General features: G+C 36.4%; 1 protein-coding gene, 6 non-coding genes and 2 pseudogenes across 7 annotated transcripts; 6 read left to right on the top strand and 3 right to left on the bottom strand.

Moving 5' to 3' along the window:
* The first annotated feature begins 7992 nt into the window (after window positions 1–7992).
* Window positions 7993–12934, top strand: LOC147792523 (uncharacterized; annotated as a pseudogene).
* A 10806-nt stretch (window positions 12935–23740) lies between these two features.
* Window positions 23741–23821, top strand: TRNAL-UAG (transfer RNA leucine (anticodon UAG)). Its single transcript has one exon. It is a non-coding gene; the product is annotated as a tRNA-Leu (tRNA).
* Window positions 23822–27880: 4059 nt separating this feature from the next.
* On the top strand, window positions 27881–27961 carry TRNAL-CAG (transfer RNA leucine (anticodon CAG)). Its single transcript has one exon. It is a non-coding gene; the product is annotated as a tRNA-Leu (tRNA).
* A 410-nt stretch (window positions 27962–28371) lies between these two features.
* Window positions 28372–28443, bottom strand: TRNAM-CAU (transfer RNA methionine (anticodon CAU)). Its single transcript has one exon. It is a non-coding gene; the product is annotated as a tRNA-Met (tRNA).
* Window positions 28444–46616: 18173 nt separating this feature from the next.
* LOC147792519 (uncharacterized) lies at window positions 46617–51551 on the top strand (annotated as a pseudogene).
* A 7485-nt stretch (window positions 51552–59036) lies between these two features.
* TRNAM-CAU (transfer RNA methionine (anticodon CAU)) lies at window positions 59037–59108 on the bottom strand. The gene has a single exon. It is a non-coding gene; the product is annotated as a tRNA-Met (tRNA).
* Window positions 59109–60186: 1078 nt separating this feature from the next.
* Window positions 60187–60258, bottom strand: TRNAM-CAU (transfer RNA methionine (anticodon CAU)). Its single transcript has one exon. It is a non-coding gene; the product is annotated as a tRNA-Met (tRNA).
* Window positions 60259–63341: 3083 nt separating this feature from the next.
* TRNAL-CAG (transfer RNA leucine (anticodon CAG)) lies at window positions 63342–63422 on the top strand. Its single transcript has one exon. It is a non-coding gene; the product is annotated as a tRNA-Leu (tRNA).
* Window positions 63423–66897: 3475 nt separating this feature from the next.
* On the top strand, window positions 66898–68809 carry LOC111785806 (uncharacterized). Its single transcript, XM_023666186.2, has 2 exons — window positions 66898–67533; window positions 68066–68809. Exons 1-2 carry the CDS (start codon window positions 66898–66900, stop codon window positions 68807–68809), a joined length of 1380 nt encoding a protein of 459 aa, XP_023521954.2.
* The last annotated feature ends 3280 nt before the right edge of the window (window positions 68810–72089 follow it).

Genomic DNA, 72089 nt, shown 5'->3' with positions numbered 1-72089 from the left:
GACCACCCAGGGATCCTGAGTAGTAATTAGAGACCTAGGTGTACCTCGAGATTTGGCTTAGCCACGAGAAAGTAACCCCGAGCGACCTAAAAATGTTTGTTGTGACCTAATCCACCTAAATGCCCTATATCCTAATATATCTCCACGACAATAAGGTGAACTATGAGAACACATAAGATTGAAAGTAATGCGAGCGAAACTATTTGGGAAGTCACTATGTGTAGGATATAACATGCTCTGATAAGGAATGAAGGACTACATAAATAGCGACCCAAAGACCCACTATCAGATGTAGAGCATAACCTACCTTGATAGGGGAAGAGGCACTACGTGAGTAGATGATATAAGGAGCTACCACTGTATGTATGATAACCCACCTAAGAGAGGACAAGGGACTACATAAATGGGTGACATGAGAAATTGCTACTATATATACGATAACCCATATGGAGAGGGACGAGGGACTACATAAGTACATAACATGAGAAATCACTATTGATTGTATGATAACCCACCTTGAGAGAGGACAAGGGACTACACAGGTAGTTGATAGAGGATATACTATTGTGTTTAGAACAACCCGCTTGAGAGTAAACGAGATACTACATAGTAGTATATTGAGGAGCTACTACTCTGTGTGGAGGAAACTTACTCTAAGAGGAGACGAGGGACTACACAAATAGATTTGCTCATTGTAGACACCACTGTGGTGTGATGTAACATTCAGGGAATACCTGAACTAGTGGCAAACTTATTAGAACCCTACGAGAAGCCCGTGGATACATATTAGGTTAAGGATCCGATGAGAGCTTACAGGTAGATTCCTTACTAAGTGTTTTATACTCATCCATTTTCCCCTTTCTCTTTTAAGTTCCAATCAAGGTGGAGAGGTGCTAGAGAGTTGCACTATCATAGAGGGGTGTCGACCCGGGGCGTCAATGTTATTTTGTATTTCTTTTGGGTTGTCGTTTGTATTAGTTTTCTTGCTCCCGCTCCCCATTTGTAAATAACTAGAACAATATCTATTGTTTCATATTAAATGGCGCACAATTTTACAGTTAATTGTTTGTTTTTATTTTATTCATTTTCATATTCTTCTTTTCATCGCGAACCGATTTCTCGAAGCCTCGAAAATTGGGTCGTGCAAGCCTCAAAGATCCAAAAAAATTTCTTACTTTTCGCAACCCCCATTCGAGTTATTTTACACCACAAACATTTAAATAAGATAACATACATAAAATATGTTTTCCTTATAGTGAATACACACACCACCACAAATAATCCATGTCCAAAATATAAGATAAAACAAACAACGTAACCTATTTTTTGTATAGCCATTGATCTTTATTTAAGTTGTGATTGAAGTGATCGGATCTCTCTAAATGCCACAAAGCCAAAGATACAACCTTTTTAGTGCCCACACTAGAAGCTTCACCACCAAAAGAATGACGTGAATAACAATACAACAAAGAGAAACCACTCCCACCATTGCTAACAAAATGTACCATGCTATTGTAAACGTTAATTCTAAAGCATACGAATTCCTAAATGAGGCATTTACAAGCCAAACTTTGAGTATGTAACTATGTGATAAGGAGGCAATAGCAACACACATACCGATGCAAAGGGTGATTTAGCAATGATATGTGATCTGTGCTCTAAGGTGATTTAGCAGCGAGTTTTATCTATCAATATTAAAGTCTTGTCTTCTCCTGTCTTCTCCATTAGATCTAGGTTTCAGTCCTAGGACCTGGGTTATGGGCCCACCATGACACCACTCTAATTTGTTAGAAAAAAGGATGAGCTATTGTAATCTATGCTCCAGGGTGATTTATAGATATTATTTTCCCGTTGAGCGGCGGATAAATAGGTCTTCTCTATTAAAGCCAGGTTTTATCTTTCTTCTCTATGGGTTATGGGCCCACCAGGCTTCCGCTACGACACTCTGATTTGTTAGAAAAGAGGATGAGCTATTGTAATCTATGCTCTAGGGTGATTTATGATATTATCATCCCATTGAACTTGTTTGCTTGTATTGTGCATGATAAAGTATGTATTAGCTCCAGGTGTTTGATAGTGTGTTCAACCTATCTAGCGTGTTTATCTACACGGAGCTAGGATGTAAGAGTTAGGTTTGTTATATAATGACTTAGGTCAAGATGTGTACACTAGACTAAGCACCTTAGGATCGTGGCGACGTTAAGAGGAAATAGACCCTATTACTCGAGGACTAAAAAAAGAGTCGAGGAGTTAAAATAGAGTAACTTGGAACCAAAAGCTCATGTTAAGCAACCTAGCTGGCCTAGGAATCTAATAAACCTCCTCAACTCCTAGACATTCCAGGAATAAAGATAGAGTCAAGGAGTCAGAATAGAGTAACCTAGACCCAAAAGCTTTTTAAAAGGGCATGGGTTTGAATCCCATTTTTAATAAGCAAAGTATCGATGGTGGGCGGCAATCTATAAAGCTTAGGAGTCATATCACACGCTCTTCCTTTCAAATTTTAAATGTCATTGTAAAACCTATCACAGCCGAATTTCAATCCTGGGACCTATGGGTTATGGGCCCATCACGCTTCCACTCACCACTCAAATTTGTTAGAAAGAAGGATGAGCTATTGTGATTTGGGCTCCAGGGTGATTTATGGATATCATCTTACTGTTGAGCTTGTTTGCTTGTATTGTGCACGATACAGTATGTATTAGCTCCAAGTGTTTCACAGTGTATTCTCCCTATCAAGCGTGTTTATCTACACAAAGTTGGGGGTGTAAGAGTTAGGTTGGTTATACGATGACTTAGGTCAAGATGCATACACTAGACTAAGCACCTTAGGATCGTGACAACGTTAAGAGGAAATAGACTCTATTACTCCAGGACTAAAGAAAGAGTCAAGGTGTCAAAATAGAGTAACCTGGAACCAAAAGCTCGTGCTAAGCAACCTAGCTAGCCTAGGAATCCTATAAACCTCTTCAACTCCAAGACATGACCAAGACGCATTTTAAAACCGTGAAGGTGACGACGATGCATAACGGGCCAAAGTGGATTATATATGCTAGAAGTAATTTGTATATTTTACAAAAAAAAAAAAAAAAAAAATTGTCAAGATAGGTCCGAAATGTGTGCTCCAGGTTGATTCCATTTTGAGCCAATCCAATCCAATAAACCTCTTCAACTCCTAGACATGACCAAGATACATTTTTAAATTATGAGGCTGACGACGACAATGCTTAAAGGGGGGCCAAAGTGGATGATATATGCTAGCATTGATTTGTATGCTCTTCAATTAATTTTAAAATTTTCCACCTCTATCAAAGCCAAGTTTCAATCCTAAGGCCTGCGGGTTATGGGCCTACCATGCTTCCGCTGCACCACTCTGATTTGTTAGAATAAAAGATTAGATATTGTGATCTGTTCTCGAGGTTTATTTATAGATATTATCTTCCTATTGAGCTTGTTTGCTTGTATTGTGCATGATACCGTATGTGTTAGCTGCAGGTGTTTGCCAGTGTGTTCTCCCTATCTAGCGTGTTTATCTACACAAAGCTAGGGTATAAGAGTTAAGTTGGTTATACGATGACTTAGGTCAAGATGGTTACACTAGACTAAGCACCTTAGGATCGTTGCGACATTAAGAGGGTCTTGACCTTATGACTCCAAAACTAAAGAAAGAATCGAGGAGTCAGAATAGAGTAACTTGGAGCCAACAACTCGTGTTAAGCAACTTAGATGGCCTAGGAATCCAATAAACCTCTTCAAACTCCTAAACATGACTAAGACACATTTTAAAACGGTGAGACTGACGACGATGCATAACGGGCCAAAGTGTATAATATATGTTAGCAGTGATTTGTAGATAATACAAAAAAAAAAAAAAAAAAAAAAAAAGAAAAAAAAGTCAAGATGGCGGAGTTGGCCTCCGAAGGGGCATGAGTTTGAATCCCAATCTTAACATTATATTCTTTATTGTGAGATTATGCAATGATTGGAGAAGTATAATGGTCAACGTTTTAGAATATGAGGCTTGAATATGTAACGAGCAATGTAGCGGTGGGAAATCTGTAAAGTTGAGGAGTCACGGGATTAACAATTGAATCTTGTATCAACTAATTTTGTTTGTACATTTACAAGTTATTCAATTTTTAAAAATTTTCTTCTCTATTAGAGCAAAGTTTCGATCCTCAAACCTATGAGTTATGGCCCACCACACTTCCACTACGCCACTCTAATCTGTGAGAAAAAAAGATGACCTATTGTGATTTGTTAGCTAGGGCCAAAGTGGATAATATATGCTAGGATTGGTTTGTTGTTGTGGCAAAAAGAATAGTCAAGATGATAGAGCTGATCTATTTATTAGCTTACAAATTAGGTATTAAAAAGTTTTATCATGATATAAACAAATTGAATGCACAATCAAACTGCAGATTGTACAATATTTGTTGTCTATCCAAGGAACAAACACTAAAAAAAAATTTAACTTGTGCTACATCAAATGAGAAGGGATCACCAAACAAAATTGAAGAACCATGTTATGATGGGTTATCGACATCACCACTGCCCAAAAACTTAATGAAAAGTTCGTTGAAGACGAAACTTGAATACAAAGGTGATTGGTTTCAAGAAGTGCAAGGTACAATGATGTTGGTGGTAACGGTTATTGCAACAGTGGCTTTTCAAGGTGCAATCAACCTCTCGGTGGTGTTTGGCAAGAAGATATTCCTTACAACTCCAATAGCACTATTCATCGTTCGTTTCACAGTCCCAATACTTTGAAAACTTTCATGGCAGGAACTGCAGTAATGGCCTACCTAGCTTCATGCCAAGAAAACTATTACACTGCATACTTGATTACGAATTCTGTCTCATTCTTTACATCAATATGTGTGATTGTGTTCTATAGGTCGATTGCCTTTGAAAAATACGATTTGTATATGGTTATTAACAGTAACCATGTGCATTACCATTGCAAACTTATCACATAGTTATTTTTTGGGAGATGCATCCTTATCACATAGTTATTTATTGGGAGTTTGGCTGCTAAATGCCTCATTTAGGAATTCTTATGCTTCAAGAGTAACATTTCTAACCGCATGGCATACCTTGTTAGCGATGTTGGGAGTGGTTTGTCTTTGTTGTATTGTAATTCCTTTCCTTACTTTTGTGGCGAAGCTTCTCGTTTGGTCCGTAAAAAAGTCAAATCTTTGACTTTGAGACAGATGCAATGGCTTCAACCATAACTAAGATAAAGATTGAGGGCTACAAAAACAGTTATGTTGCATGTTTGAAATTGTATTTTGGATATGGATTATTTGTGGTGGTTTGTGTATTCACAATAAGGAAAACAGATTTTGTGTATGTTATTTTATTTAAATGTTTGTGGAGTAAAATAACGAGGAGTGTTGAGAACAAGCAAAAGTAGAAAGAAAATACCCAAAGTGACGAAATATTCAACGGTTTTGTGTAACCTTTGTTGTTCATTTTCTAAAGCTCTTAAAAAAAGTGGCTCTTGCTCACATGTTGGTAGGGTTTAAATAAAGAAATTAAAAAAAAAAAAAAAAAAAAAAAAAAAAAAAAAAAAAAAAAGCTTGGACCTTATAATATGTTAGAAAACTTGGAAAAAAGGTAAACCATAGAAATTACGCATGATATTAGAAGTCACCACCTAATTTTTTAGACGTCGAATAATATATCTTGACAAAAAAGACAGACCTCAAGCATTTGATATTCAAACTGGTCTGATTTTCAACTTCAGCTTACAACATCTTGAAGGTGATGTAGAACTTTGATTCACCAAGTGATGAAACTGAAGATGGTCCCCAAATGTCTGTATAGACCCTTTCCAATCGTACTTTCTTTGGTTCTCTAACAGTCTTTGTGAAGCTAACTCGTTTTTGTTTGCCCATAACGAAGCTCTCATAAAGATTCATATGAACAAATTTTAGGTCTTCTAAAACTCCTTTCACAGTCAGCATCTTCATTCCTTTGACGTTCATATGTCCAAATCTATTGTTACATAGACTTGAATTGGAAGCACTTTCAACAACAGTAGCCATGTTTATACATCCAGCAGTGGTGTATAGGGTTCCAGATTTTGTGTAACGTGCTACCACCATGACACCCTTCACCTTCCATGAGCTGTTTCCAAACTTGGCTGCATAACCTGTGCTATCCAACAGACCAATAGAGATCATATTCTTTTTTAGACCAGGAATATTTCTGATATCCTTTAATGCCCACTAATTTTCTACTCGAGCTTGTATGCTTTCATCCCATTTTCCTTCAATCACCAAATCTTTGTTGTTGACAAGATACACCTTCTCAAAATTTCAAGACTTGAAATTTCGAAACAACTCTTTATTTGGAGATGAATTAAAAGATGCTCCTGAATCCAAAATTTAGGATTCAATCAGACTGTTCACGCTGAGGATTATAATATCCCGAATATCTTCTGCTATATTATAGAATTATTATCATCCTTCGATTTGTGATTCTACTTCCTCTTTAGTCTTGTACAATCTGTCCGAAAGTGATATTTTTCTCCAAAACTCCAACACGTCACGTTTGGTCTGTTTGGAAAATTTTCAAGGTTCTTTGATTTTGATCCACCTTTGTTTGGGCCCTTTGATCTACTTCTTTTCCTTTGGTCAATGCTGAGTGCACTATGAGAAGAATCCTCAATTTCTTGTCTGCGAATACTTTCGTCGTGAACTACATCTCAGATTTCATCGAACTTCAGTTTCTCAGATCCTCGGGAACTGCTGGTCGCGATAACAACAGTATCCCACGACTCGGGTAAAGTTGACATTAAAATCAGTGCTTCAATTTCATCGTCAATTTTAATTTCCACATAACTCAATTGACTTACAATCATGTTGTACTCATTTATATGATCAACAACAGATCCACCTTCAGACATTTGTAGATTGAACAATCTCCGCATCAAATACACCATGTTCATAGCCAACAGTTGTTCATACATATTCGACATCGTCTTCAACAGATCTGACATTGTCTTCTCCTTAATGATGTTGAACGCCACGTTTCTGGACAACGTCAACCAGATCAACCTTAGGGCCTAATAATCCTAGAGCTTCCATTGGTCCGTGGCCATGGTATCTGGCTTCACCACCAACAAGGGTTCGTTAAAATCTTTTTGGTACAGATAATCTTCAATTTGCCTCATCTAGAAACCGAAATTGGAACCATCAAACTTCTCAATTGCAATCTCCAAACTTTCCATCTCTCAAACCGTGGTGAATCTCACCTAGCTCTAATACCAGTTGTTAGGATTGCACAACAACGGATACACTCGATCAAGATGAACCCAAAGAAATAGGAGAGAGAGAATGCAAGGAAGAATATTGGCTAAAGAATTTGATGACTTTAGATATGCACTACCCAAGAGTTATAATATGATTTTAGTTTACTATATAACTTTAACTCATATAACACCTATTATATATAAATATTTACTATATAACATCACCTTCCTTTTTAATTACATCGAAAAGATTGCCTCAAAACTATTTTAAAATAAATATAAGGGTAAAAATGAACCTGTTCTATCTCTAAATTCAAAAAGTGTGGTATAATTTAACTTAATCAAATCACGAGAAGCATTATCCTTATCAATGAGAAACCATAGCATCCCAATAAAATTAACTGAAATAAATAATGATATATACTTCTATCCATGATTCAACAAATAAGCTTCCTTGGGTTTGCTTCCCATCCACTTAAACTAGGATGGTGACACTTTGGTGTCACTCTCCAATGAAAGTATAAATAATGATTTTTTTCTTCTTGGAATTGAGGGCAATAATTAGACTATTTTTTAAATTCAAAAGGTCAACTTTAGTTGAGAGTCTCTAACGTCTATTAAAAATAAATAAATAAAAAATCAACAAAATCATATAAATAAAATATAGTATTTTTAATGTTGGCTTATAAATTCTATGTGAAAACTCTAATTGGAAGTAAGTTAGAGAAACAATAATGGAGGCAAATGGAGAAAACAACGAACTTAGATTGGCCATTTCCTCTTTTGAAGAAAGTAAAAGAAAGCTCTATGAAGCATCAAAGATTGGGTCCATTCCAAGCTTGAAGACACTAATTCGAGGCGACCCAAATATCATTCAAAGAGTTTTAATCTCTTCATCCAACGTTGAGAGTCCATTGCATGTCTCAGTTTTGCATCACCACCTTGAATTCAGTCGATTGCGGGGGAAGTTGATGACATGCAAAGGACACCTCTCCACTTAGCTTCTGAAAATGGAACGGTCGAGATTGTTCAAGCTTTGCTGGAGAAGAACACAAGCACTTGCATGGTTCGTGATTTGAATGGGTTGATTCCTCTCCACCATGCAGTGATTAATGGAAGAATTGATATCATGCAACGGTTGATCATTGCAAGGCCAAGATCTCCTTGGGTTAAGCTTCACAATGGTCAAAGTGTTCTTCACTTATGCATAAAACACAATCGTTTGGAAGCTCTTAAGTTGTTGATCACAATGATTGAAGATCCACAAAATTATGGGTTCCTCAACGAAGGCGATGAGAATGAAAATACTATTTTGGATTTGTCTATGATGTTAAGAGGAACTGAGGTATGTTATTATAATTGAATTATAGCTGGTTAAAGAAAATTTAATTTCTTATTTGATTATTTAAAAAAACTGAAAAATTATTATTTCAGAGCTTAAATAGGTATCAAATAGGTCTCCCTCCCACAATCCTCCTCTCGAACGATGTACAATATAGAGCTTCACTTAAGGCCTATAGAACCCTCGAACAAAGTACACTATTTGTTCGAAACTTGAGTCACTTTTGACTACACCTTTGAGGCTCCCAACTTCTTTCGTTTGACATTTGAGGATTCTATTGACATGACTATGTTAGGAATCATGGATCTCCGTAGTGATATGATATTGTCCACTTTGAGCATAAGCTATGGTGGCTTTTCTTTGGGCTTCCCTAAAAGGCCTCATACGAATGGAGATGTAGGCCTCATATGAATGAACATGTATTCCTTAATCATACACCTTAGATTATTCCCTAAATTAGCCAATGTTGGGCTCCCTCCCAACAATCCTTCACACTATCTTGATATAAAAAAAATTGAATTCAAATTGTGCAGATAGTACAATATTTCTTGTCTATCCAAGGAATAAAAACTGGAACAAACATTGTAAACAACTCCGATGCCACAAATGAGAAGGAATCGCCAAGTAGAATTGAAGAACAATGCAATAAAGGGTCATCAACATCAACAACACTCAAAAAGCTCTTGAGAAGTTTGTGGACGAAGAACCTTGAATACAAAGGTGATTGGCTTCAAGAAGTGCAAGGCACAATGATGTTGGTGACAACAGTGATTGCAACCGTGGCTTTTCAAGGTGCAATCAACCCTCCTGGAGGTGTTTGGCAACAAGACATTCCTTACAACTCCAATAGCAATATTCATCGTTCGTTGCATTGTAACAATACTTTAAAAACTTTCATAGCAGGAACTGCAATAATGGCTTACCCAGCTTCAGGCCAAGAAGTTTATTACGTTCCTTACTTGATTACAAATTCTATCTCATTCTTTGCATCAATATGTGTGATTATGTTCATTATAGGTCGATTGCCTTTGAAAAATAGGATTTGTTCATGGTTATTAACCGTAACCATGTGCATTGCCATTGCATCCTTATCATATAGTTACTTACTGGCTGTTGGGCTGCTAAATGTCTCATTTAGCCACTCTCTTACTTTAAGAGTAACATTTGTAATAGCATGGTACATTTGGTTAGTAATGGGGGGAGTGGTTTTTATTTGTTGCATTATAATTCCTTTCCTTATTTTGGTGGTGAAGCTTTTCGTTTGGGCTACAAAAAGGTCAAATCGTTGACTTTGAGAAAGATGCAATGACTTCAACCACAACTCAATAAAGATCGAGGGCTACGCAAAAACTAGGTTATGTTGTGTGTTTCATCTTGTATTTTGGATATGGATTATTTGTGGTGTTGTGTGTATTTACAATAAGGAAAACATAACTTTGTTCATATCTTTGTTTGAAGAGCACATGAGTGATGAATAAAAGGTAACGAAAAATCTTCATTTATATCTTTTAGTTAATATGTTGGATATCAAGACTAAGATAAGAAAATGACAAAAACATATGAGATATTTAAGTCAATAAAACCTAAATTTAGATAGTTATCTAAATGATCCAAAACTAAGTGTTACCAAATATAAGAAAAATTAGGACCCAAGCTATGATAGAAAATAATTACTAATTTGTTAGGTCAGCTCGAATTTTTTTAAATGACACTATGAAACAAAAGATAAAAGAAAGTAAATTTGATTTACTCGATTTTTGGTAGAGAATAAATGACACTACCTGGACAGTTAACGTAAGATTTATTCTTCATCACCTTTTATATGTAATTCTTGGAAATATTTGATGACATAGAACAGATTCTATATATTGGCATTAGGAAATCAATGACAGTTGATATAGTAGGAGACGTTAAGATCTCATAAAATAAAAATGATTATTTAATGTTGAATATGGTGTTTTTAGTAACCATAAGAGAAATTCAATTTCTGAAGCTTAATTTCTAAGTAGTTCATATACTATGAATTACTTTGTAATATTAAAGTTTATATTTTCAAAATTATTTGAAAATACGTTTAGGACATCGTTAACATTTACTAGATTATAAAATTATTGAGATATGTATGATCATGGAATTAAGAATAAAAACATAAATTATTTTCTTTTAGTAAAAAGGAAAATCTCTAAACAAGTTTATAGATGTTGTTTTTTCATGCAAGATAGTCATTAGAATTTTATTATATAAGGCTACAAGACCAAAGAGCACTTTAGGGTTATACATTCTCAAGTGATCTAATGAATATAAAAGACATAGAATATTGTGAATATGTTATCAATCTGATTGATTATTATTCAATATATAAGTATTTTTATCGAAGGCAACTTAGTCTAATTTAAAAAAAAGAAGTAAAAAAAAAAAAAAAAATGACTAAAGTTGAATTCCATTGAGGTGAATCTATCAAGACATTATGGACAAATCATAATGTTATATGTCTACTACTGGCAAATCATAAAGTTTAAGAACCTTGTATACTAAAATTAGTGGATAGGAAGTGGAATTGAAATCCAGTTCTAAGCATGAGGACCATTTTGTAAAATTGTGATGTAAAAGGAGAAAGCAAGAATATATTCCAAAAAATATATATAGATACAGATATATGTTATATGTCATTACCAGACTTTTGTTAAGATATGTAATAGAGATTGCACGAGGTATATGACTCACTTCAAAATTGTTTATGTGACAATTTTAGGATTATGGAACATAAACTTAGTTTACAACATTTCAACAATTGGAATTGTCAAACATATATGCGGAAACAAATTCAAAGAGGATAAATATACTTAGTGGAAAAGTTACGAGATGACTCAATCCTATTGAAATCCTAATTGTGACCAAGTTCAAGGCTTATTACCTCAAAATAGTTATTAGGGATGATGACAATGGCATAATAAGTTGAAGTAATAAAATCCAAGAATATGTAGATGTTCTTGATGAAATTAAACTCATACGATATGAATGGATCTACAAAAGGAAAATTATGGATAAATAAGAAGATACAATCTTCAAAATAGAACTTATGGTAAAAACTGAACTTAATAGGAGAAGGCAGCTAAGAAGTAGAATTTCTCTCGTATTGTTATTCTAGAGTCTATTGCATGAGATATGTTAAAAGAATATCTAGAGTTCTTTTGTGAAAAGAAAGAAGGCATCTACAACAACGCACAACAACGCCTAGCTCTGATCGTGGTGAATCTCGCCTAGCTCTGATGCCAATTGTTAAGATTGCACAACAACGTACACACTTGATCAAGATGAATACAAACAAATAGGAGAGAGAAAATTCAAGAAGGAATATTAGCTAAAAAATTTGTATCATGACTTTAGATATGTATATTATGAAAGCACTACCCAAAGACTATATACATGGTTTCAGTTTACTATAGGACTTTAACCGAACACCTATTATTTATAAATACTTACTATATAACATCACTTTTCCTTTTTAATTATAACCATAAAATTAAGTGAAATAAATAATGATATAACTTCTATTAATAATTGAACAAACAAGCTTCCTTGGGTTTGCTTCCTATCCATTTAAATTAGGATGGTTACACTTGGGTGTCGAGGGAAATTAGGATGGTTACACTTGGCTGTCACTCTGAAGTGAAAGTATAAATAATGATTATTTTCAAAGGTCAATTCTAACTTGGAAGCCTTTCGTCATCCATTAAAAAAAAAAAAATAATAATCAACAAAATCATATAAATAAAATATAGTTTTTTTTTTTTTTTTTTTTTTTTTTTTTTTTTTTTTTTTTTTTTTATGTTGGCTTATAAATTCTATGTGAAAACCCCATTTGGGAGTAAGGTAGAGAATCAGCATTGGAGGCAAATGGAGAAGACAACGAGCTTAGATTAGCCATTTCCTCTATTGAAGAAAGTAAAAGAAAGCTCTATGAAGCATCAAAGATTGAGTCCATTCAAAGCTTGAAGACACTAATTCGAGGCGACTCAAATATCATTCAAAGAGTTCTAATCTCCTCTTCCAACGCTGAGAGTCCATTGCATGTGTCAATTTTGCATTGCCATCTTGAATTCACTCGATTTCTTTTAGATCTCAATCCTGAACTTGCTGGGAAAGTTGATGTCGTGCAAAGGACACCTCCACACTTGGCTTCAGAAAATGGAACGATTGAGATTGTTCAAGCTTTGCTAGAGAAGAACACAAGCACTTGCATGGTTCACGATTTGAATGGGTTGATTCCTCTCCACCATGCAGTGATTAATGGGCAAATTGATATCATCCAACTGTTATTCATTTATGCGTAAATCACAACCATTTGGAAGCTCTTAAGTTGTTGATCACAATGACTGAAGATCCAATGAAGATCCACAAGATTATGGATTCCTAATGAGAATGAAAATACCATTTTGGATTTTTCTATGATGTTAAAACGAATTGAGGTATGTTCTTATAATTGAATTGGTTGGTTGAAGAAAAACTAGGTATCAAATACGTCTCTAAAGAAGTTCAGTATAGAGAAAAACCTCCCCTTAATCGAGTCGAATCGAGGCTCGACTCCTTCTATTGACATGACTAGGTTAAGGGCATGACTCTGATACCATGTTAGGAATCATGGATATCCACATTTGTATGATATTATCCACTTTGAGCATAAGTTCCAATGGCTTTGCTTTGGGCTTCCACAAAAGACCTCATACCAATGGAGATGTGTTCCTTGCTTATCAACCCACGACCATTTCCTAAATTATCCAATGTGGGACTCCTTCCCAACAATCTTCAACACTATTATGATATAAACAAATTGAATTCAAATTATGCAGATAGTACAATATTTATTGTCTATCCCGGGAAAAAAAAAACGGGAACAAACATACAAACAACTGTGCTGCCTCAAATGAGAAGGGATCACCAAGCAGAACTGAAGAACAATGCGATAAAAAGCCATCGTTATCACTAACACTCAAAAAGTTTATAAGAAGTTTGTGGATGAAGAACCTTGAATACAAAGGTGATTGGTTTCAAGAAGTGCAAGGCACAATGATGTTGTTGGCAACGGTGATTGCAACAGTGGCTTTTCAAGGCGCAATCAACCCTCCCGGCGGGGTCTGGCAAGAAGACATTCCTTTCAACTCCAATAGCACTATTCATCGTTCGTTTCATAGTAGCAATACTTTGAAAACATTGATAGCAGGAACTGCAGTAATGGCCTACCCAACTTCAGACCAAGGAAATTCTTACACTGGTTACTTGGTTACAAATTCTATCTCATTCTTTGCATCAATATGTGTGATTATGTTCATCATAGGTCGATTGCCTTTGAAAAATAGGATTTGTGCATGGATGTTAACGGTAACCATGTGCATTGCCATTGCCTCCTTATCACAAAACTACTTGGTGGGAGTTTAGTTGGTAAATGTCTCATATAGGAAATCTAATGCTTTAAAAATTGCATGGTACATTTCGCTTGCAACGGTGGGAGCGATTTTTCTTTGTTGTATTATAATTCCCTTTCTTCTTTTGGTGGTGCAGCTTCTGGTTTGGGCAGTAAAAAGGTCAAAACTTTGACTTTGAAAGGGTTAAAAGGTTAAATATTTTTTATATGGATTATTTGTGGTGGTGTGTGTATTCACAATTGAGAAAATACATTGTGTATGTTATCTTATACAAATATTTGTATTGTAAAAAATAACCCGTAGTATTGAGAGTAAGAAAATACAGCGAAGTGAATGAAATATCCAACCGTTTTGTGTTTCCGTAGTTGTACATTGTATCACACTCTAGCCCCGGCAATAATTAACTCTCTCCCCTTTTCTTTTAAAATTTTAAATTGTGGAATTTTATTGAGAGCTTTAGAGACGGGAATTTAAAATGAGGTCAATGAACAAAATGTTTAGAAAAATCACAAGAACATATGTAAGGACCCTAGATTTCAGCTACCTAAAGTTGCTACTATCATCTTAATCTAAGTTCATATGCGGAATATAACTCTTAAAACATCATCGTTTAAACAATAAACTTTCAACATAAACATACTTTATCGTCGAAAACACCGCCATGGTCTTACGTGTTCGAAAAGTAATTTAGAAGTGAAATTGAAAATGATAATGAAATAAATTTAAAACAAATGCACAACTTATTCTAACCTAAGTCTAAGAAATTCATTTTGACTTGAAATTCTAATTCCTAAGTTTGTGACTTGTCATACGTTTTTTTGGGTCATCCATCCTATTTTTTTGATCCACCAAAGGATGGAATTAGAGGTGCTCAACACCTATATAGGCCATTTCCAATCCTAGTTCATTTTATTTGATGACAACTTTTGTGGAGCTGACTCATTTATCCTCTAAAACTCCTTTCGCAACATATATCTTTATTCTTTAACGCTATATGTTGTAGTCTATTGTGACATAGACTTGAACTAAAGTACTCTGAGTCACAAGCCATGTTTATACGACCAACAATGGTGTATATTGTTTCATATTATTATGTCATGTGCTACAACCATAGTACTCTTCACAATCTTCTACCAACTTTTTAACTTTGCTATATAATTTGTGCTATCCATCTGACCAATAGAGATTAGATTCTTCTTTAGAAAATGAAATTTTGAAATAGTTCCTTCATGGAAGACGAGTGAAAATATGCATCCAAATTCAAAATTTAAGATTCAACCCGGTTGTTGACACAAAGGATTAGAGCGTCCCTAATATATTCAATTAAATTTAAAAAATTATTATCATCTCCAGATCTGTCCTTCTGTTTCTTTGATTTTTCATTGGATACTAGTTGTTAGAATCAACAACTTAGACACTCATCTAGATCAATAACACCAAAAACAAGAGAGAGAAAATGAAAAGAGAAATATATGTGGCAAAATTGATATGGTAACTCCATGACGGCTAGAAGTTTATATTGATGACTTCTAATATGATAAATTACAGAGAGTACACAAAAAAATACAATACTACAATTAAGATAGTTTACTATATGTACAGTTATTTACTATACATAGTTATTTATTGTAGATAGTTATGTACGATAGACATCACCAAAAAAAAAAAAAAAAAAAAATCGGTTGCCAGAAAAAGCATGAGATTTCCAGTGAGGCGCCGAAATTCTCGCACCCTCCTTGTACACGCTTTCCCCTGACGACCACGACACGTCAAAACCTTCACACGCTCCTCACATATCAACCTGCAAGAGAGAAAAGAGTGAAAACAGAGAGGAAGGAAAAAATGGCTACCTGCACGTGTCACCTCCCACTAGCGATACGTGTCGCGTCTACAATCAATGGCTCCTTCGAGTTACGCAACTAAGTCGATTCAGCTCAGCTTCGACGGTTTTGACTGCTCAGAATGTGGGTTCTTGGCTCGATATAGGGTTTTTCATCAAATTCCACTGTCTCGACCATCCCAAAGCTAAAATTTATATTGTTTAAGGCAATAAGAAATTTGAGTTATTAACGAAACGAGATGAACGTTCTAATAGGAAACAACTATCGGCGATACTTGGAACAACTTCGAGGGATGGAATCCAAACGTACTCATGTTTATACAGTATTGTTAGCTCCAGGTTTTGTGCATGATATAGTATTTGTTAGCTCCAGGTATTTGATTATGTGTTCTCCCTGTGGAGCGTGTTTATCTACATAGAGCTAGGGTGTTAGAGTTAGGTTGGCTAGACCATGACTAAGATCAGGATGCCTCTAGTAGCCTGAGCATGTTAGGATCGTGAGCAATGGTCAGAGGGTCTAGAGCCTAGTGCTCCGAGACTAAAGATCTTCATGGAGTTAGAATAGAGTAACCTGGAGCTAGAAGCCCGAATTAAGCCACCTAATTGGCCTAGGAATCTAATAAAACTCCTCATAATCGTGAGGTTGACGGCAATACGTAACAGGCTTAAGCGGACAATATCTGCTAGCAGCGGGCTTGAGTTGTTACAAAATAAAATATAAAAAGATAGTGAAGATGGCTGAGTTGGTCTAAGGTTCTAGTTTTAAGTACTAGTCCTAAAGGGCATTGGTTCGAAGCTCGTGTTCATATAGGGAGAAGGATCGATCACGGTAGATTTCAGATCTTTCCCTTTGACTTGGAATGTTTAATGCTCCCTTATGATGTTGCGCATCGCATCGACCCACAAGTCTAACTTGACGTTGCTACCAAGCTTGCTATGACGTCAGCTTCGATTGATCGAAGAAGTGACAAATGACACTGTTGTCTGTTCTCACTACGAAGTTGGATCCCAAGAGATATTGCCTTCAGATTCCAAGGCAATAGACGACGACAAACATTTCTTTTTCGGAGAAAGAGTATTTTTAGAGCCGCATGTTCGCCCTTTCGACTCAACGTGTTAGCTGCTTGGTTTCTCTTTCCTATTTTATGCTCGAACTTCAAGTCGAACTCATTTAATGATGTTGCTACCAAGCTTGCTATGACGTCAGCTTCGATTGATCGAAGAAGTGACAAATGACACTATTGTCTGTTCTCACTACGAAGTTGGATCCCAAGAGATATTGTCTTCAGACTCCAAGGCAATAGACGACGGCAAACATTTCTTTTCCGGAGAAAGTGTATTTTCTTTCCGCATTATTGAGCTTTTTGCTTTCATAAGCGATACGGTGGCGTTCCTCGAAAAGGACTCCCCCAAGGACAAAGTCAAATGCATCCATCAATACTCCGAAAGGCTTAGAGATGTCTACCAAACCAAGGACAAGACCCCCCGTCATGGTTGCCTTTAGATCTTTGAAGGCCTTTTGACACTCGTTTGACCACACCAAGATTGGTTTTTGTTCAAAATTTCTGTTAATGGGGCAGATTATCGTGAAAACCCTTCAACGTTTTCTAATCCCAAAAAGGATTGTTCAGTCATTGAAGTGGGGACTCTCAAATAGTGGATTGCATTTATCTTATAGCTATCCATTTTGATTTCTCCACACCTGGTGACATGCTCGAGGAAGGTGATGCATATTCTTGCAAAGTCACATCTCTCCTTGACGTATAGCTGTTTTTTCCGTAACTGATCAAATACTAGCTTCATAGATTAGTGTAAACAGAAAGAGAATGTTTTTTATACAATTAATTTTTTATCCAAAACATATATTCCTAAACGAAAAATTCGTGAGGTTTAACTTTTTAATTAAAATCTAAGTAATTGCAACGAAATTAATATAATCAAAGAAGAGAAAGATGTCACTTGACGAGGAAATCCATTTTTTTAAATTAATTAAGTAACTACAACCATGATTTAATATTTATTTTTAATTCTAAATTTCAACCCTAGTTGAATTCTAAACGTTTCCTCTCCCATATAAAGAATATATATAAGAGTCTTTGAAAAGATCATGAAAATGAAAAATCAACGAGAAATATTATTCTATCCATTTTGAGTATTATATGGGTTATGTATAATTAATATTAAATATCATATTATAAATTCATCTTTCAAATCACGTTTTGCATGCAAATATAATTTTAGAATTATGTTCATATTCGTTACCTAATCAATTGAATTGTAATTAATATGTTCTATGTTTGAATATTCTAGACCATACTTTGAAAAGGTCTAATGTGTAGAACATGGATTACGTATTATTAATATTAAATGTCATGTTATAAATTAGACTTTCAATTCATGCGTTAGTGTCATGGTCATGCTTGTCGAAATCATGTTGCCCATGACCGCATACCCGTTACATGCCAAAACCCATGCCTTGTACTACTTTACCGCTTTCTTTTACTGCTTTCATGTTGTATTATTTCCTTCTTGTTTTCTTTAAGAGTATGACGTTTCGGCGAAATCATGGCTACGTCTGGTAGAAATGAAATGCCTCAAAATGTACTATAGGGGATGCAACTAGTTGTCGAATTCTCCATACCCGAAAAGTTATATAATGTTTAAGCCATTGTTGTTGCCTTTTTTATTGCATGCTATATAACACTACTCTCAATCTCTCTCTCACATTCTTGCTCCCAAAACTCTTTTTCTAAAATCTCTCTACCCATTTTCTAAAATCTTATTTCAAATCGGGGTCCGAGGCTTGAATATACATTGTCCAACTATAGGCAACATGATCAAAAATTGGATTGACTCACTCAGTGCTGAGAGTGAGTGCGCACAATAGCCACATCAACTGCCAAGAAAAGGCAATTGTGACACGTTGGGTGCAAGAGGTTTTTTTTAGATTTATGTTATTTGTATTAGTTAGATCATTTAGAAATGTAAAAACATATAAGTTAAACTTCTTAATAACTAAAATTAATATGATTTAACTAAAAAAAGAAAAAAAAATTATATATTGAAAGAGAGGGTGCATTGGCAAAGTGAAGGATGGGACTCTTTGTTGTTCTTAAAATTGAAAAATCTTTCTTTCTTAGAATTAAGTGATAAACGCTTTCTACTTTTAGAAAGCAAAAACGTCTATGTTTATCCTATGAGTTGAGTTGAGTTTAGTTTATCCTATGAGTTGAGTTGAGTTTAGTTTATCCTATGAGTTGAGTTGTGTTTAGTATGTCTACATTTTTCAAATGTTGAATGTTTTTCGAATGTTTTCCTGTTCAACCTTTGTTCGAATGTTTTTCGAATGTTTTTCTGTTCAACCGTTGTTCGAATGTTTTTCGTCTCAACTTTGATACTGATCCTAATTGAACTTGGTTCAAAATCACTCGTGAAATCTTAGGAAATTTAGAGCCTCCAACATGTAGAAACTCAAGCTAGGGAGAGCAGCTTCATTCTTGTAAGTAGCGACACAAATTATAGCCAAGTAATACATGTAGGAATTGTAGGACTTGCTAGCATGCAAACTTATCTTAACTTAGGTGGTTAGAATATGCATGTTTAGAACTTAAATGAGCAAATCTAAATAGGTGGGCATGTTTGTGAAGAAAAATTACAGAAATGCCCTTTTATGAGAATGCATCTCTATTAAATGCTTTGTGGTGTACTAGAATGAAGATTGGAATATTGTGATATGTGCTCGGGGTGCTAGATGGACGTTATCTCTCCGTTGAGCATGTTTGAGTTGTATGATTAAATTGTATGCTAGATTCAGGTAGTTTACTTGTTCTATAGGATTATCCCCTTAGTAAATGAGCATGGGCGTAAAGATCATAGAATATCTCTCTGATATAGCATGCATGAATCAGAGTGAGTAGAGCAGTAGAACAAGAGTGGTTATACAACATCTTAGGTCAATATATTTTCAATATACTGACGGGATCGTGAGCGACAATTAGAGACCTAGGTGTACCTCAAGATTTGGCTTAGCCACAAGGAGCTAACCCCAAGCAACCTGGAAATGTTTGTTGTGACCTAATCCACCTAGACGCTCTAGAACCTAATATATCTCCACGACACAAAGGTGAACTACGAGAACACATAAGATTGACGATAACGTGAACAAAACTAATTGGGGAGTCACTATGTGTAGGATATAACATGCTCTGATAAGGGATGAGGGACTACATAAATAGCGACCCAAAGACCCACTATCAGAGGTAGAACATAACCTGCCTTGATAGGGGACGAGGGACTACGTGAGTAGATGATATAAGTAGCTACCACTGTATGTATGATAACCTGCCTGAGAGAGGACAATGGACTACATAAGTGAGTGACATACTGTATGTACGATAACCCACCTAGAGAGGGACAAGGGACTAAATAAGTAGATAACATGAGAAATCACTATTGTGTGTATGTTAACCCACCTTGAGAGGGGACGAGGGACTATGCAGGTACTTGATTGAAGATATACTATTGTGTGTAGAACAACCCGCCTAAGAGTAGACGAGATACTACATAGTAGTATATTGAGGAGCTACTATTCTATATGGAGGAAATTTACTCTAAGAGTAGACGAGGGAATATGCAAATAGATTAGCTCATCGTAGACATCGCTGTGGAAACATATTAGGTTAAGGATGTGATGAGAGCTTATAGGTAGGTTGATTACTAAGTATTTTATACTCACCCATTTCCCCTTTTCTTTTTTCGTGTACCAATGAAGGTGGACAGGTACTAGGGAGTTGCTCTATCACAGAGGGGTGTCGACCCGGGGCGTCAATGTTATTTTGTATTTCTTTTGGGTTGTCGTTTGTATTGGTTTTCTTGCACCGGTTTCCCATTTGTAAATAACTAGAACAATACCTATTGTTTGATATTAAATCACGCACAATTTTAGGGCTTAAGGTTTTAATTGTTTGTTTTTATTTTTTTATTTTTTGATTTTCTTCTTTTCATCGCGATCTGATTTCTCGAGCCTTGAATATTGGGTCGTGATAGCCTCAAAGATCGAAGTAATTTTCTTACTTGTCACAAACCCCGTTCTAGTTATTTTACACCACAAACATTTAAATAATATAACATACATAAAACATGTTTTCCTTACCCTGAATACACACACCACCATGAATAATCCATATCCAAAATGTATGATAAAACAAACAACTTAACCTAATTTTTGTATAGCCATCGATCTTTATTTAAGTTGTGGTTTAAGTGATTGGATCTCTCTAAATGCCACAAAGCCAAAGATACAACCTTTTTACTGCCCACACGAGAAGCTTCACCACCAAAAGAAGGAAATGAATAACAATACAACGAAGAGAAACCACTCCCACCATTGCTAACAAAATGTACCATGCTATTGTAAACGTTAATTCTAAAGCATACGAATTTCTAAATGAGGCATTTACGAGCCAAACTCCGAGTATGTAACTATGTGATAAGGAGGCAATAGCAACACACATGGTTACTGTTAATAACCACGAACAAATCCTATTTTTCAAAGACAATCGACCTATAATGAACATAATCACACATACCGATGCAAAGAATGAGATAGAATTTGTGACCAAATAAGCTGTGTAATAATTTCCTTGGCATGAAGTTGGGTAGGCCATTACTGCAATGCCCGCTATGAATGTTTTCAAAGTATTGCTACTATGAAAAGAATGATGAATAGTGATATTCGAGTTGAAAGGAATGTCTTGTTGCCAAACACCGCCAGGAGGGTTGATTGCACCTTGAAAAACCACGGTTGTGATCACACTTGCTACCAACATCATTGTACCTTGCACTTCTTGAAGCTAATCACCTTTGTATTCAAGGTTCTTCCTCCACAAACTTCTTATGTCATTCCATTGTTCTTCATTATTCATAGTATTTTTTTTCCGGTTTTTATTCCCGGGATAGACAACAAATATCTTACTATCTGCACGAATAAGATTTTTTTCTTTTAGAAAAATAAAAAATCATTAAAAATTATGAGAAAAAAAATTAATTTTTTAAAAACACATTAAATTTTATGCTTTTTTTCTTTTTTTTTTCTTATGTTATTTACTTGTTTATATATATTCAAAATTCAACCAAAAGATTTAAATAAAAACTAATGAAAGTAGTTTTAATTTTTTTCATTTTTTTTTAAAGTTTGGCTCAAAATTAGAAATATGAAAATGAATGCAAAAAAAAAAAAAAAGTTAAAAAAAATATATATATATTAATAGAAAGTTAATAACAAAATTATATATAAATTTTTATGATAACATACCCTCAATATCTCTTAACATCATAGAAAAATAAAAAATGGTATTTTCATTCACATCGCGTTCGATCAGAAACCCATAATTACGTGGATCTTCAATCATTATGATCAACAACTTAAGAGCGTCCAAGCGGTTGTGTTTTACGCATAAATGAAGAATAGTTTAACCATTGTGAAGCTTCATCCAAAAAGATTGTGGGCTCGCATTGATCAATAGTGGCATGATATCAATTCTTCTATTAATCAATGCATGGTGGAGAGGAATCAATCCATTCAAATCACAAACCATGCAAGTGCTTGTGTTCTTCTCCAGCAAAGGTTGAACAATCTCGATCGTTCCATTTTTAGAAGCTAAGTGGAGAGGTTTCCTTTGCAGGGCATCAACTTCTCCAGCAAGTTCAGGCATGAGATTTAAAAGAAATCGAGTGAGTTCAAAGTGGCGATGCAAAACCGAGACGTGCAATGGAGTCTCAATGTTGTAAGAGCAGATTAGAACAACTTTGAATGATATTTGGGTCGCTTTGAATTAGTGTCTTTAAGCTTTGAATGGACTCGATCTATGATGCTTCATAGAGCAATCGTTTGCTTTCTTTGATAGAGGACATGGCTAATCCAAGTTCGTTGCTTTCTCCGTTTGCAATATTGGAAGATTGTGCGAGTTGTTGATGAGTTGCCTCCATTATTGAATATCTATCTTACTTTGAGATGGATTATTTACACTTATGATTCGAAAGTGAAAACAAAATATCACCATCCTAGTTAAGGTGGATGACAAGTAATGATGTCTATTTTAGCGTCAGTGAAGCATTTCAATTTAGACTAGAAATAGGGGAAGGGGTGGGGAACATTTTTATTCCGTTAGATAAAAGGGGTTGGGAACGCCGCCCTATCTAATATAATATATATTTTCAGATAGATGTCTTTTGAAAAAGATAGTAGTCAAATTTTGTCTATCAATTTTGAAGTGTCAAATTTTGTCTATCAATTTTGAAGTCTTTCTTCGGTATTAGAGCCAGGTTTCAATCTAGGGACATGTGGGTTATAAGCCCACCACGCTTCCGCTGCGACACTCTAATTTGTTAGAAAGGAGGATGAGCTATTGCGATCTGTGCTCCAGGGTGATTTAAGGATGTTATCTTGCCGTTGAGCTTGTTTGCTTGTATTGTGCATGATACAGTATGTGTTAGCTCCTGGTGTTTGACAATGTGTTCTCCCTATCTAGCTTGTTTATCTGCACAGAGCTAGGGTGTAAGAGTTAGGTTGGTTATACGATCACTTAGGTCAAGATGCGTACACTAGACTAAACACCTTAGGATCGTGGCGACATTAAGAGGGTCTAGACCCTATGAGTCCAAAACTAAAGAAAGAGACGAAGAGTCAGAATAGAGTGACCTGGAGCCAAAATCTTGTGTGAAGCAACCTAGCTGGCCTAGGAATCCAATAAACCTCTTCAACTCCTAGACATGATCAAGTTGCATTTAAAACCGTGAGACTGACGACGATGCATCAGTACCTAAAAGTGGATAATATATGCTAGCAGTGATTTGTAGCTGTTACAAAAATATAAATAGTCAAGATGGCCGAGTTGGTCTAAGGTGCTAGTTTTAGGTACTGGTCCGAAAGGGCATGGGTTCAAATCCCATTCTTGACATGATATTCTTTATTGTGAGGACCGGCAAAGATGGGAGAGTTAATGATCCTTATGTTGCAACAAGCTGTCAACATATGTATCATTTTTTAGTCTTTCTTCTCTATTAGAGCCAGTTTTCGATCATGGGACCTGTGGGTTAAGGGCACACCACGCTTCCACTGTGCTACTATTTGTGATCGTGCTCCAGGGTGATTTATGACGAAATAGAGTGAACTGAAGAAAGAGTTAATGGTCCTTAAGATCCTTGTGTTGCAACAAATGTAAATATGTATCATAGGCCGAAAAGATCTAAGGTACTTATTTGAGAGTTAATGATCCTTAAGACCCCTTTGTTGTCATTTTTGGCCGAAAAGATCTAAGGTACTTATTTGAGAGTTAATGATCCTTAAGACCCCTTTGTTGTCATTTTTTAGTCTTTCTTCTCTATCAGAGCCAGGTTTCGATCCTGGGACCTGTGGGTTATGGGCCCACCACGCTTCTGCTGCGCCACTCTGATTTGTTAGAAAAGAGAATGAGCTATTGTGATCTGTGCTCCAGGGTGATTTATGACGAAATAGAGTGAACTAAAGAAAGAGTTGAGGAGTCAAAATAGAGTAACCTGGAATGCAATAAACCTATAACGGGCTACTGTCAATACATATTATTTTTTAGTCTTTCTTCTCTATCAGAGCAAGGTTTTGATCTGGGGACCTATGGGTTATGGGCCCACCACGCTTCCGCTGCGCCACTCTGGTTTGTTAGAAAGGAGGATGAGCTATTGTGATCTGTGCTCCAGGGTGATTTATGACGAAATAGAGTGAACTAAAGAAAGAGTTGTGATCTGTGCTCCAGGGTGATTTATGACGAAATAGAGTGAACTAAAGAAAGAGTTAAGGAGTCAAAATAGAGTACCCTGGAATCAAAAGCTCGTGTAGCTAGGAATGCAATAAACCTATAACGGGCCAAAGTGAATAACTAGGCCAAGCTTGTGTTGCAAGGAATGTTATAATATGTATCATTTTTTAGTCTTTCTTCTCTTTTAGAGCCAGGTTTCAATCCTGGGACCTGTGGGTTATGGGCCCAACACGCTTCCGCTGCGCCACTTTGATTTGTTAAAAAAGAGGATGAGCTATTGTTATCTGTGCATCAGGGTGATTTATGATGAAATATAGTGAGCTAAAGAAAGAGTTGAGGAGTCATAATAGAGTAACCTGGAACCAAAAGCTCGTGTAGCTAGGAATGCTAGCAGAGTTAATGATACTTGTGTTGCAACAAATGTTGTTGTCATTTTTTCATCTTTCTTCTCTATCAGAGCCAGGTTTCGATCTTGGGACCTATGGGTTATGGGTCCACCACGCTTCCGCTGCACCACTCTGATTTGTTAGAAAGGAGGATGAGCTATTGTGATCTATGCTTCAGGGTGATTTATGACGAAATAGAGTGAACTAGAGTTGAGGAGTCAAAATAGAGTAACCTGGAATCAAAAGCTCGTGTAGGAATGCAATCAACCAATAACAAGCCAAAGCGAAATAGGCCAAGCAGGTCTAAGGTACGTGTTTGAGAGTTAATGATCCTTGTGTTGCAACACACTATCTTTCTTCTCTATCAGAGCTAGGTTTCGATCCTGGGACCTGTGGGTTATGGGTCCACCACGCTTCCACTGCGCCACTCTGATTTGTTAGAAAGGAGGATGAGCTATTGTGATCTGTGCTCCAGGGTGATTTATGACGAAATAGAGTGAACTAAAGAAAAAGGAGTCAAAATAGAGTAACCTGGAATCAAAAGCTCGTGTAGCTAGGAAGGCAATAAACCTATAACGGGCCAAAGTGAATAAATAGGTCGAGCAAGTCCAAGGTACTTGTTTGAGAGTTAATGATCCTTATGATCCTTGTGTTGCAACAAATGTCAATATGTATCATTTTTTAATCTTTCTTCACTATCAGAGCCAAATTTCAATCTTGGGACCTGTGGGTTATGGGTCCACCACGCTTCCGCTGCGCCACTCTGATTTGATAGAAAGGAGAATGAGCTATTGTGATATGTGCTCCATGGTGATTTATGACGAAATAGAGTGAACTAAAAGAAAGAGTTGAGGAGTCAAAATAGAGTAACTTGGAATCAAAAGCCCGTGTAACTAGGAATGGAATAAACCTATAACGGGCCAAAGTGAATAAATAGGCCGAGCAGGTCTAAGGTACTTGTTCGAGAGTTAATGATCCTTATGATCCTTGTGTTGGAACAAATGTCAATATGTATCATTTTTTTGTCTTTCTTCTCTATTAGAGCCAAGTTTCGATCCTGGGACTTGTGGGTTATGGGCCCACCACACTTCCGCTGCGCCACTCTGATTTGTTAGAAAGGAGGATGAGCTATTGTGATCTGTGTTCCAGGGTGATTTATGACGAAATAGATTGAACTAAAGAAAGAGTTGAGGAGTCAAAATAGAGTAACCTGGAATCAAAAGCTCGTGTAGCTAGGAATGCAATAAACCTATAACGGGCAAAAGTGAATAAATAGGCCGAGCAGGTCTAAGGTACTTGTTTGAGAGTTAATGATCCTTGTGTTGCAACAAAAGTCATTGTATCATTTTTTAGTCTTTCTTCTCTATCAGAGCCAGGTTTCAATCCTGGGACCTGTGAGTTATGGGCCCACAACACTTCGCTTTCCTATCTAGCGTGTTTATCTACACAGATCTAGGATGTAAGAGTTAGGTTGGTTATATAATGGCTTAGGTCAAGATGCGTACACTAGACTAAGCACCTTAGGATCGTGGCTACGTTAAGAGGAAATAGACCCTATTACTCGAGGACTAAAGAAAGAGTCGAATAGTTAAAATAGAGTAACTTGAAACCAAAAGCTCGTGTTAAGCAACCTAGCTGGCCTAGGAATCCAATAAACCTCGTCAACTCCTAGACATTCCAGGAATAAAGAGAGAGTCGAGGAGTCAATAAAGAGTAATCTAGACCCAAAAGCTTTTTGAAAGGGCATGGGTTTGAATCCCATTTTTAATAAGCAATGTATCGATGGTGGGCGGCAATCTATAAAGCTTAGGAGTCATATCACACGCTCTTCCTTTCAAATTTTAAATGTCATTATAAAATAATTTTCTCTTTCACAGCCAGATTCCAATCTTGTTTGCTTGTATTGTGCACGATAGAGTATGTATTAGCTCCAGGTGTTTGACAGTGTGTTCTCCCTATCAAGCGTGTTTATCTACACAAAGCTGGGGGTGTAAGAGTTAGGTTGGTTATACGATGACTTAGGTCAAGATGCATACACTAGACTAAGCACCTTAGGATCGTGGCGATGTTAAGAGGAAATAGACTCTATTACTCCAGGACTAAAGAAAGAGTCACGTTTTTATTCCGTTAGATAAAAGGGGTTGGGAACGCCGCCCTATCTAATATAATATATATTTTCAGATAGATGTCTTTTGAAAAAGATAGTAGTCAAATTTTGTCTATCAATTTTGAAGTGTCAAATTTTGTCTATCAATTTTGAAGTCTTTCTTCGGTATTAGAGCCAAGTTTCAATCTAGGGACAGGTGGATTATAGGCCCACCACGCTTCCGTTGCGACACTCTAATTTGTTAGAAAGGAGGATGAGCTATTGCGATCTGTGCTCCAGGGTGATTTAAGGATGTTATCTTGCCGTTGAGCTTGTTTGCTTGTATTGTGCATGATACAGTATGTGTTAGCTCCTGGTGTTTGACAGTGTGTTCTCCCTATCTAGCTTGTTTATCTGCACAGAGCTAGGGTGTAAAAGTTAGGTTGGTTATACGATGACTTAGGTCAAGATGCGTACACTAGACTAAACACCTTAGGATCGTGGCGACATTAAGAGGGTCTAGACCCTACGAGTCCAAAACTAAAGAAAGAGACGAAGAGTCAGAATAGAGTGACCTGGAGCCAAAATCTTGTGTGAAGCAACCTAGCTGGCCTAGGAATCCAATAAACCTCTTCAACTCCTAGACATGATCAAGTTGCATTTAAAACCGTGAGACTGACGACGATGCATCAGTACCTAAAAGTGGATAATATATGCTAGCAGCGATTTGTAGCTGTTGCAAAAATATAAATAGTCAAGATGGCCGAGTTGGTCTAAGGCGCCAGTTTCAGGTACTGGTCCGAAAGGGCATGGGTTCAAATCCCATTCTTGACATGATATTCTTTAGTGTGAGATTTGGGAAAGATTGGAGAGGTATAATGCACAACATTTTAAAATGTGAGGCTTGCATATGTAGTGAGCAATGTAGCGGTGGGCGGGGCAAAGATTGGAGAGGGTATTATAATGCACAACATTTAAAATGTGAGGCTTGCATATGTAGTGAGAAATGTAGCGGTGGGCGGCGTAAAACTGTTTTATCTATCAATATTAATGTCTTGTCTTCTGCATTAGAGCTAGGTTAGAGTAACCTGGAATCAAAAGCTCGTGTAGCTATGAATGCAATAAACCCATAACGGGCCAAAGCGAATAAATAGGCCAAGCAAGTCTAAAGGACTTGTTTGAGAGTTAATGATCCTTGTTTTGCAAGGACTGTCAATATGTATCATTTTTTAGTCTTTCTTCTCTATCAGAGCCAGGTTTCGATCCTGGGACCTGTGGGTTATGGGCCCACCACGCTTCCGCTGCGCCACTCTGATTTGTTAGAAAGGAGGATGAGCTATTGTGATCTGTGCTCCAGGGTGATTTATGACGAAATAGAGTGAACTAAAGAAAGAGTTGGGGAGTCAAAAACTCGTGTAGCTAGGAATGCAATAAACCTATAACGGGCGAAAGTGAATAAATAGGCCGAGTAGGTCTAAAGTACATTGTTTGAGAGTTCATGATCCTTATGCTCCTTGTGTTGCAACAAATGGCAATATGTATCACTTTTTAGTCTTTCTTCTCTATTAGAGCCAGGTTTCGATCCTGGGACCTGTGGGTTATGGGCCCACCACGCTTCCGCTGCCACTCTAATTTGATAGAAAGGAGGATGAGCTATTGTGATCTGTGCTCCAAGGTGATTTATGACGAAATAGAGTGAACTAAAGAAAGAGTTGAGGAGTCAAAATAGAGTAACCTGGAATCAAAAGCTCGTGTAGCTAGGAATGCAATAAACCTATAATGGGCCAAAGTGAATAAATATGCCGAGCAGGTCTAAGGTACTTGTTTGAGAGTTAATGATCCTTATGCTCCTTGTGTTGCATAACGAGTTATGGGCCCACCACGCTTCTGCTGCGCCACTCTGATTTGTTAGAAAAGAGGATGAGCTATTGTGATCTATGCTCTAGGGTGATTTATGGATACTATCTTCCAGTTGAGCTTGTTTGCTTGTATTGTGCATGATAAAGTATGTTTTAGCTCCAGGTGGTTGACAGTGTGTTCAACCTATCTAGCGTGTTTATCTACACAAAGTTGGGGGTGTAAGAGTTAGGTTGGTTATACGATGACTTAGGTCAAGATGCATACACTAGACTAAGCACCTTAGGATCGTGGCGACGTTAAGAGGAAATAGACTCTATTACTCCAGGACTAAAGAAAGAGTCAAGGTGTCAAAATAGAGTAACCTGGAACCAAAAGCTTGTGTTAAGCAACCTAGCTAGCCTAGGAATCCTATAAACCTCTTCAACTCCAAGACATGACCAAGATGCATTTTAAAACCGTGAAGGTGACGACGATGCATAACGGGCCAAAGTGGATTATATATGCTAGAAGTAATTTGTATATGTTACAAATAAAAAAATAGTCAAGATTACAAAGCTAGTCTAAGTTTCCAGTTTCAGGTACTGTTCCGAAAAGGCTTGGGTTTGAATCCCATTATAGACCTGATATTTTTTATAGTGAGACTCGGCATAGAATGGGGAGGTAAAATGGTCAACGTTTTAAAATGTGAGGCTAGCATACGTAACTAGTGGTGGACAACCATTCCTTAAGCTTCGGAGTCATGGATTAAGAATCTTGTATGAATTAATTTATATTTACATGCTCTTAAAATATAAAATTTTGATAAGGAACTTGTAAAATTGTTTTGTTTATAAATTTTGAAGTCAAGGTTGATTTATGGATATTATCTTCCATTCGAGCCCGATCCAATCCAATAAACCTCTTCAACTCCTAGACATGACATGACCAAGACACATTTTAAAACTGTGACGCTGACGACGACGCTGACGACGACGATGCATAACGGGCCAAAGTAGATAATATATGTTAGCATTAATTTGTATGCACTTCAATTAATTTTAAAATCTTTCTCCTCTATCAGAGCCCACCATACTTCCGCTGCGCCACTCTAATTTGTTAGAAAACAAGATTAGCTATTGTTATCTGTTCTCGAGGTTTATTTATAGATATTATCTTCATATTGAGCTTGTTTGCATGTATTGTGCATGATACAGTATGTGTTAGCTGCAGGTGTTTGACTGTGTGTTCTCCCTATCTAGCATGTTTATCTACAAAAAAAACTAGGGTATAAGAGTTATGTTGGTTATACAATGACTTAAGTCAAGATGCTTACACTAGACTAAGCACCTTAGGATCGACATTAAGAGGGGCTTGACCTTATGACTCCAAAACTAAAGAAAGAGTCAAGGAATCAGAAAATGTGAGGCTTGAATATGTAATGAGCAATGTAGTGGTGGGCAATCTGTAAAGTATAGGAGTCATGGGATTAAGAATTGAATCTTGTATATTCAAATTTTAAACCTCTTCTTTTTTATTAGGGCAAAGTTTCGATCCTCAAACCTGTGAGTTATGAGTCCACCACACTTCCACTACACCACCCTAATCTGTGAGAAAAAAGGATGACCTATTGTGATTTGTGCTCCAGATTTATTTATGTATATTATCTTCCCATTGAGCTTGTTTGCATATATTGTGCATGATACAGTATGTGTTAGCTGCAGGTGTTTGACAGAGTGTTCTCCCTATCTAGCGTGTTTATCTACACAAAGCTAGGGTATAAGAGTTAGGTTGGTTATGCGATGACTTAGGTCAAGATGCGTACACTAGACTAAGCACCTTAGGATCGTGGTGACATTAAGAGGGTCTAGACCCTATTACTCTAAGACTAAAGAAAGAGTCGAGTAGTTAGAATAGAGTAATCTGGAGCCAAAAGCTCGTGTTAAGCAACATAGTTGGTCTAGGAATCCAATAAACCTCTTCAACTCCTTGACATGACCAAGACACATTTTAAAACCATGAGGCTGACGAGGAAGCATCACGAGCCAAAGTGGACAATATATGCTAGCAGTGGTTTGTAGCTGTTACAAAAAGAATAGTCAAGATGATCGAGCTGGTCTATTTATTAGCTTACAAATTAGGTATTAAAAAGTTTTATTATGATATAAACAAATTGAATTCAAATTGTGCAGATTATACAATATTTATTGTCTATCCAGGGAACAAACACTACAAAAAACCTTGTGCTACATCAAATGAGAAGGGATCGCCAAACGAAATTGAAGAACCATGTTATGATGGGTTATCGACATCACCACTGCCCCAAAACTCAACGAAAAGTTCGTTGAAAACGAAACTTGAATACAAAGGTAATTGGTTTCATGAAGTGCAAGGTACAATGGTGTTGGTGGCAACGATTAATACAACAGTGGCTTTTCAAGGTGCAATCAACCCTCCCGGCGGTGTTTGGCAAGAAGATATTCCTTACAACTCCAATAGCACTTTTCATAGTTCGTTTCACAGTAGCAATACTTTGAGAACTTTCATGGCAGGAACTGCAGTAATGGCCTACCCAGCTTCATACCAAGAAAACTATTACACTACTTGCTTGATTACAAATTCTGTCTCATTCTTGCATCAATATGTGTGATTATGTTCATTATAGGTCCATTGCCTTTAAAAAATAGGATTTGTGTATGGTTATTAACAGTAACCATGTGCATTGCCATTGCATCCTTATCACATAGTTATTTATTGGGAGTTTGGCTGCTAAATGCCTCATTTAGGAATTCTTATGCTTGGAGTGGTTTGTCTTTGTTGTATTGTAATTCCTTTCCTTACTTTTGTGGCGAACCTTCTCGTTTAGTCCGTAAAAAAGTCAAATCTTTGACTTTGAGAGAGATGCAATGACTTCAACCACAACTCAGATAAAGATTGAGGGTAGGGTTTAAAAAAAAGTGGCTCTTGCCCACATGTTGGTAGGGTTTAAATAAAAAAATTAAAAAAAAAAAAGAAAAGAGTACGGACCTTATAATATGTTAGAAAACTTGGAAAAAAGGTAAACCATAGAAATTACGCATGATATTAGAAGTCACGATCTGATTTTTTAGACTTCGAATAATATATCTTGACAAAAAAGACAGACCTCAAGCATTTGATATTCAAGCTAGTCTGATTTTCAACTTCAGCTTACCACATCCTTAAGGTGGCAAACACATCTGACTTGTGTTTCAGGAAATAAACTCATACCTATTCACCGAGTGTGAAACTGGTGATGGTCCCCAAATGTCTGTATAGACCATTTTCAATCATACTTTCTTTGGTTCTCTAACAGCCTTTGTGAAGCTAACTCGTTTTTGTTTGTCCATAACGAAGCTCTCATAAAGACCCATATGAACAAATTTTAGGTCTTCTAAAACTTCTTTCACAGTCAGCATCTTCATTCCTTTGACGCTCATATGTCCAAATCTATTGTGTTATAGACTTGAATTGGAAGCACTTTCAACAACGGCAGTCATGTTTATACATCCTGCAGTGGTGTATAGGGTTCCAGATTTTGTGTAACATGCTACCACCATGACACCCTTCACCTTCCATGAGTTGTTTCCAAACTTGGTTGCATAACCTGTGCTGTCCAACTGACCAATAGAGATCATATTCTTTTTGAGACCAAGAATATATCTGACATCCTTTAATGCCCACTAATTTTCTACTGGAGTTTGTATGCTTTCATCCCATTTTTCTTCAATCACCAAATTTTTGTTGTCGACAAGATACACCTTCTCAAAATTTCAAGAATTGAAATTTCGAAACAACTCTTTATTTGGAGATGAATTAAAAGATGCTCCGGAATAAAAAATTTAGGATTCAATCGGACTGTTCACGCGGAGGATTATAATATCCCCAATATCTTTTGCTGAATTTATAGAATTATTATCATTCTTGGATTTGTGATTCTGCTTCCTCTTTAGTCTTGTACAATCGGTCCGAAAGTGATCTTTTTCTCCAAAACTCCAACACATCACGTTTGGTCTGTTTCGAAAATTTTCAAGGTTCTTTGATTTTGATCAACCTTTGTTTGGGCCCTTTGATCTACTTCTTTCCCTTTGGTCAATGCTGAGTGCACTATGAGAAGAATCCTCAATTTCTTGTTTGCGAATACTTTCGTTGTGAACTACATCTCAGATTTCATCGAACTTCAGTTTCTCAGATCCTCGGGAACTGTTGGTCACGATAACAACAGTATCCCACGACTCGGGTAAAGTTGACATCAGAATCAGTGTTTCAATTTCATCCTCAATATTAATTTCCACATAACTCAATTGACTTACAATCATGTTGTACTCATTTATATGATCAGCAACAGATCCACTTTCAGACATTTGTAGATTGAACAATCTCCGCATCAAATACACCATGTTCATAGCCAACGATTTTTCATACATACTTCACATCGTCTTCAACAGATCTGACATTGTCTTCTCCTTAATGATGTTGAACGCTACGTTTCTTGATAGCGTCAACCAGATCAACCCTAGGGCCTAACGATCCTAGAGCTTCCATTGCTCCGTGGTCATGGTATCTGGCTTCACCTCCAACAAGGGTTCGTTAAAATCTTTTTGGTACTGATAATCTTCAATTTGCATCTTCCGGAAACCGAAATTGGATCCATCAAACTTCTCAATTGCAATCTTTGAACTTTCCATCTCTCAAATCGTGGTGAATCTCACCTAGCTCTGATACCAATTGTTAGGATTGCACAACAACGAACACACTCGATCAAGATGAACCTAAAAAAAAAAATAGGAGAGAGAAAATGCATGGAGGAATATTGGCTAAAGAATTTGTATTGATGACATTAGATATGCACTACCCAAGAGTTATAATATGGTTTTAGTTTACTATATAACATTAACTCATATAACACCTATTAGATATAAATATTTACTATATAACATCACTTTCCTTTTTAATTACAAAGAAAAGGTTGACTGAAAACTATTTTGAAATAAATATAAGGGTAAAAATGAGACGGTTCTATCTCTAAATCTAACAAGTGTGTGATATAATTTAACTTAATCAAACCACGAGAGTTATTATCCTTATCGATGAGAAACGATAACATCCCAATAAAATTATGTGAAATAATTAATGATATATACTTCTATCCATGATTCAACAAATAAGCTTCCTTCCGTTTGCTTCACATCCACTTAAACTAGGATGGTGACACTTTGGTGTCACTCTCGAGTGAAAGTATAAATAATGATTTTTTTCTTCTTGGAATTGAGGACAATAATTAGACTATTTTTTAAATTCAAAAGGTCAACTTATTTATAGTTGAGAGCCTCACCATCTATTAAAAATAAATAAATAATCAACAAAATCATATAAATAAAATATAGTATTTTTAATGTTGGCTTATAAATTCTATGTGAAAAACCCAATTGGAAGTAAGTTAGAGAAACAATAATGGAGGCAAATGGAGAAAACAACCAACTTAGATTAGCCATTTCCTCTTTTGAAGAAAGTAAAAAGAAAGCTCTATGAAGCTTCAAAGATTGGGTCCATTCAAAGCTTGAAGACACTAATTCGAGGTGACCCAAATATCATACAAAGAGTTCTAATCTCCTCTTCCAACGCTGAGAGTCCATTGCATGTCTCAGTTTTGCATCACCACCTTGAATTCACTCGATTTCTTTTGAATCTCGTGCCTGAACTTGCGGGAGAAGTTGATGACCTGCAAAGGACACCTCTACACTTGGCTTCAGAAAATGGAACGGTTGAGATTGTTCAAGCTTTGCTGGAGAAGAACACAAGCACTTGCATGGTACGTGATTTGAATGGGTGGATTCCTCTCCACCATGCCGTGATCAATGGAAGAATTGATATCATGCAACGGTTGATCATTGCGAGGTCAAGATCTCCTTGGATTAAGCTTCACAATGGTCAAACTGTTCTTCATTTATGCGTAAAACACAACCACTTGGAAGCTCTTAAGTTTTTTATCACAATGATTAAAGATCCCCAAGACTATGGATTCCAAAACCAAGGCGATGAGAATGAAAATACCATTTTAGATTTTTCTATGATATTAAGACGAATTGAGGTATGTTCTTATAATTGAATTGGTTGGTTGAAGAAATACTAAGTTCTTATTTGATTATCTCATGAAACTGAAAATTATTATACAGAGTTTACATAGGTATCAAATAGGTCTCTCTCCTAACAATTCGAGTTTACATAGGTATCAAATAGGTCTCTCTCCTAACAATTCTATAGAGCCCTCAAGAGAGAAAAGAGTGAAAATAGAGAGGAAGGAAAAAATGGCTACCTGCACGTGTCACCTCCCACTTGCGAAACGTGTCGCTTCTACAATCAATGGATCCTTCGACTTACGCAAATGAATTCATTCGGCTCGGCTTGGCTTCGGCAGTTCTGACTGCTTAGAATGTGGGTTCTTGGCTCGATATAAGGGTTTTCATCAAATTCCACTGTCTCGAACCATCCCAAAGCTAAAATTTATATTGTTTAAGGCAATAAGAAATTTGAGTTATTAACGAAACGAGATGAACTTTCTAATAGGAAACAACTAGCGGCGATACTTGGAGAAACTTTGAAGGACGAAATTCAAATGAACTCATGTTTATACAATATTTGTTAGCTCCCGGTATTGTGGATGATATAGTATTTGTTAGCTCCAGGTATTTGACTATGTGTTCTCCCTGTGGAGTATGTTTATCTACACAGAGCTAGGTGTTAGAGTTAGGTTGGCTAGACCATGACAAAGATCAGGATGCCTCTAGTAGCCTGAGCACGTTAGAATCGTGAGCAACGGTTAGAGGGTCTAACCCTAGGTCTCCTAGACTAAAGATCTTCGTGGAGTCAGAATAGAGTAACCTGGAGCTAGAAGACGGAATTAAGCAACCTAACTGGCCTAGGAATCCAATAGACCTCCTCATCAACTAGATGTGACCAAGATGTTTTTTTAAAATCGTGAAGTTGACAACAATACGTAACAAGCCCAAGCGGACAATATCTGCTAGCGGCGGGCTTGAGTTGTTATAAAATAAAATTTAAAAAGATAGTCAAGATGGTCGAGCTGGTCTAAGGCGCTAGTTTTAGGTACTATTTCGAAAGGGCATGGGTTCAAATCCCATTCTTAACGTGAGATTTTTTTATTGTGAGATTCGATAATGATGTTTTTTTGGAGGTTTGACATTTTTACTCGCCATATGTTATACAGACCCTTTCCTTCTAAGAAATAGGTTCTAGAAAACTTGACATGATTTCATCGGATAATACAAATAGAAAAATACAATAGTAAAACAATACAACATAAAAGAAGATAAAGTGCTTGGCATGTCATGGGCATGCGGCTATGGGCAACACGTCCTAGACAATCATGACAATGACATCCTCCCCCACCTAAATGGTTGACGTCCTTGTCAACCGTCTATGTTTGAAATCTTCAATGTGGATCGCGTCAGAGTTCAAATCCCAACTAATTTCATCTATAGGAATATTTTTCCATTGGACTTGGAATTCTTGAATGCTCCGTACAAGTCTTCTGACTTTTCTAACCCTGTTGGCTAGGATCAACAATAGCTTTGTTATAGGTGTTCCCTTCTGATATTGCGCATCAACCCACTAATCTTACTTGACTGAATGTGGGCTAGCATTCTCTGGGCCACATGTTCGCCCTTTCGACTCAACGTGTCGGCCGCTTGGTTACTCTTTCCTATTTATGTTCGAACTTGAAGTCGAACTCATTTAATAATTCTTGCTACTGAGCTTGCTATGACGTTAACTTCGATTGATCGAAGAAGTGGCAAATGACATTGTTATCTATCCTCACTACGAAGTTTGATCCTAAGATATATTGCCTCCAGACTCTAAGGCAATAGACGACGACAAACATTTCTTTTCTTGAGAGAGTGTATTTCCTTTCCGCATTATTGAGCTTCTTGCTTCATCGATACGGTGGCGTTCCTTGAAAATGACACCCCCAAGGACAAAGTCAGATGCATCCATCAATACTTCAAAAGGCTTAGAGACGTCTGCCAAACTAAGGACAAGACCCCTCGTCATGGTTGTCTTTAGATCTTTGAAGTTCTTTTGACACTCGTTTGACCACAACCAAGATTGGTTTTTGTTCAAAAGTTCTGTTAATGGGGCGGATTATTGTGAAAACCAACGAACTACCTATAGTAGTTTGCTAATCCTAAAAATGATCGTTCAGTCACTAAAGTGGGGACTCTCCAATCCTGGATAGCATTAATCTTATCGCTATCCATTTTGATTTCTCAACACTTGATGATGTGCCCAAGGAAAGTGATGCATGTTCGTGCGAAGTCACATATCTTCTTCTTGACTTATAGCTGATTCTTTCGTAACTTATCAAATACTAGCTTCCTTGATTGAGGTAAATAGAAAGATAATGTTTGTATGGTTTAATTTTTAATTAAAATCTAAGTAATTGCAACTAAATTAATATGATCAAAGAAGAGAAAGATGTCACGTCAAATTATTGTGACAGAAATCAATTTTTTTAAAATTAATTAATTAATTAACTAACTAACTACAATCATGGTTTAATATTTATTTTTAATTCTAAATTTCAACCATGATTTAATTCTAAATGTTTCCTCTCCCACATAAACAATACATATAAGAGACTTTGAAAAGATGATGAAAATGAAAAAATCAACAAGAAATCATTTTTCTCAACATTATTCTATCCATTATATGGGTTATGTATAATTAATATTAAATATCATATTATAAATTAATCTTCCAAATCACGTTTTGCATGCATGTATATTTTTATAATTATGTTCATATTCGTTGCATAATCAATTGAATTGTAATTAATATGTTCTACTTTGGAATATTTAAAATCTAGACTAGACTTTGAAACGGTCTAAGAAAATAAGAAATTCAATGAGAGAATGTTTCGTAGCATTATTTTATCCATTTTGTGTAGAACATTGATTATGTATTACTAATATTAAAGGTCATGTTATAAATTAGACTTTCAATCGACGCGTTGTGTCATAGTCTTGCTTGTCCAAGGCATGTTTCCTATGATCGCATGCCTGTTACACGTCGAAACCCTTGCCTTGTACTATTTTACTGCTATCTTTTACTACTTTCATGCTGTATTATTTCCTTCTTGTTTTCTTTAAGTGTATGACGTTTCGGTGAAATCATGGCTACGTCTGGTAGACATGAAATGCTTCAAAATGTACTATAGGGGATATGACTAGTTGTAAAATTCTGCATATCTGAAAAGTTATATACGGTTTAAACCGTTGTTGTTGTGTTTTTGCTTACAAGCTATACAAGCTATATAAGGATTGGAAAATTGTGATATGTGCTCTAGGTGCTAGATGGACGTTATCACCCGTTGAGCATGTTTGATTTGTATGATTAAATTGTATGCTAGATTCAGGTAAATGTATGTATGAATTGCCTATGCTTACTTGATCAGTAGGATTATCCCCTTAGTAAATCACCATGGACGTTGAGATCATGATTTCTATGCATTAGGTGATCGATTGAATATCTCCCAGTATAGCATGCATGAATAAGAGTGAGTACAACAGTAGAACAAGGGTGGTTATGCAACACCTTAGGTCAATATATTTTCAATACACTGACCACCCAGGGATCCTGAGTAGTAATTAGAGACCTAGGTGTACCTCGAGATTTGGCTTAGCCACGAGAAAGTAACCCCGAGCGACCTAAAAATGTTTGTTGTGACCTAATCCACCTAGATGCCCTATATCCTAATATATCTCCACGACAATAAGGTGAACTATGAGAACACATAAGATTGAAAGTAATGCGAGCGAAACTATTTGGGAAGTCACTATGTGTAGGATATAACATGCTCTGATAAGGAATGAAGGACTACATAAATAGCGACCCAAAGACCCACTATCAGATGTAGAGCATAACCTACCTTGATAGGGGAAGAGGCACTACGTGAGTAGATGATATAAGGAGCTACCACTGTATGTATGATAACCCACCTAAGAGAGGACAAGGGACTACATAAATGGGTGACATGAGAAATTGCTACTATATATACGATAACCCATATGGAGAGGGACGAGGGACTACATAAGTACATAACATGAGAAATCACTATTGATTGTATGATAACCCACCTTGAGAGAGGACAAGGGACTACACAGGTAGTTGATAGAGGATATACTATTGTGTTTAGAACAACCCGCTTGAGAGTAAACGAGATACTACATAGTAGTATATTGAGGAGCTACTACTCTGTGTGGAGGAAACTTACTCTAAGAGGAGACGAGGGACTACACAAATAGATTTGCTCATTGTAGACACCACTGTGGTGTGATGTAACATTCAGGGAATACCTGAACTAGTGGCAAACTTATTAGAACCCTACGAGAAGCCCGTGGATACATATTAGGTTAAGGATCCGATGAGAGCTTACAGGTAGATTCCTTACTAAGTGTTTTATACTCATCCATTTTCCCCTTTCTCTTTTAAGTTCCAATCAAGGTGGAGAGGTGCTAGAGAGTTGCACTATCATAGAGGGGTGTCGACCCGGGGCGTCAATGTTATTTTGTATTTCTTTTGGGTTGTCGTTTGTATTAGTTTTCTTGCTCCCGCTCCCCATTTGTAAATAACTAGAACAATATCTATTGTTTCATATTAAATGGCGCACAATTTTACAGTTAATTGTTTGTTTTTATTTTATTCATTTTCATATTCTTCTTTTCATCGCGAACCGATTTCTCGAAGCCTCGAAAATTGGGTCGTGCAAGCCTCAAAGATCCAAAAAAATTTCTTACTTTTCGCAACCCCCATTCGAGTTATTTTACACCACAAACATTTAAATAAGATAACATACATAAAATATGTTTTCCTTATAGTGAATACACACACCACCACAAATAATCCATGTCCAAAATATAAGATAAAACAAACAACGTAACCTATTTTTTGTATAGCCATTGATCTTTATTTAAGTTGTGATTGAAGTGATCGGATCTCTCTAAATGCCACAAAGCCAAAGATACAACCTTTTTAGTGCCCACACTAGAAGCTTCACCACCAAAAGAATGACGTGAATAACAATACAACAAAGAGAAACCACTCCCACCATTGCTAACAAAATGTACCATGCTATTGTAAACGTTAATTCTAAAGCATACGAATTCCTAAATGAGGCATTTACAAGCCAAACTTTGAGTATGTAACTATGTGATAAGGAGGCAATAGCAACACACATACCGATGCAAAGGGTGATTTAGCAATGATATGTGATCTGTGCTCTAAGGTGATTTAGCAGCGAGTTTTATCTATCAATATTAAAGTCTTGTCTTCTCCTGTCTTCTCCATTAGATCTAGGTTTCAGTCCTAGGACCTGGGTTATGGGCCCACCATGACACCACTCTAATTTGTTAGAAAAAAGGATGAGCTATTGTAATCTATGCTCCAGGGTGATTTATAGATATTATTTTCCCGTTGAGCGGCGGATAAATAGGTCTTCTCTATTAAAGCCAGGTTTTATCTTTCTTCTCTATGGGTTATGGGCCCACCAGGCTTCCGCTACGACACTCTGATTTGTTAGAAAAGAGGATGAGCTATTGTAATCTATGCTCTAGGGTGATTTATGATATTATCATCCCATTGAACTTGTTTGCTTGTATTGTGCATGATAAAGTATGTATTAGCTCCAGGTGTTTGATAGTGTGTTCAACCTATCTAGCGTGTTTATCTACACGGAGCTAGGATGTAAGAGTTAGGTTTGTTATATAATGACTTAGGTCAAGATGTGTACACTAGACTAAGCACCTTAGGATCGTGGCGACGTTAAGAGGAAATAGACCCTATTACTCGAGGACTAAAAAAAGAGTCGAGGAGTTAAAATAGAGTAACTTGGAACCAAAAGCTCATGTTAAGCAACCTAGCTGGCCTAGGAATCTAATAAACCTCCTCAACTCCTAGACATTCCAGGAATAAAGATAGAGTCAAGGAGTCAGAATAGAGTAACCTAGACCCAAAAGCTTTTTAAAAGGGCATGGGTTTGAATCCCATTTTTAATAAGCAAAGTATCGATGGTGGGCGGCAATCTATAAAGCTTAGGAGTCATATCACACGCTCTTCCTTTCAAATTTTAAATGTCATTGTAAAACCTATCACAGCCGAATTTCAATCCTGGGACATATGGGTTATGGGCCCATCACGCTTCCACTCACCACTCAAATTTGTTAGAAAGAAGGATGAGCTATTGTGATTTGGGCTCCAGGGTGATTTATGGATATCATCTTACTGTTGAGCTTGTTTGCTTGTATTGTGCACGATACAGTATGTATTAGCTCCAAGTGTTTCACAGTGTATTCTCCCTATCAAGCGTGTTTATCTACACAAAGTTGGGGGTGTAAGAGTTAGGTTGGTTATACGATGACTTAGGTCAAGATGCATACACTAGACTAAGCACCTTAGGATCGTGACAACGTTAAGAGGAAATAGACTCTATTACTCCAGGACTAAAGAAAGAGTCAAGGTGTCAAAATAGAGTAACCTGGAACCAAAAGCTCGTGCTAAGCAACCTAGCTAGCCTAGGAATCCTATAAACCTCTTCAACTCCAAAACATGACCAAGACGCATTTTAAAACCGTGAAGGTGACGACGATGCATAACGGGCCAAAGTGGATTATATATGCTAGAAGTAATTTGTATATTTTACAAAAAAAAAAAAAAAAAAAAATTGTCAAGATAGGTCCGAAATCTGTGCTCCAGGTTGATTCCATTTTGAGCCAATCCAATCCAATAAACCTCTTCAACTCCTAGACATGACCAAGATACATTTTTAAATTATGAGGCTGACGACGACAATGCTTAAAGGGGGGCCAAAGTGGATGATATATGCTAGCATTGATTTGTCTGCTCTTCAATTAATTTTAAAATTTTCCACCTCTATCAAAGCCAAGTTTCAATCCTAAGGCCTGCGGGTTATGGGCCTACCATGCTTCCGCTGCACCACTCTGATTTGTTAGAATAAAAGATTAGATATTGTGATCTGTTCTCGAGGTTTATTTATAGATATTATCTTCCTATTGAGCTTGTTTGCTTGTATTGTGCATGATACCGTATGTGTTAGCTGCAGGTGTTTGCCAGTGTGTTCTCCCTATCTAGCGTGTTTATCTACACAAAGCTAGGGTATAAGAGTTAAGTTGGTTATACGATGACTTAGGTCAAGATGGTTACACTAGACTAAGCACCTTAGGATCGTTGCGACATTAAGAGGGTCTTGACCTTATGACTCCAAAACTAAAGAAAGAATCGAGGAGTCAGAATAGAGTAACTTGGAGCCAACAACTCGTGTTAAGCAACTTAGATGGCCTAGGAATCCAATAAACCTCTTCAAACTCCTAAACATGACTAAGACACATTTTAAAACGGTGAGACTGACGACGATGCATAACGGGCCAAAGTGTATAATATATGTTAGCAGTGATTTGTAGATAATACAAAAAAAAAAAAAAAAAAAAAAAAAGAAAAAAAAGTCAAGATGGCGGAGTTGGCCTCCGAAGGGGCATGAGTTTGAATCCCAATCTTAACATTATATTCTTTATTGTGAGATTATGCAATGATTGGAGAAGTATAATGGTCAACGTTTTAGAATATGAGGCTTGAATATGTAACGAGCAATGTAGCGGTGGGAAATCTGTAAAGTTGAGGAGTCACGGGATTAACAATTGAATCTTGTATCAACTAATTTTGTTTGTACATTTACAAGTTATTCAATTTTTAAAAATTTTCTTCTCTATTAGAGCAAAGTTTCGATCCTCAAACCTATGAGTTATGGCCCACCACACTTCCACTACGCCACTCTAATCTGTGAGAAAAAAAGATGACCTATTGTGATTTGTTAGCTAGGGCCAAAGTGGATAATATATGCTAGGATTGGTTTGTTGTTGTGGCAAAAAGAATAGTCAAGATGATAGAGCTGATCTATTTATTAGCTTACAAATTAGGTATTAAAAAGTTTTATCATGATATAAACAAATTGAATGCACAATCAAACTGCAGATTGTACAATATTTGTTGTCTATCCAAGGAACAAACACTAAAAAAAAATTTAACTTGTGCTACATCAAATGAGAAGGGATCACCAAACAAAATTGAAGAACCATGTTATGATGGGTTATCGACATCACCACTGCCCAAAAACTTAATGAAAAGTTCGTTGAAGACGAAACTTGAATACAAAGGTGATTGGTTTCAAGAAGTGCAAGGTACAATGATGTTGGTGGTAACGGTTATTGCAACAGTGGCTTTTCAAGGTGCAATCAACCTCTCGGTGGTGTTTGGCAAGAAGATATTCCTTACAACTCCAATAGCACTATTCATCGTTCGTTTCACAGTCCCAATACTTTGAAAACTTTCATGGCAGGAACTGCAGTAATGGCCTACCTAGCTTCATGCCAAGAAAACTATTACACTGCATACTTGATTACGAATTCTGTCTCATTCTTTACATCAATATGTGTGATTGTGTTCTATAGGTCGATTGCCTTTGAAAAATACGATTTGTATATGGTTATTAACAGTAACCATGTGCATTACCATTGCAAACTTATCACATAGTTATTTTTTGGGAGATGCATCCTTATCACATAGTTATTTATTGGGAGTTTGGCTGCTAAATGCCTCATTTAGGAATTCTTATGCTTCAAGAGTAACATTTCTAACCGCATGGCATACCTTGTTAGCGATGTTGGGAGTGGTTTGTCTTTGTTGTATTGTAATTCCTTTCCTTACTTTTGTGGCGAAGCTTCTCGTTTGGTCCGTAAAAAAGTCAAATCTTTGACTTTGAGACAGATGCAATGGCTTCAACCATAACTAAGATAAAGATTGAGGGCTACAAAAACAGTTATGTTGCATGTTTGAAATTGTATTTTGGATATGGATTATTTGTGGTGGTTTGTGTATTCACAATAAGGAAAACAGATTTTGTGTATGTTATTTTATTTAAATGTTTGTGGAGTAAAATAACGAGGAGTGTTGAGAACAAGCAAAAGTAGAAAGAAAATACCCAAAGTGACGAAATATTCAACGGTTTTGTGTAACCTTTGTTGTTCATTTTCTAAAGCTCTTAAAAAAAGTGGCTCTTGCTCACATGTTGGTAGGGTTTAAATAAAGAAATTAAAAAAAAAAAAAAAAAAAAAAAAAAAAAAAAAAAAAAAAGCTTGGACCTTATAATATGTTAGAAAACTTGGAAAAAAGGTAAACCATAGAAATTACGCATGATATTAGAAGTCACCACCTAATTTTTTAGACGTCGAATAATATATCTTGACAAAAAAGACAGACCTCAAGCATTTGATATTCAAACTGGTCTGATTTTCAACTTCAGCTTACAACATCTTGAAGGTGATGTAGAACTTTGATTCACCAAGTGATGAAACTGAAGATGGTCCCCAAATGTCTGTATAGACCCTTTCCAATCGTACTTTCTTTGGTTCTCTAACAGTCTTTGTGAAGCTAACTCGTTTTTGTTTGCCCATAACGAAGCTCTCATAAAGATTCATATGAACAAATTTTAGGTCTTCTAAAACTCCTTTCACAGTCAGCATCTTCATTCCTTTGACGTTCATATGTCCAAATCTATTGTTACATAGACTTGAATTGGAAGCACTTTCAACAACAGTAGCCATGTTTATACATCCAGCAGTGGTGTATAGGGTTCCAGATTTTGTGTAACGTGCTACCACCATGACACCCTTCACCTTCCATGAGCTGTTTCCAAACTTGGCTGCATAACCTGTGCTATCCAACAGACCAATAGAGATCATATTCTTTTTTAGACCAGGAATATTTCTGATATCCTTTAATGCCCACTAATTTTCTACTCGAGCTTGTATGCTTTCATCCCATTTTCCTTCAATCACCAAATCTTTGTTGTTGACAAGATACACCTTCTCAAAATTTCAAGACTTGAAATTTCGAAACAACTCTTTATTTGGAGATGAATTAAAAGATGCTCCTGAATCCAAAATTTAGGATTCAATCAGACTGTTCACGCTGAGGATTATAATATCCCGAATATCTTCTGCTATATTTATAGAATTATTATCATCCTTCGATTTGTGATTCTACTTCCTCTTTAGTCTTGTACAATCTGTCCGAAAGTGATATTTTTCTCCAAAACTCCAACACGTCACGTTTGGTCTGTTTGGAAAATTTTCAAGGTTCTTTGATTTTGATCCACCTTTGTTTGGGCCCTTTGATCTACTTCTTTTCCTTTGGTCAATGCTGAGTGCACTATGAGAAGAATCCTCAATTTCTTGTCTGCGAATACTTTCGTCGTGAACTACATCTCAGATTTCATCGAACTTCAGTTTCTCAGATCCTCGGGAACTGCTGGTCGCGATAACAACAGTATCCCACGACTCGGGTAAAGTTGACATTAAAATCAGTGCTTCAATTTCATCGTCAATTTTAATTTCCACATAACTCAATTGACTTACAATCATGTTGTACTCATTTATATGATCAACAACAGATCCACCTTCAGACATTTGTAGATTGAACAATCTCCGCATCAAATACACCATGTTCATAGCCAACAGTTGTTCATACATATTCGACATCGTCTTCAACAGATCTGACATTGTCTTCTCCTTAATGATGTTGAACGCCACGTTTCTGGACAACGTCAACCAGATCAACCTTAGGGCCTAATAATCCTAGAGCTTCCATTGGTCCGTGGCCATGGTATCTGGCTTCACCACCAACAAGGGTTCGTTAAAATCTTTTTGGTACAGATAATCTTCAATTTGCCTCATCTAGAAACCGAAATTGGAACCATCAAACTTCTCAATTGCAATCTCCAAACTTTCCATCTCTCAAACCGTGGTGAATCTCACCTAGCTCTAATACCAGTTGTTAGGATTGCACAACAACGGATACACTCGATCAAGATGAACCCAAAGAAATAGGAGAGAGAGAATGCAAGGAAGAATATTGGCTAAAGAATTTGATGACTTTAGATATGCACTACCCAAGAGTTATAATATGATTTTAGTTTACTATATAACTTTAACTCATATAACACCTATTATATATAAATATTTACTATATAACATCACCTTCCTTTTTAATTACATCGAAAAGATTGCCTCAAAACTATTTTAAAATAAATATAAGGGTAAAAATGAACCTGTTCTATCTCTAAATTCAAAAAGTGTGGTATAATTTAACTTAATCAAATCACGAGAAGCATTATCCTTATCAATGAGAAACCATAGCATCCCAATAAAATTAACTGAAATAAATAATGATATATACTTCTATCCATGATTCAACAAATAAGCTTCCTTGGGTTTGCTTCCCATCCACTTAAACTAGGATGGTGACACTTTGGTGTCACTCTCCAATGAAAGTATAAATAATGATTTTTTTCTTCTTGGAATTGAGGGCAATAATTAGACTATTTTTTAAATTCAAAAGGTCAACTTTAGTTGAGAGTCTCTAACGTCTATTAAAAATAAATAAATAAAAAATCAACAAAATCATATAAATAAAATATAGTATTTTTAATGTTGGCTTATAAATTCTATGTGAAAACTCTAATTGGAAGTAAGTTAGAGAAACAATAATGGAGGCAAATGGAGAAAACAACGAACTTAGATTGGCCATTTCCTCTTTTGAAGAAAGTAAAAGAAAGCTCTATGAAGCATCAAAGATTGGGTCCATTCCAAGCTTGAAGACACTAATTCGAGGCGACCCAAATATCATTCAAAGAGTTTTAATCTCTTCATCCAACGTTGAGAGTCCATTGCATGTCTCAGTTTTGCATCACCACCTTGAATTCAGTCGATTGCGGGGGAAGTTGATGACATGCAAAGGACACCTCTCCACTTAGCTTCTGAAAATGGAACGGTCGAGATTGTTCAAGCTTTGCTGGAGAAGAACACAAGCACTTGCATGGTTCGTGATTTGAATGGGTTGATTCCTCTCCACCATGCAGTGATTAATGGAAGAATTGATATCATGCAACGGTTGATCATTGCAAGGCCAAGATCTCCTTGGGTTAAGCTTCACAATGGTCAAAGTGTTCTTCACTTATGCATAAAACACAATCGTTTGGAAGCTCTTAAGTTGTTGATCACAATGATTGAAGATCCACAAAATTATGGGTTCCTCAACGAAGGCGATGAGAATGAAAATACTATTTTGGATTTGTCTATGATGTTAAGAGGAACTGAGGTATGTTATTATAATTGAATTATAGCTGGTTAAAGAAAATTTAATTTCTTATTTGATTATTTAAAAAAACTGAAAAATTATTATTTCAGAGCTTAAATAGGTATCAAATAGGTCTCCCTCCCACAATCCTCCTCTCGAACGATGTACAATATAGAGCTTCACTTAAGGCCTATAGAACCCTCGAACAAAGTACACTATTTGTTCGAAACTTGAGTCACTTTTGACTACACCTTTGAGGCTCCCAACTTCTTTCGTTTGACATTTGAGGATTCTATTGACATGACTATGTTAGGAATCATGGATCTCCGTAGTGATATGATATTGTCCACTTTGAGCATAAGCTATGGTGGCTTTTCTTTGGGCTTCCCTAAAAGGCCTCATACGAATGGAGATGTAGGCCTCATATGAATGAACATGTATTCCTTAATCATACACCTTAGATTATTCCCTAAATTAGCCAATGTTGGGCTCCCTCCCAACAATCCTTCACACTATCTTGATATAAAAAAAATTGAATTCAAATTGTGCAGATAGTACAATATTTCTTGTCTATCCAAGGAATAAAAACTGGAACAAACATTGTAAACAACTCCGATGCCACAAATGAGAAGGAATCGCCAAGTAGAATTGAAGAACAATGCAATAAAGGGTCATCAACATCAACAACACTCAAAAAGCTCTTGAGAAGTTTGTGGACGAAGAACCTTGAATACAAAGGTGATTGGCTTCAAGAAGTGCAAGGCACAATGATGTTGGTGACAACAGTGATTGCAACCGTGGCTTTTCAAGGTGCAATCAACCCTCCTGGAGGTGTTTGGCAACAAGACATTCCTTACAACTCCAATAGCAATATTCATCGTTCGTTGCATTGTAACAATACTTTAAAAACTTTCATAGCAGGAACTGCAATAATGGCTTACCCAGCTTCAGGCCAAGAAGTTTATTACGTTCCTTACTTGATTACAAATTCTATCTCATTCTTTGCATCAATATGTGTGATTATGTTCATTATAGGTCGATTGCCTTTGAAAAATAGGATTTGTTCATGGTTATTAACCGTAACCATGTGCATTGCCATTGCATCCTTATCATATAGTTACTTACTGGCTGTTGGGCTGCTAAATGTCTCATTTAGCCACTCTCGTACTTTAAGAGTAACATTTGTAATAGCATGGTACATTTGGTTAGTAATGGGGGGAGTGGTTTTTATTTGTTGCATTATAATTCCTTTCCTTATTTTGGTGGTGAAGCTTTTCGTTTGGGCTACAAAAAGGTCAAATCGTTGACTTTGAGAAAGATGCAATGACTTCAACCACAACTCAATAAAGATCGAGGGCTACGCAAAAACTAGGTTATGTTGTGTGTTTCATCTTGTATTTTGGATATGGATTATTTGTGGTGTTGTGTGTATTTACAATAAGGAAAACATAACTTTGTTCATATCTTTGTTTGAAGAGCACATGAGTGATGAATAAAAGGTAACGAAAAATCTTCATTTATATCTTTTAGTTAATATGTTGGATATCAAGACTAAGATAAGAAAATGACAAAAACATATGAGATATTTAAGTCAATAAAACCTAAATTTAGATAGTTATCTAAATGATCCAAAACTAAGTGTTACCAAATATAAGAAAAATTAGGACCCAAGCTATGATAGAAAATAATTACTAATTTGTTAGGTCAGCTCGAATTTTTTTAAATGACACTATGAAACAAAAGATAAAAGAAAGTAAATTTGATTTACTCGATTTTTGGTAGAGAATAAATGACACTACCTGGACAGTTAACGTAAGATTTATTCTTCATCACCTTTTATATGTAATTCTTGGAAATATTTGATGACATAGAACAGATTCTATATATTGGCATTAGGAAATCAATGACAGTTGATATAGTAGGAGACGTTAAGATCTCATAAAATAAAAATGATTATTTAATGTTGAATATGGTGTTTTTAGTAACCATAAGAGAAATTCAATTTCTGAAGCTTAATTTCTAAGTAGTTCATATACTATGAATTACTTTGTAATATTAAAGTTTATATTTTCAAAATTATTTGAAAATACGTTTAGGACATCGTTAACATTTACTAGATTATAAAATTATTGAGATATGTATGATCATGGAATTAAGAATAAAAACATAAATTATTTTCTTTTAGTAAAAAGGAAAATCTCTAAACAAGTTTATAGATGTTGTTTTTTCATGCAAGATAGTCATTAGAATTTTATTATATAAGGCTACAAGACCAAAGAGCACTTTAGGGTTATACATTCTCAAGTGATCTAATGAATATAAAAGACATAGAATATTGTGAATATGTTATCAATCTGATTGATTATTATTCAATATATAAGTATTTTTATCGAAGGCAACTTAGTCTAATTTAAAAAAAAGAAGTAAAAAAAAAAAAAAAAATGACTAAAGTTGAATTCCATTGAGGTGAATCTATCAAGACATTATGGACAAATCATAATGTTATATGTCTACTACTGGCAAATCATAAAGTTTAAGAACCTTGTATACTAAAATTAGTGGATAGGAAGTGGAATTGAAATCCAGTTCTAAGCATGAGGACCATTTTGTAAAATTGTGATGTAAAAGGAGAAAGCAAGAATATATTCCAAAAAATATATATAGATACAGATATATGTTATATGTCATTACCAGACTTTTGTTAAGATATGTAATAGAGATTGCACGAGGTATATGACTCACTTCAAAATTGTTTATGTGACAATTTTAGGATTATGGAACATAAACTTAGTTTACAACATTTCAACAATTGGAATTGTCAAACATATATGCGGAAACAAATTCAAAGAGGATAAATATACTTAGTGGAAAAGTTACGAGATGACTCAATCCTATTGAAATCCTAATTGTGACCAAGTTCAAGGCTTATTACCTCAAAATAGTTATTAGGGATGATGACAATGGCATAATAAGTTGAAGTAATAAAATCCAAGAATATGTAGATGTTCTTGATGAAATTAAACTCATACGATATGAATGGATCTACAAAAGGAAAATTATGGATAAATAAGAAGATACAATCTTCAAAATAGAACTTATGGTAAAAACTGAACTTAATAGGAGAAGGCAGCTAAGAAGTAGAATTTCTCTCGTATTGTTATTCTAGAGTCTATTGCATGAGATATGTTAAAAGAATATCTAGAGTTCTTTTGTGAAAAGAAAGAAGGCATCTACAACAACGCACAACAACGCCTAGCTCTGATCGTGGTGAATCTCGCCTAGCTCTGATGCCAATTGTTAAGATTGCACAACAACGTACACACTTGATCAAGATGAATACAAACAAATAGGAGAGAGAAAATTCAAGAAGGAATATTAGCTAAAAAATTTGTATCATGACTTTAGATATGTATATTATGAAAGCACTACCCAAAGACTATATACATGGTTTCAGTTTACTATAGGACTTTAACCGAACACCTATTATTTATAAATACTTACTATATAACATCACTTTTCCTTTTTAATTATAACCATAAAATTAAGTGAAATAAATAATGATATAACTTCTATTAATAATTGAACAAACAAGCTTCCTTGGGTTTGCTTCCTATCCATTTAAATTAGGATGGTTACACTTGGGTGTCGAGGGAAATTAGGATGGTTACACTTGGCTGTCACTCTGAAGTGAAAGTATAAATAATGATTATTTTCAAAGGTCAATTCTAACTTGGAAGCCTTTCGTCATCCATTAAAAAAAAAAAAATAATAATCAACAAAATCATATAAATAAAATATAGTTTTTTTTTTTTTTTTTTTTTTTTTTTTTTTTTTTTTTTATGTTGGCTTATAAATTCTATGTGAAAACCCCATTTGGGAGTAAGGTAGAGAATCAGCATTGGAGGCAAATGGAGAAGACAACGAGCTTAGATTAGCCATTTCCTCTATTGAAGAAAGTAAAAGAAAGCTCTATGAAGCATCAAAGATTGAGTCCATTCAAAGCTTGAAGACACTAATTCGAGGCGACTCAAATATCATTCAAAGAGTTCTAATCTCCTCTTCCAACGCTGAGAGTCCATTGCATGTGTCAATTTTGCATTGCCATCTTGAATTCACTCGATTTCTTTTAGATCTCAATCCTGAACTTGCTGGGAAAGTTGATGTCGTGCAAAGGACACCTCCACACTTGGCTTCAGAAAATGGAACGATTGAGATTGTTCAAGCTTTGCTAGAGAAGAACACAAGCACTTGCATGGTTCACGATTTGAATGGGTTGATTCCTCTCCACCATGCAGTGATTAATGGGCAAATTGATATCATCCAACTGTTATTCATTTATGCGTAAATCACAACCATTTGGAAGCTCTTAAGTTGTTGATCACAATGACTGAAGATCCAATGAAGATCCACAAGATTATGGATTCCTAATGAGAATGAAAATACCATTTTGGATTTTTCTATGATGTTAAAACGAATTGAGGTATGTTCTTATAATTGAATTGGTTGGTTGAATTGAATTGAGGTATGTTCTTATAATCGAGTCGAATCGAGGCTCGACTCCTTCTATTGACATGACTAGGTTAAGGGCATGACTCTGATACCATGTTAGGAATCATGGATATCCACATTTGTATGATATTATCCACTTTGAGCATAAGTTCCAATGGCTTTGCTTTGGGCTTCCACAAAAGACCTCATACCAATGGAGATGTGTTCCTTGCTTATCAACCCACGACCATTTCCTAAATTATCCAATGTGGGACTCCTTCCCAACAATCTTCAACACTATTATGATATAAACAAATTGAATTCAAATTATGCAGATAGTACAATATTTATTGTCTATCCCGGGAAAAAAAAAACGGGAACAAACATACAAACAACTGTGCTGCCTCAAATGAGAAGGGATCACCAAGCAGAACTGAAGAACAATGCGATAAAAAGCCATCGTTATCACTAACACTCAAAAAGTTTATAAGAAGTTTGTGGATGAAGAACCTTGAATACAAAGGTGATTGGTTTCAAGAAGTGCAAGGCACAATGATGTTGTTGGCAACGGTGATTGCAACAGTGGCTTTTCAAGGCGCAATCAACCCTGCCGGTGGGGTCTGGCAAGAAGACATTCCTTTCAACTCCAATAGCACTATTCATCGTTCGTTTCATAGTAGCAATACTTTGAAAACATTGATAGCAGGAACTGCAGTAATGGCCTACCCAACTTCAGACTAAGGAAATTCTTACACTGGTTACTTGGTTACAAATTCTATCTCATTCTTTGCATCAATATGTGCGATTATGTTCATCATAGGTCGATTGCATTTGAAAAATAGGATTTGTGCATGGATGTTAACGGTAACCATGTGCATGCCATTGCCTCCTTATCACAAAACTACTTGGTGGGAGTTTAGTTGGTAAATGTCTCATATAGGAAATCTGATGCTTTAAAAATTGCATGGTACATTTGGCTTGCAACGGTGGGAGAGATTTTTCTTTGTTGTATTATAATTCCCTTTCTTCTTTTGGTGGTGCAGCTTTCTGTTTGGGCAGTAAAAAGGTCAAAACTTTGACTTTGAAAGGGTTAAAAGGTTAAATATTTTGGATATGAATTATTTGTGGTGGTTTGTGTATTCACAATTGAGAAAATACATTGTGTATGTTATCTTATACAAATATTTGTATTGTAAAAAATAACCAGTAGTATTGAGAGTAAGAAAATACACCGAAGTGAATGAAATATCCAATCGTTTTGTGTTTCCGTAGTTGTACATTGTATCACACTCTAGCCCCGGCAATAATTAACTCTCTCCCCTTTTCTTTTAAAATTTTAAATTGTGGAATTTTATTGAGAGCTTTAGAGACAGAAATTTAAAATGAGGTCAAGGAACAAAATGTTTAGAAAAATCACAAGAACATATGTAAGGACCCTAGATTTCAGCTACCTAAAGTTGCTACTATCATCTTAATCTAAGTTCATATGCGGAATATAACTCTTAAAACATCATCGTTTAAACAATAAACTTTCAACATAAACATACTTCATCGTCGAAAACACCGCCATGGTCTTACGTGTTCGAAAAGTAATTTAGAAGTGAAATTGAAAATGATAATGAAATAAATTTAAAACATGAAGTGCATAACAACTTATTCTAACCTAAGTCTAAGAAATTCAATATGACTTGAAATTCTAATTCCTAAGTTTGTGACTTGTCATACGTTTTCTTGGGTCATCCATCCTATTTTTTGGATCCACCAACGGATGGAATTAGAGATGCTCAACACCTATATAGGCCATTTCCAATCGTACTTCATTTTATTTGATGACAACTTTTGTGGAACTGACTCATTTATCCTCTAAAACTCCTTTCGCAACATATATCTTTATTCTTTAACGTTATATGCTCTAGTCTATTGTGACATAGACTTGAACTAAAGTACTCTGAGTCACAAGCCATGTTTATACGACCAACAATGGTGTATATTGTTTCATATTATTATGTCATGTGCTACAACCATAGTACTCTTCACAATCTTCTACCAACTTTTTAACTTTGCTATATAATTTGTGCTATCCATCTGACCAATAGAGATTAGATTCTTCTTTAGAAAATGAAATTTTGAAATAATTTCTTCATGGAAGACGAGTGAAAATATGCATCCAAATTCAAAATTTAAGATTCAACCCGGTTGTTGACACAAAGGATTAGAGCGTCCCTAATATATTCGATTAAATTTCAAAAATTATTATCATCTCCAGATTTGTCCTTTTGTTTCTTTGATTTTTCATTGGATACTAGTTGTTAGAATCAACAACTTAGACACTCATCTAGATCAATAACACCAAAAACAAGAGAGAGAAAATGAAAAGAGAAATATATGTGGCAAAATTGATATGGTAACTCCATGACCGCTAGAAGTTTATATTGATGACTTCTAAATGATAAATTACAGAGAGTACAAAAAAAATACAATACTACAATTAAGATAGTTTACTATATGTACAGATTTGTCCTTGTACACGCTTTCCCCTGACGACCACGACACGTCAAAACCTTCACACGCTCCTCACATATCAACCTGCAAGAGAGAAAAGAGTGAAAACAGAGAGGAAGGAAAAAATGGCTACCTGCACGTGTCACCTCCCACTAGCGATACGTGTCGCGTCTACAATCAATGGCTCCTTCGAGTTACGCAACTAAGTCGATTCAGCTCAGCTTCGACGGTTTTGACTGCTCAGAATGTGGGTTCTTGGCTCGATATAGGGTTTTTCATCAAATTCCACTGTCTCGACCATCCCAAAGCTAAAATTTATATTGTTTAAGGCAATAAGAAATTTGAGTTATTAACGAAACGAGATGAACGTTCTAATAGGAAACAACTATCGGCGATACTTGAAACAACTTCGAGGGACGGAATCCAAACGTACTCATGTTTATACAGTATTGTTAGCTCCAGGTTTTGTGCATGATATAGTATTTGTTAGCTCCAGGTATTTGACTATATGTTCTCCCTGTGGAGCATGTTTATCTACATAGAGCTAGGGTGTTAGAGTTAGGTTGGCTAGACCATGACTAAGATCAGGATGCCTCTAGTACCCTGAGCATGTTAGGATCGTGAGCAATGGTCAGAGGGTCTAGAGCCTAGTGCTCCCAGACTAAAGATCTTCATGGAGTTAGAATAGAGTAACCTGGAGCTAGAAGCCCGAATTAAGCCACCTAATTGGCCTAGGAATCCAATAAAACTCCTCATTTCCAAGAAGTATTTTTAAAATCGTGAGGTTGACGGCAATACGTAACAGGCTTAAGCGGTCAATATCTGCTAGCAGCGGGCTTGAGTTGTTACAAAATAAAATATAAAAAGATAGTGAAGATGGCTGAGTTGATCTAAGGTTCTAGTTTTAAGTACTAGTCCTAAAGGGCATTGGTTCGAAGCTCGTGTTCATATAGGGAGAAGGATCGATCACGGTAGAGTTCAGATCTTTCCCTTTGACTTGGAATGTTTAATGCTCCCTTATGATGTTGCGCATCGCATCGACCCACAAGTCTAACTTGACGTTGCTACCAAGCTTGCTATGACGTCAGCTACGATTGATCGAAGAAGTGACAAATGACACTGTTGTCTGTTCTCACTACGAAGTTGGATCCCAAGAGATATTGCCTTCAGATTCCAAGGCAATAGACGACGGCAAACATTTCTTTTCCGGAGAAAGAGTATTTTTAGAGCCGCATGTTCGCCCTTTCGACCCAACGTGTTAGCTGCTTGGTTTCTCTTTCCTATTTTATGCTCGAACTTCAAGTCGAACTCATTTAATGATGTTGCTACCAAGCTTGCTATGACGTCAGCTTCGATTGATCGAAGAAGTGACAAATGACACTGTTCTCTGTTCTCACTACGAAGTTGGATCCCAAGAGATATTGTCTTCAGACTCCAAGGCAATAGACGACCGCAAACATTTCTTTTCCAGAGAAAGTGTATTTGCATTCCGCATTATTGAGCTTTTTGATTTCATAAGCGATACGGTGGCGTTCCTCGAAAAGGACACCCCCAAGGACAAAGTCAAATGCATCCATCAATACTTCGAAAGGCTTAGAGATGTCTACCAAACCAAGGACAAGACCCCCCGTCATGGTTGCCTTTAGATCTTTGAAGGCCTTTTGACACTCGTTTGACCACACCAAGATTGGTTTTTGTTCAAAAGTTCTGTTAATGGGGCAGATTATCGTGAAAACCCTTCAACGTTTTCTAATCCCAAAAAGGATTGTTCAGTCATTGAAGTGGGGACTCTCAAATAGTGGATTGCATTTATCTTATAGCTATCCATTTTGATTTCTCCACACCTGGTGACATGCTCGAGGAAGGTGATGCATATTCTTGCAAAGTCACATCTCTCCTTTTTGACGTATAGCTGTTTTTTCCGTAACTGATCATATACTAGCTTCATGGATTAGTGTAAACAGAAAGAGAATGTTTTTTATACAATTAATTTTTTATCCAAAACATATATTCCTAAACGAAAAATTCGTGAGGTTTAACTTTTTAATTAAAATCTAAGTAATTGCAACGAAATTAATATAATCAAAGAAGAGAAAGATGTCACGTCAAATTATTGTGAGGAAATCCATTTTTTTTAAATTAATTAAGTAACTACAACCATGATTTAATATTTATTTTTAATTCTAAATTTCAACCATAGTTGAATTCTAAACGTTTCCTCTCCCATATAAAGAATATATATAAGAGACTTTGAAAAGATCATGAAAATGAAAAATCAACCAGAAATATTATTCTATCCATTTTGAGTATTATATGGGTTATGTATAATTAATATTAAATATCATATTATAAATTCATCTTTCAAATCACGTTTTGCATGCAAATATATTTTTAGAATTATGTTCATATTCGTTACCTAATCAATTGAATTGTAATTAATATGTTCTACTTTTGAATATTCTAGACCAGACTTTGAAAAGGTCTAATGTGTAGAACATGGATTACGTATTATTAATATTAAAGGTCATGTTATAAATTAGACTTTCAATTCATGCGTTAGTGTCATGGTCATGCTTGTCGAAATCATGTTGCCCATGACCACATACCCGTTACATGCCAAAACCCATGCCTTGTACTACTTTACTGCTTTCTTTTACTGCTTTCATGTTGTATTATTTCCTTCTTGTTTTCTTTAAGGGTATGATGTTTCGGCGAAATCATGGCTACGTCTGGTAGAAATGAAATGCCTCAGAATGTACTATAGGGGATGCAACTAGTTGTCGAATTCTCCATACCCGAAAAGTTATATAATGTTTAAGCCATTGTTGTTGCCTTTTTTATTGCATATGCTATATAATACTGCTCTCCATCTCTCTCTCACATTCTTGCTCCCAAAACTCTTTTTCTAAAATCTCTCTACCCCATTTTCTAAAATCTTATTTCAAATCGGGGTCGGAGGCTTGAATATACATTGTCCAACTATAGGCAACATGATAAAAAAATTGGATTAAGTGCTGAGAGTGAGTGCACACAATAGCCACATCAACTGCCAAGAAAAAGCAATTGTGACACGTTGGGTGCAAGAGGTTTTTTTTAGATTTATGTTATTTGTATTAGTTAGATCATTTAGAAATGTAAAAACATATAAGTTAAACTTCTTAATAACTAAAATTAATATGATTTAACTAAAAAAAGAAAAAAAAATGATATATTGAAAGAGAGGGTGCATTGGCAAAGTGAAGGATGGGACTCTTTGTTGTTCTTAAAATTGAAAAATCTTTCTTTCTTAGAATTGAGTGATAAACGCTTTCTACTTTTAGAAAGCAAAAACGTCTATGTTTATCCTATGAGTTGAGTTTAGTTTAGTTTATCCTATGAGTTGAGTTGTGTTTAGTATGTCTACATTTTTCAAATGTTGAATGTTTTTCGAATGTTTTCCTGTTCAACCTTTGTTCAAATGTTTTTCAAATGTTTTTCGAATGTTTTTCTGTTCAACCGTTGTTCGAATGTTTTTCGTCTCAACTTTGATACTGATCCTAATTGAACTTGGTTCAAAATCACTCGTGAAATCTTAGGAAATTTAGAGCCTCCAACATGTAGAAACTCAAGCTAGGGAGAGCAGCTTCATTCTTGTAAGTAGCGACACAAATTATAGCCAAGTAATACATGTAGGAATTGTAGGACTTGCTAGCATGCGAACTTATCTTAACTTAGGTGGTTCGAATATGCATGTTTAGAACTTAAATGAGCAAATCTAAATAGGTGGGCATGTTTGTGAAGAAAAATTACAGAAATGCCCTTTTATGAGAATGCATCTCTATTAAATGCTTTGTGGTGTACTAGAATGAAGATTGGAATATTGTGATATGTGCTCGGGGTGCTAGATGGACGTTATCTCTCCGTTGAGCATGTTTGAGTTGTATGATTAAATTGTATGCTAGATTCAGGTAGTTTACTTGTTCTATAGGATTATCCCCTTAGTAAATGAGCATGGACGTAAAGATCATAGAATATCTCTCTGATATAGCATGCATGAATCAGAGTGAGTAGAGCAGTAGAACAAGAGTGTGGTTAGTCTTTCTTCTCTATTAGGGCCAGTTTTCGATCATGGGACCTGTGGGTTATCATTTTTTAGTCTTTCTTCTCTATTAGGGCCAGTTTTCGATCAGGGGACCTGTGGGTTATCATTTTTTAGTCTTTCTTCTCTATTAGGGCCAGTTTTCGATCATGGGACCTGTGGGTTATCATTTTTTAGTCTTTCTTCTCTATTAGGGCCAGTTTTCGATCATGGGACCTGTGGGTTATCATTTTTTAGTCTTTCTTCTCTATTAGAGCCAGATCGTTGGACCTGTGGGTTAAGGGCCCTTCTTCTCTATTACAACGGTACTTATTTGAGAGTTTAATGGTCCTTAAGATCCTTGTGTTGCAACAAATGTAAATATGTATCATAGGCCGAAAAGATCTAAGGTACTTATTTGAGAGTTAATGATCCTTAAGTTGGACCTATGGGTTAAGGGCCCTTCTTCTCTATTACAACGGTACTTATTTGAGAGTTTAATGGTCCTTAAGATCCTTGTGTTGCAACAAATGTAAATATGTATCATAGGCCGAAAAGATCTAAGGTACTTATTTGAGAGTTAATGATCCTTAAGTTGGACCTATGGGTTAAGGGCCCTTCTTCTCTATTACAACGGTACTTATTTGAGAGTTTAATGGTCCTTAAGATCCTTGTGTTGCAACAAATGTAAATATGTATCATAGGCCGAAAAGATCTAAGGTACTTATTTGAGAGTTAATGATCCTTAAGACCCTTTGTTGTCATTTTTTAGTCTTTCTTCTCTATCAGAGCCAGGTTTCGATCCTGGGACCTGTGGGTTATGGGCCCACCACGCTTCCGCTGCGCCACTCTGATTTGTTAGAAAAGAGGATGAGCTATTGTGATCTGTGCTCCAGGGTGATTTATGACGAAATAGAGTGAACTAAAGAAAGAGTTGAGGAGTCAAAATAGAGTAACCTATAACGGGCTAATGATCCTTATTTTGCAACTGTTAATACGTATTATTTTTTAGTCTTTCTTCTCTATTAAAGCAAGGTTTTGATCCAAGGACCTGTGGGTTATGGGCCCACCACGCTTCCGCTGCGCCACTCTGGTTTGTTAAAAAGGAGGATGAGCTATTGTGATCTGTGCTCCAGGGTGATTTATGACGAAATAGAGTGAACTAAAGAAAGAGTTAAGGAGTCAAAATAGAGTACCCTGGAATCAAAAGCTCGTGTAGCTAGGAATGCAATAAACCTATAACGGGCCAAAGTGAATAACTAGGCCAAGCTTGTGTTGCAAGGAATGTTAATATAATATGTATCATTTTTTAGTCTTTCTCCTCTTTTAGAGCCAAGTTTCGATCCTGGGACCTGTGGGTTATGGGCCCAACACGCTTTCGCTGCGCCACTTTGATTTGTTAAAAAGGAAGATGAGCTATTGTTATCTGTGCATCAGGGTGATTTATGATGAAATATAGTGAACTAAAGAAAGAGTTGAGGAGTCAAAATAGAGTAACCTGGAACCAAAAGCTCGTGTAGCTAGGAATGCTAGCAAAGTTAATGATCCTTGTGTTGCAACAAATGTTGTTGTCATTTTTTCGTCTTTCTTCTCTATCAGAGCCAGGTTTCAATCTTGGGGCCTATGGGTTATGGGTCCACCACGCTTCCGCTGCACCACTCTGATTTGACCCGCTTCCGCTGCACCACTCTGATTTGACCCGCTTCCGCTGCACCACTCTGATTTGTTAGAAAGGAGGATGAGCTATTGTGATCTGTGCTTCGAAATAGAGTGAACTAGAGTTGAGGAGTCAAAATAGAGTAACCTGGAATCAAAAGCTCGTGTAGGAATGCAATCAACCAATAACAGGCCAAAGCGAAATAGGCCAAGCAGGTCTAAGGTACGTGTTTGAGAGTTAATGATCCTTGTGTTGCAACACAGTATCTTTCTTCTCTATCAGAGCCAGGTTTCGATCCTGGGACCTGTGGGTTATGGGCCCACCACGCTTCCGCTGCGCCACTCTGATTTGTTAGAAAGGAGGATGAGCTATTGTGATCTGTGCTCCAGGGTGATTTATGACGAAATAGAGTGAACTAAAGAAAAAGGAGTCAAAATAGAGTAACCTGGAATCAGAAGCTCGTGTAGCTAGGAAGGCAATAAACCTATAACGGGCCAAAGTGAATAAATAGGTCGAGCAAGTCCAAGGTACTTGTTTGAGAGTTAATGATCCTTATGATCCTTGTGTTGCAACAAATGTCAATATGTATCATTTTTTAATCTTTCTTCACTATCAGAGCCAGATTTCATTCTTGGGACCTATGGGTTATGGGTCCACCACGCTTCCGCTGCGCACTCTGATTTGATAGAAAGGAGAATGAGCTATTGTGATCTGTGCTCCATGGTGATTTATGACGAAATAGAGTGAACTAAAAGAAAGAGTTGAGGAGTCAAAATAGAGTAACTTGGAATCAAAAGCCCGTGTAACTAGGAATGGAATAAACCTATAACGGGCCAAAGTGAATAAATAGGCCGAGCAGGTCTAAGGTACTTGTGTTCGAGAGTTAATGATCCTTATGATCCTTGTGTTGGAACAAATGTCAATATGTATCATTTTTTTGTCTTTCTTCTCTATTAGAGCCAAGTTTCGATCCTGGGACCTGTGGGTTATGGGCCCACCACGCTTCCGCTGCGCCACTCTGATTTGTTAGAAAGGAGGATGAGCTATTGTGATCTGTGCTCCAGGGTGATTTATGACGAAATAGAGTGAACTAAAGAAAAAGGAGTCAAAATAGAGTAACCTGGAATCAGAAGCTCGTGTAGCTAGGAAGGCAATAAACCTATAACGGGCCAAAGTGAATAAACAGGTCGAGCAAGTCCAAGGTACTTGTTTGAGAGTTAATGATCCTTATGATCCTTGTGTTTTGCAACAAATGTCTATATGTATCATTTTTTAATCTTTCTTCACTATCAGAGCCAGATTTCGATCTTGGGACTTGTGGGTTATGGGTCCACCACGCTTCCGCTGCGCCACTCTGATTTGATAGAAAGGAGAATGAGCTATTGTGATCTGTGCTCCATGGTGATTTATGACGAAATAGAGTGAACTAAAAGAAAGAGTTGAGGAGTCAAAATAGAGTAACTTGGAATTAAAAGCCCGTGTAGCTAGGAATGGAATAAACCTATAACGGGCCAAAGTGAATAAATAGGCCGAGCAGGTCTAAGGTACTTGTTCGAGAGTTAATGATCCTTATGATCCTTGTTGTTGGAACAAATGTCAATATGTATCATTTTTTTGTCTTTCTTCTCTATTAGAGCCAAGTTTCGATCCTGGGACTTGTGGGTTATGGGCCCACCACACTTTCGCTGCGCCACTCTGATTTGTTAGAAAGGAGGATGAGCTATTGTGATCTGTGTTCCAGGGTGATTTATGACGAAATAGATTGAACTAAAGAAAGAGTTGATGAGTCAAAATAGAGTAACCTGGAATCAAAAGCTCGTGTAGCTAGGAATGCAATAAACCTATAACGGGCCAAAGTGAATAAATAGGTCGAGCAGGTCTAAGGTACTTGTTTGAGAGTTAATGATCCTTGTTTTGCAACAAATGTCATTGTATCATTTTTTAGTCTTTCTTCTCTATCAGAGCCAGGTTTCAATCCTGGGACCTATGAGTTATGGGCCCAACACACTTCGCTTTCCTATCTAGCGTGTTTATCTACACAGAGCTAGGATGTAAGAGTTAGGTTGGTTATATAATGGCTTAGGTCAAGATGCGTACACTAGACTAAGCACCTTAGGATCGTGGCTACGTTAAGAGGAAATAGACCCTATTACTCGAGGACTAAAGAAAGAGTCGAATAGTTAAAATAGAGTAACTTGAAACCAAAAGCTCGTGTTAAGCAACCTAGCTGGCCTAGGAATCCAATAAACCTCGTCAACTCCTAGACATTCCAGGAATAAAGAGAGAGTCGAGGAGTCAAAAAAGAGTAATCTAGACCCAAAAGCTTTTTGAAAGGGCATGGGTTTGAATCCCATTTTTAATAAGCAATGTATCGATGGTGGGCGGCAATCTATAAAGCTTAGGATTCATATCACACGCTCTTCCTTTCAAATTTTAAATGTCATTATAAAATAATTTTTTCTTTCACAGCCAGATTCCAATCTTGTTTGCTTGTATTGTGCACGATAGAGTATGTATTAGCTCCAAGTGTTTGACAGTGTGTTCTCCCTATCAAGCGTGTTTATCTACACAAAGCTGGGGGTGTAAGAGTTAGGTTGGTTATACGATGACTTAGGTCAAGATGCATACACTAGACTAAGCACCTTAGGATCGTGGCGATGTTAAGAGGAAATAGACTCTATTACTCCAGGACTAAAGAAAGAGTCACGTTTTTATTCCGTTAGATAAAAGGGGTTGGGAACGCCGCCCTATCTAATATAATATATATTTTCAGATAGATGTCTTTTGAAAAAGATAGTAGTCAAATTTTGTCTATCAATTTTGAAGTGTCAAATTTTGTCTATCAATTTTGAAGTCTTTCTTCGGTATTAGAGCCAAGTTTCAATCTAGGGACATGTGGGTTATAGGCCCACCACGCTTCCGCTACGACACTCTAATTTGTTAGAAATGAGGATGCACTATTGCGATCTGTGCTCCAGGGTGATTTAAGGATGTTATCTTGCCGTTGAGCTTGTTTGCTTGTATTGTGCATGATACAGTATGTGTTAGCTCCTGGTGTTTGACAGTGTGTTCTCCCTATCTAGCTTGTTTATCTGCACAGAGCTAGGGTGTAAGAGTTAGGTTGGTTATATGATGACTTAGGTCAAGATGCGTACACTAGACTAAACACCTTAGGATCGTGGCGACATTAAGAGGGTCTAGACCCTACAAGTCCAAAACTAAAGAAAGAGACGAAGAGTCAGAATAGAGTGACCTGGAGCCAAAATCTTGTGTGAAGCAACCTAGCTGGCCTAGGAATCCAATAAACCTCTTCAACTCCTAGACATGATCAAGTTGCATTTAAAACCGTGAGATTGACGACGATGCATCAGTACCTAAAAGTGGATAATATATGCTAGCAGCGATTTGTAGCTGTTACAAAAATATAAATAGTCAAGATGGCCGAGTTGGTCTAAGGCGCCAGTTTCAGGTACTGGTCCGAAAGGGCATGGGTTCAAATCCCATTCTTGACATTATATTCTTTAGTGTGAGATTTGGGAAAGATTGGAGAGGTATAATGCACAACATTTTAAAAAATGGTGAGGCTTGCATATGTAGTGAGCAATGTAGCGGTGGGCGGCGTAAAACTGTTTTATCTATCAATATTAATGTCTTGTCTTCTGCATTAGAGCTAGGTTAGAGTAACCTGGAATCAAAAGCTCGTGTAGCTATGAATGCAATAAACCCATAACGGGCCAAAGCGAATAAATAGGCCAAGCAAGTCTAAAGTACTTGTTTGAGAGTTAATGATCCTTGTTTTGCAAGGACTGTAGCGGTGGGCGGCGTAAAACTGTTTTATCTATCAATATTAATGTCTTGTCTTGTAGCGGTGGGCGCGTAAAACTGTTTTATCTATCAATATTAATGTCTATCTATCAATATTAATGTCTTGTCTTCTGCATTAGAGCTAGGTTAGAGTAACCTGGAATCAAAAGCTCGTGTAGCTATGAATGCAATAAACCCATAACGGGCCAAAGCGAATAAATAGGCCAAGCAAGTCTAAAGTACTTGTTTGAGAGTTAATGATCCTTGTTTTGCAAGGACTATCAATATGTATCATTTTTTAGTCTTTCTTCTCTATCAGAGCCAGGTTTCAATCCTGGGACCTGTGGGTTATGGGCCCACCACGCTTCCGCTGCGCCACTCTGATTTGTTAGAAAGGAGGATGAGCTATTTTGATCTGTGCTCCAGGGTGATTTATGACGAAATAGAGTGAACTAAAGAAAGAGTTGGGGAGTCAAAAACTCGTGTAGCTAGGAATGCAATAAACCTATAACGGGCGAAAGTGAATAAATAGGCCGAGTAGGTCTAAAGTACATTGTTTGAGAGTTCATGATCCTTATGCTCCTTGTGTTGCAACAAATGGCAATATGTATCACTTTTTAGTCTTTCTTCTCTATTAGAGCCAGGTTTCGATTCTGGGACCTGTGGGTTATGGGCCCACCACGCTTCCGCTGCCACTCTAATTTGATAGAAAGGAGGATGAGCTATTGTGATCTGTGCTCCAAGGTGATTTATGACGAAATAGAGTGAACTAAAGAAAGAGTTGAGGAGTCAAAATAGAGTAACCTGGAATCAAAAGCTCGTGTAGCTAGGAATGCAATAAACCTATAACGGGCCAAAGTGAATAAATATGCCGAGCAGGTCTAAGGTACTTGTTTGAGAGTTAATGATCCTTATGCTCCTTGTGTTGCATAACGAGTTATGGGCCCACCACGCTTCTGCTGCGCCACTCTGATTTGTTAGAAAAGAGGATGAGCTATTGTGATCTATGCTCTAGGGTGATTTATGGATACTATCTTCCAGTTGAGCTTGTTTGCTTGTATTGTGCATGATAAAGTATGTTTTAGCTCCAGGTGGTTGACAGTGTGTTCAACCTATCTAGCGTGTTTATCTACACAAAGTTGGGGGTGTAAGAGTTAGGTTGGTTATACGATGACTTAGGTCAAGATGCATACACTAGACTAAGCACCTTAGGATCGTGGCGACGTTAAGAGGAAATAGACTCTATTACTCCAGGACTAAAGAAAGAGTCAAGGTGTCAAAATAGAGTAACCTGGAACCAAAAGCTTGTGTTAAGCAACCTAGCTAGCCTAGGAATCCTATAAACCTCTTCAACTCCAAGACATGACCAAGATGCATTTTAAAACCGTGAAGGTGACGACGATGCATAACGGGCCAAAGTGGATTATATATGCTAGAAGTAATTTGTATATGTTACAAATAAAAAAATAGTCAAGATTACAAAGCTAGTCTAAGTTTCCAGTTTCAGGTACTGTTCCGAAACAACTCTTTATTTGGAGATGAATTAAAAGATGCTCCTGAATAAAAAATTTAGGATTCAATCGGACTGTTCACGCTGAGGATTATAATATCCCCAATATCTTTTGCTGAATTTATAGAATTATTATTATTCTTGGATTTGTGATTCTGCTTCCTCTTTAGTCTTGTACAATCGGTCCGAAAGTGATCTTTTTCTCCAAAACTCCAACACATCACGTTTGGTCTGTTTGGAAAATTTTCAAGGTTCTTTGATTTTGATCAACCTTTGTTTGGGCCCTTTGATCTACTTCTTTCCCTTTGGTCAATGCTGAGTGCACTATGAGAAGAATCCTCAATTTCTTGTTTGCGAATACTTTCGTTGTGAACTACATCTCAGATTTCATCGAACTTCAGTTTCTCAGATCCTCGGGAACTGTTGGTCACGATAACAACAGTATCCCACGACTCGGGTAAAGTTGACATCAGAATCAGTGTTTCAATTTCATCCTCAATATTAATTTCCACATAACTCAATTGACTTACAATCATGTTGTACTCATTTATGTGATCAGCAACAGATCCACTTTCAGACATTTGTAGATTGAACAATCTCCGCATCAAATACACCATGTTCATAGCCAACGATTTTTCATACATACTCGACATCGTCTTCAACAGATCTGACATTGTCTTCTCCTTAATGATGTTGAACGCTACGTTTCTGGATAGCGTCAACCAGATCAACCCTAGGGCCTAACGATCCTAGAGCTTCCATTGCTCCGTGGTCATGGTATCTGGCTTCACCTCCAACAAGGGTTCGTTAAAATCTTTTTGGTACTGATAATCTTCAATTTGCATCTTCCGGAAACTGAAATTGGATCCATCAAACTTCTCAATTGCAATCTTTGAACTTTCCATCTCTCAAATCGTGGTGAATCTCACCTAGCTCTGATACCAATTGTTAGAATTGCACAACAACGAACACACTCGATCAAGATGAACCCAAAAAAAAAAAAATAGGAGAGTGAAAATGCATGGAAGAATATTGGCTAAAGAATTTGTATTGATGACATTAGATATGCACTACCCAAGAGTTATAATATGGTTTTAGTTTACTATATAACATTAACTCATATAACACCTATTAGATATAAATATTTACTATATAACATCACTTTCCTTTTTAATTACAAAGAAAAGGTTGACTGAAAACTATTTTGAAATAAATATAAGGGTAAAAATGAGACGGTTCTATCTCTAAATCTAACAAGTGTGTGATATAATTTAACTTAATCAAACCACGAGAGTTATTATCCTTATCGATGAGAAACGATAACATCCCAATAAAATTATGTGAAATAATTAATGATATATACTTCTATCCATGATTCAACAAATAAGCTTCCTTCCGTTTGCTTCACATCCACTTAAACTAGGATGGTGACACTTTGGTGTCACTCTCGAGTGAAAGTATAAATAATGATTTTTTTCTTCTTGGAATTGAGGGCAATAATTAGACTATTTTTTAAATTCAAAAGGTCAACTTATTTATAGTTGAGAGCCTCAACATCTATTAAAAATAAATAAATAATCAACAAAATCATATAAATAAAATATAGTATTTTTAATGTTGGCTTATAAATTCTATGTGAAAAACCCAATTGGAAGTAAGTTAGAGAAACAATAATGGAGGCAAATGGAGAAAACAACGAACTTAGATTAGCCATTTCCTCTTTTGAAGAAAGTAAAAGAAAGCTCTATGAAGCTTCAAAGATTGGGTCCATTCAAAGCTTGAAGACACTAATACAAGGCAACCCAAATATCATTCAAAGAGTTCTAATCTCCTCTTCCAACATTGAAAGTCCATTGCATGTCTCAGTTTTGCATCGCCATCTTGAATTCACTCGATATTTATTGAATCTCGAGCCTAAACTTGCTGGAGAAGTTGATGACCTACAAAGGACACCTCTCCACTTGGCTTCTGAAAATGGAACAGTCGAGATTGTTCAAGCTTTGCTGGAGAAGAACACAAGCACTTGCATGGTACGTGATTTGAATGGGTGGATTCCTCTCCACCATGCCGTGATCAATGGAAGAATTGATATCATGCAACGGTTGATCATTGCGAGGTCAAGATCTCCATGGATTAAGCTTCACAATGGTCAAACTGTTCTTCATTTATGCGTAAAACACAACCACTTGGAAGCTCTTAAGTTTTTTATCACAATGATTAAAGATCCCCAAGACTATGGATTCCTCAACCAAGGCGATGAGAATGAAAATACCATTTTAGATTTTTCTATGATATTAAGACGAATTGAGGTATGTTCTTATAAATGAATTGGTTGGTTGAAGAAATACTAAGTTCTTATTTGATTATCTCATGAAACTGAAAATTATTATCCAGAGTTTACATAGGTATCAAATAGGTCTCTCTCCTAACAATTCTATAGAGCCCTCAAACTACCTCCCGTTAATCGAGGTTCGATTCCTTCTCTAGAGTCCTCGAACAAACTACACCATTTGTTCTCAACACTTGAGTTACTTTTGACTACACCTTCGAGGGTAACTTCTTTGTTCGACATTTGAGGATTCTATTGACATGGCTAGATTAAGGTCATGGCTTTGATACCATGTTAGGAATCAAGGATCTCCACAATTGTATGATATTGTCCACTTTGAGCATAGGCTCTCGTGGCTTTGCTTTGGGCTTCCCCCAAAGGCCTCATACCAACGGAGATGTATTCCTTAATCATAAACCCACGATTCTTCCCTGAATTAGCCCATGTGGGACTCCCTCCCAACAATCCTCAACACTATCATGATATAAACAAATTGAATTTAAATTGTGCAGATAGTACAATATTTATTGTCTATTCCGGGAATAAAAACTGGAACAAATACGGCAAAGAACCTCGCTACCTCAAATGAGAAGGAATCACCAAGTAGAACTCAAGAACAATGCGATAAAAAGCTATCGATATCACTTACATTCAGAAAGTTTATAAGAAGTTTATGGATGAAGAACCTTGAATACAAAGGTGATTGGTTTCAAGATGTGCAAGGCACAATGATGCTGGTTGCAACGGTGATTGCAACAGTGGCTTTTCAAGGTGCAATCAACCCTCCCGGCGGTGTTTGGCAAGAAGACATTCCTTTCAACTCCAATAGCACTATTCATCGTTTGTTTCATAGTAGCAATACTTTGAAAACATTTATAGCAGGAACCGCCGTAATGGCCTACCCAACTTCAGACCAAGGAAATTCATACACTGGTTACTTGGTTACAAATTCTATCTCATTCTTTGCATCAATATGTGTGATTATGTTCATCATAGGTCGATTGCCTTTGAAAAATAGGATTTGTGCATGGATGTTAACGGTAACCATGTGCATTGCCATTGCCTCCTTATCACAAAGCTACTTGCTGGGAGTTTGGATGGTAAATGTCTCATATAGAAAATCTGATGCTTTAAAAATTGCATGGTACATTTCGCTTGCAACGGTGGGAGCGGTTTTTCTTTGTTGTATTATAATTCCCTTCCTTCTTTTAGTGGTGAAGCTTCTCGTTTGGGCAGTAAAAAGGTCAAAATTTTGACTTTGAGAGGGTTAAAAGGTTAAATATTTTGGATATGGATTATTTGTGGTGGTTTGTGTATTCACAATTGGGAAAATACATTGTGTATGTTATCTTATTCAAATGTTTGTGTTGTAAAAAATAGCCCGAAGTGTTGAGAGCAAGAAAATACATTGAAGTGAATGAAATATCCAACCGTTTTGTGTTTCCTTAGTTGTACATTGTGTCACACTCTGGCTCGGGCAATAATTAACTCTCTCCCCTTTTATTTTAAAATTTTAAATTGTGGAATTTTATTGAGAGTTATAGGGACGAATTTTAAGATGAGGTCAAGGAACAAAATGTTTAGAAAAATCACAAGAACTCAAGATAAATAGGTAAGGACCCTACAGTTGCATAAAGTTGCTACTATCATCTTAATCTAAGTTCATAGGCAGAATATAACTCTTAAAACATGATCATTTAAACCATAAACTTTCACCATAAACATACTTTATCGTTGAAACATTGCTATGGTTTTACGTGTTCAAAAAGTAATTCAGAAGTAAAATTGAAAACTATAATGAAATAAATTTTAAACATGAAATGCATAACAAAGGATTAGAGTATCCCTAATATCTTCATCTAAATTCTCAAAAATATTATCCTCTTCGGATTTGTCATTTATGTTTCTTTGATTTTTCATTGGATACTAGTTGTTAGAATCAACCACTTGTACACTCGATCTAGATGAATAACACGAAAAACAAGAGAGAAAATGAAAAGAGAAATATATGTGGCAAAATTGAGATTGTAACTCCACGACCGCTGGAAGTTTATATTGATGACTTCTAATATGATCAATTACAGAGAGTACAAAAAATTCAATAATTACAATTTAAGAAGAATACCAAAAAAGAATATATATGGTTTAGTTTACTGTGAAGTTATTTACTCTACATAGTTATTTAGTTATTTACCGTAAAGATCACAAAAAAAAAAAAAACTCGGTTTCCAGAAAAGGCAGGAGAATTCCAGTGAGGCGCCGGAATTCTCACACCCTCCTTGTACACGCTTTCCCCTGATGCCCACGACACGTCAAAACCTTCACACGCTCCTCACATATCAACCTGCAAGAGAGAAAAGAGTGAAAATAGAGAGGAAGGAAAAAATGGCTACCTGCACATGTGTCACCTCCCACTTGCGAAACGTGTCGCTTCTACAATCAATGGATCCTTCGACTTACGCAAATGAATTCATTCGGCTCGGCTTGGCTTCGGCAGTTCTGACTGCTTAGAATGTGGGTTCTTGGCTCGATATAAGGGTTTTCATCAAATTCCACTGTCTCGAACCATCCCAAAGCTAAAATTTATATTGTTTAAGGCAATAAGAAATTTGAGTTATTAACGAAACGAGATGAACTTTCTAATAGGAAACAACTAGCGGCGATACTTGGAGAAACTTTGAAGGACGAAATTCAAATGAACTCATGTTTATACAATATTTGTTAGCTCCCGGTATTGTGGATGATATAGTATTTGTTAGCTCCAGGTATTTGACTATGTGTTCTCCCTGTGGAGTATGTTTATCTACACAGAGCTAGGTGTTAGAGTTAGGTTGGCTAGACCATGACTAAGATCAGGATGCCTCTAGTAGCCTGAGCACGTTAGAATCGTGAGCAACGGTTAGAGGGTCTAGACCCTAGGTCTCCTAGACTAAAGATCTTCGTGGAGTCAGAATAGAGTAACCTGGAGCTAGAAGACGGAATTAAGCAACCTAACTGGCCTAGGAATCCAATAGACCTCCTCATCAACTAGATGTGACCAAGATGTTTTTTTAAAATCGTGAAGTTGACAACAATACGTAACAAGCCCAAGCGGACAATATCTGCTAGCGGCGGGCTTGAGTTGTTATAAAATAAAATTTAAAAAGATGGTCGAGCTGGTCTAAGGCGCTAGTTTTAGGTACTATTTCGAAAGGGCATGGGTTCAAATCCCATTCTTAACGTGAGATTTTTTTTATTGTGAGATTCGATAATGATGTTTTTTTTGGAGGTTTGACTTGTATCATATGACATTTTTACTCGCCATATGTTATACAGACCCTTTCCTTCTAAGAAATAGGTTCTAGAAAACTTGACATGATTTCATCGGATAATACAAATAGAAAAATACAATAGTAAAACAATACAACATAAAAGAAGATAAAGTGCTTGGCATGTCATGGGCATGCGGCTATGGGAAACACGTCCTAGACAATCATGACAATGACATCCTCCCCCACCTAAATGGTTGACGTCCTTGTCAACCGTCTATGTTTGAAATCTTCAATGTGGATCGCGTCAGAGTTCAAATCCCAACTAATTTCATCTATAGGAATATTTTTCCATTGGACTTGGAATTCTTGAATGCTCCGTACAAGTCTTCTGACTTTTCTAACCCTGTTGGCTAGGATCAACAATAGCTTTGTTATAGGTGTTCCCTTCTGATGTTGCGCATCAACCCACTAATCTTACTTGACTGAATGTGGGCTAGCATTCTCTGGGCCACATGTTCGCCCTTTCGACTCAACGTGTCGGCCGCTTGGTTACTCTTTCCTATTTATGTTCGAACTTGAAGTCGAACTCATTTAATAATTCTTGCTTGAGAGAGTGTATTTCCTTTCCGCATTATTGAGCTTCTTGCTTCATCGATACGGTGGCGTTCCTTGAAAAGGACACCCCCAAGGACAAAGTCAGATGCATCCATCAATACTTCAAAAGGCTTAGAGACGTCTGCCAAACTAAGGACAAGACCCCTCGTCATGGTTGTCTTTAGATCTTTGAAGTTCTTTTGACACTCGTTTGACCACAACCAAGATTGGTTTTTGTTCAAAAGTTCTATTAATGGGGCGGATTATTGTGAAAACCAACGAACTACCTATAGTAGTTTGCTAATCCTGAAAATGATCGTTCAGTCACTAAAGTGGGGACTCTCCAATCCTGGATAGCATTAATCTTATCACTATCCATTTTGATTTCTCAACACTTGATGATGTGCCCAAGGAAAGTGATGCATGTTCGTGCGAAGTCACATATCTTCTTCTTGACTTATAGCTAATTCTTTCGTAACTTATCAAATACTAGCTTTCTCGATTGAGGTAAATAGAGAGATAATGTTTGTATGGTTTAATTTTTAATTAAAATCTAAGTAATTGCAACTAAATTAATATGATCAAAGAAGAGAAAGATGTGACAGAAATCAATTTTTAAAAAATTAATTAATTAATTAACTAACTAACTACAATCATGGTTTAATATTTATTTTTAATTCTAAATTTCAAC

Source organism: Cucurbita pepo, chromosome 6 (assembly GCF_057944985.1).
Source record: "Cucurbita pepo subsp. pepo isolate OVF chromosome 6, ASM5794498v1, whole genome shotgun sequence".
Taxonomy (NCBI): Eukaryota; Viridiplantae; Streptophyta; class Magnoliopsida; order Cucurbitales; family Cucurbitaceae; genus Cucurbita; species Cucurbita pepo.
The sequence above is the reverse complement of the archived record's forward strand: the minus strand, read 5'-3'. Positions and strand labels throughout refer to the sequence as shown.

Bases quoted from the DNA above. Each gene is read 5' to 3' on its own strand.
- LOC111785806 (XM_023666186.2), top strand. From the start codon at position 66,898: ATGGAGGCAAATGGAGAAAACAACGAACTTAGATTAGCCATTTCCTCT. The intron at 67,534-68,065 runs GTATGTTCTTAT...TAAATTGTGCAG, and splicing joins TGATATTAAGACGAATTGAG to ATAGTACAATATTTATTGTC.